The sequence below is a fragment of the Vanellus vanellus genome, assembly GCF_965231255.1.
Source record: "Vanellus vanellus genome assembly, chromosome: 3".
In the NCBI taxonomy this organism is placed as follows: Eukaryota; Metazoa; Chordata; class Aves; order Charadriiformes; family Charadriidae; genus Vanellus; species Vanellus vanellus.
Window position 1 is genome coordinate 124,141,894 of NC_138907.1, and position 70,731 is coordinate 124,212,624.

The 70,731-nt window shown below is 42.8% G+C and overlaps 5 protein-coding genes across 5 annotated transcripts in view; 3 read left to right on the top strand and 2 right to left on the bottom strand.

Moving 5' to 3' along the window:
• Window positions 1–2,045: 2,045 nt before the first annotated feature.
• Window positions 2,046–10,357, top strand: LOC309669969 (opsin-5-like; the record flags this gene model as incomplete). The annotated part of the gene is made up of 4 exons (XM_082480764.1): window positions 2,046–2,118; window positions 6,321–6,614; window positions 7,782–8,113; window positions 10,010–10,357. The coding sequence occupies 4 exons, from the start codon at window positions 2,046–2,048 to the stop codon at window positions 10,355–10,357; spliced, it is 1,047 nt and encodes a 348-aa protein (XP_082336890.1).
• Window positions 10,358–16,006: 5,649 nt separating this feature from the next.
• Window positions 16,007–38,014, bottom strand: MMUT (methylmalonyl-CoA mutase). Its single transcript, XM_082481014.1, has 13 exons — window positions 37,983–38,014; window positions 36,291–36,702; window positions 33,784–34,151; window positions 32,886–33,043; window positions 31,322–31,493; window positions 29,536–29,784; window positions 28,112–28,223; window positions 26,699–26,814; window positions 25,925–26,040; window positions 20,437–20,568; window positions 17,996–18,143; window positions 17,714–17,881; window positions 16,007–16,430 (listed from the first exon to the last, which is right to left on the bottom strand). Exons 2-13 carry the CDS (start codon window positions 36,667–36,669, stop codon window positions 16,302–16,304), a joined length of 2,247 nt encoding a protein of 748 aa, XP_082337140.1. The 5' UTR covers window positions 36,670–36,702; window positions 37,983–38,014; the 3' UTR covers window positions 16,007–16,301.
• Window positions 38,015–38,122: 108 nt separating this feature from the next.
• CENPQ (centromere protein Q) lies at window positions 38,123–46,142 on the top strand. Its single transcript, XM_082481472.1, has 9 exons — window positions 38,123–38,206; window positions 40,430–40,585; window positions 41,314–41,371; window positions 42,085–42,199; window positions 42,466–42,534; window positions 44,094–44,223; window positions 44,500–44,619; window positions 44,888–44,965; window positions 45,423–46,142. The coding sequence occupies exons 2-9, from the start codon at window positions 40,433–40,435 to the stop codon at window positions 45,549–45,551; spliced, it is 852 nt and encodes a 283-aa protein (XP_082337598.1). The 5' UTR covers window positions 38,123–38,206; window positions 40,430–40,432; the 3' UTR covers window positions 45,552–46,142.
• A 5,732-nt stretch (window positions 46,143–51,874) lies between these two features.
• On the top strand, window positions 51,875–55,660 carry GLYATL3 (glycine-N-acyltransferase like 3; the record flags this gene model as incomplete). The annotated part of the gene is given in 7 exon segments (XM_082480388.1): window positions 51,875–51,952; window positions 52,072–52,179; window positions 53,399–53,540; window positions 54,306–54,432; window positions 55,255–55,297; window positions 55,300–55,380; window positions 55,382–55,660. Coding segments are annotated over 7 exon segments (858 nt in total).
• An 8,368-nt stretch (window positions 55,661–64,028) lies between these two features.
• LOC309670588 (cytochrome P450 2K1-like) overlaps window positions 64,029–70,731 on the bottom strand; it is a gene marked incomplete at both ends in the record, with an annotated part of 10,117 nt that continues 3,414 nt past the window's right edge. Inside the window, 6 exons of the mRNA XM_082481588.1 lie at window positions 64,029–64,216; window positions 66,008–66,149; window positions 66,905–67,089; window positions 67,802–67,943; window positions 68,549–68,722; window positions 70,367–70,527. Of these exons, the coding sequence (XP_082337714.1) occupies window positions 64,029–64,216; window positions 66,008–66,149; window positions 66,905–67,089; window positions 67,802–67,943; window positions 68,549–68,722; window positions 70,367–70,527 (992 nt within the window). The remainder of the gene's footprint in view (window positions 64,217–66,007; window positions 66,150–66,904; window positions 67,090–67,801; window positions 67,944–68,548; window positions 68,723–70,366; window positions 70,528–70,731) is intronic.

The window sequence follows — 70,731 nt, forward strand, 5'->3', positions numbered from 1 at the left end:
GCCTGCTGACGGTGGGCAGTCCTGGTGTGGGGGCATGGTCCTCGATACAGGGCTTTTGTTTCTCTGGAGCGATAACTACACCCTGAGCAGCACCTCGGTGAGATTGGGGCACTTCGAAGCTGTAGCTGGTGGCCAATGCCGAACCACCGTTACGCCTGCGTATTTCTTTATGCCATAGCTGTCCATTGTAAAATGTATTAACAACTTTTGGAGCCGGGGCATTGCAGAGAGTCAGACACCATTTGTTCTCTCTCCCTCCAATCTTGTGACCGAGGTGTGGGGCAATCCAGCTGTCAAGGGGAGAGGAAAGCACCTTTCTGTTATGGCATTCCCCTCACCCCAAGGTGTCTAGAAACTGCAGAATGCAGCACTCTTACAGGAAAAAAAAACACGTATTCAAGTCTGAAACCAGTGGAGAGAACCGGTTTCTCCGTTTTAGGGAGGATGGCTAAGCTTTCAGGACAAAGGTGCCCTGAGAAGGTTGTGAGTGCTACTGAGCCCTACGCTATATGTGCTGTGTTGCATGTACTCGGTTGCTGAGTTAAACTCAAAGTTTTCAGGGGAGTGACGTCTGGTGGGTAAATCCCGGAAAACTTCATGAGGGAACAAGCACAGACAGAGACATGCAGCAAAGCTGAGGTGGCAGCAGATCTGTGCATGGCCAGTTTTGCTTTCTGCTGAAACTCAGAGTTTTTAAAGTCTCTCAGATGACTAAGGATTTCAGAATTTAGGCTGGTACTGCCATACTTAAGTGCCTAAATTCCACCCAGACTGCACATGAGATGCCTACGTGCTCTTGGGGATCTTAACATTCCCTATGTCAGAACAGAGTAAAACAGGCCAAGCAGGGAATGATGCTAATGCAGTTTAGCATATCCAGGTACTGGAATTAAATAATTTAGAATAGATCAGCTCTTCAATGTGCTGGCTGGGTGCTGCCCAGGCTAAAAGTCAACTTAACGGCATTGCAACTACAGACCCGTAAACTGCATGCACCAAAATGTTAACCCAGGGCGGTGGTGGAGTCCCCATCCCTGGAGGTATCTAAGGGTCCTGTAGACATAGCGCTCAGGGACATGGTTTAGTGGTGGGCTTGCCAGGGTTAGGTTAATGATTGGACTAGATGATCTTACAGGTCTTTTCCAATCCAGGAGATTCTGTGGTTCTGTGAAAATCAAGACCTACATATGTAAATTGATAGATGAGCCTGTAATGCGTATTTGGAGCCTGGAACAAAACTCAGCATTTTTTATGAAGGCTGAGAGAGCATGATGATGATTTTAGGCTCAGATATTATGAGGAGAAGGTAAACTTGGATGTGAGGAGTTGCTCTCATTGCTTGCCAAGTAACACGAGAGCGTCTCTGGAGTGAACTCAGAGCTCGGTTCTGCTGTGGCGCTCTGCACATCAGACTGAGCATCCTCCACGTCTGCCCTGGAGCAGCTCTGGCTGTCCTGCCTCCAGCGGTGTGACTTTGACCCCTCGGAACCCCTGCAGCAAACAGCTTGTCTCTAACACTTCAACATAGGGATCCCCCTACCCCAACCCATGTATCCCATCTGCAGCCATAAAGCTGGAAAAGAAAACTCCTTCTTTCCTTCCTTCCTTCCCCTGCCTGACCCCTCAGCCCAGGATTTATTTCCCAAAGCTGCTGACGGTTGAACGACCATTGTTTTTGCTCTGCAATGGCACTCAGCGGGGATTTGCGTTGGGAAGTTGCTTGACAAGCCAAGGAGCGGAGCGGTGTGAGAGGAGGGGGTGGGTGGAGAGATGCTCTGCCGGCCAGGCAGGCGGGATCGCGCTGGCAGTGGCTCTGCCTGGCTTTCGCTCTGCCTCCCCAGGGAGGGAGCCTTTCTCTCGCTCCAGGCTTCTCCCCTGCCACACGGAGGGAGGGAGAGAGGAGAAAGCAGAAGGGTCCCTTCACACCCGCAGCACCCAACTGCCCGGCTCGCATCTGCAGCGGGCGAGCCATGAGGAAGAGTCTCTTTGCCCCTACGGTCACTTCGCCTTTGATTTAAAACCTTCACCCACTTCCTCAAGGGACAATGGAGGAGCAATACATTTCCAAACTCCACCCGGTAGTGGATTACGGAGCTGGGGTCTTTCTTCTGATCGTAGGTGAGTTCTGCCTTCACAGCTTTGCCCGTTTGCCCCAAGCCAAGGAGCAGACACGCCGGGGGCTGCCCCCTCCGTGCTGCCGTCAGCCAGGGGAAACTGGAGGGAAAAGATGGAAAATCTGTTCCCACACAGGTTCCTGCTTATTGCCTTGAGTCGGTTGGATGCCAGGATTAATCTCCGCTCTCAGATTTGCAATCTTTTGCTTCAATGCCGGAGACTTGCCAGCATAAGTTTGCCTCTGCGGCGTCACAAGTAGTCAAAATAAATTGTCTACCTCTTTATCCTGGCATCGCAGCCCTGCGACCTGAGAGACGGCGCAGCCCGTTTCGTGACACGGAGCAGGGGAGAGCAGCTCCGGTCCGACCCTTGGGGTGGTGGGGTGGGGGGGGTGGGGGGAGATGCTTATTATGCATGAAGAGCAGCTGTGTCTCGGTAGGAGAAACTGGTATAAAACAGCAAAGGGTTTCCAAACAGCACTTCTGGTTTTTATAATGGCCTGTTTGCCCTGCTGAAGGCAGAGTTACAATGAAATACAAGTGGGGACACGTACCAGTGTGCTCCAGCATGGCTTTAGCTAAGCGTTTTCTTCCATGTCTCCTTGTTGCACGTACGCAGGTGATTTGTTTAGCGCCGGTGTAGGTTTGGGGAGGAGCTGAATTGGTTTAGGCGTGCAGTCCAACTGAATTTCGCTAACATGCGAATGCCTTCCTCTCTTCAGCTCATTTGAAAACCCTGGTTGAGGTGCATTTAAAAAAGATGAGTATATATTTTTATGTGCCTTTAACAGAGAGGCTTTGGGCAGCGATGCTGGGCTTTAGCATGCCACATCTCACTCCGTTCCCGCACGCTCTTCCCTGCGCTGCGCTGCGCTGTGCTGTCCCCTCACTCGTGCTGACAGCAGAGGGTACAACTCAGGGGAAGAAAAATCGCTATCTGCAAAATGATGAAGGGTTTTTTTTCTTTTAATCCAAGTCAGGATGCCAGCTGCTATCTCACACAGAAGTAAATACGTAGATGCAGTTCACGGCTTTGTCCCGTGCCTTCCAGCAGCCTCACAGGCAGTGGGATGATGGGGAATAGCATCTGTCAAAGGAAAAGAAAGGGTGGACCTGGATGCCCACCCTGATGACCAAGAGCTGCTTCCTACCTCTTGTGTAGTGCTCTCCCAGAAGAAAGTGAATCAGGTTCATTTTGCTCCTGAAGCCTGAGGACGTCCTGACCTGCGGCTGTCATCTGGCAGGAGAGTCCTCTTCCCACCAAGCCACAGGTTGCTCTCTGGCAGCAAGCGGTCCCATGCCAAGCCACCGCGGGCATCTCTGTGTGTGCAGACACACGGCTCTCGGGTGCTCAGGGGACTCTTCAAGCACATCCAGAGGTGCCAAGAGAACGTGTGTGGTTAGAAAGTGAATGAATGAGGGACGTAGGGTCTCAGATTTGTATCTCTGTTCTGTTTAAGGCTTTCTCTTGGCATCTCCTCCCACCCTTGGATTCATGCCGACGTATTTATTCCATTTTGTTGCATGTGCCTTTATTAATTCCTCTGTGGGCACTTTATTATGTGGCAATTGTGAGCAAATGCAGCCTTCCTGCTTTCGCAGCCACAAGGGAACACGACAGAAATTTTTTTGTTTCCCTCTTTCACTTCTGACTTTTGAGGACACCTTCTCGGGAAAACCTTTGATCGAAACATAGCTCCAGCATGATGTTCACTTGAAAGAAAAGAGAAAACGAGTCGTTTGCTATGTGTGCTTTTGACACTGTTGTCATGAACTCTCTGAAGCCCTATGGCATACCTGAATAACACATGTCCGACGGGACTTTTTGCAAAGCAATCTCTGGTGTGGTGCGCGCCTCTGGCGAAACAACATCTGTGGTCTGTCTCACTGCACTCAGAGACCACCAGAACAGTGATGGTGGCACGTAGTGATTGTGGTCCTTGGCCAGCGAGGACCCTGAGCTGCCCCACCAGCACACGTGGACGATCAAGGCAGCTCAGAGCCCAGGAGCCTTATGCTGGAGCTCCAGTGGAAGATGATACATTGCAAAGAGGGAAGGATTTGGGCAGTGGAGGGCACCAGGTGAGAGGAGAGGATAAGCAGGCAGGACAGCTGGAGTTCTTCAGTGGGAAGGGGAAGTGGGAATATTACCAGGGAAAAAATGAAGGTGGATGGACCCATTTTACTTGGTAGTATGTCATGCAGGACAATGTAAGAGAGTGGAGTGAGTGGGTGTGGCCTATTCGCATGAGACAGGAGCCATGGGGGAATGGGTGGGATACAGTGCATGGAGAGCAGGGGGTGACATGGAAGTGGAGAGCTGTACTGTGGGGATAGGAAGGGGCAAGAGATGGTTGCATTGGGTTTGCGTGGCAAGGTTTTGGTAGCAGAGGGGGCGAGAGGGGGGACTTCTGTGAGAAGCTGACGCTTCCCCCATGTCCAAGAGAGCCAATGCCGGTGGGCTCCAAGGTGGACCCGCTGCTGGCCAAGGTCGAGCCCATCCACGACACTGGTAGTGCCGCTGGGATAACACTTTTAAGAAGGAGAAAAAAGCCCTGCAGGGCATCAGCCAGAGAGAGGAGTGAGAATATGTGAGAGAAACAGCTCTGCAGACACCCAGGTCGGTGAAGAAGGAGGGGAGGAGGTGCTCCAGGTGCCAGACCAGAGGTTCCCCTGCAGCCTGTGGTGAAGACCATGGTGAAGCAGGTTTTCCCCCTGCAGCCCATGGAAGTTAATTGTGGAGCACATATCCACCTGCAGCCCATGGAGGATAATGATGGAGAAGATATCCACCTGCAGCCTGTGGAGGACCCAAAGTGGGAGCAGGGGAATGCCCGAAGGAGGCTGAGACCCCATGGGAAGCAGTCTCCTGGCAGGACCTGTGGAGAGAGGAGCCTGTGGTCCTCAGGAATCCACACTGAAGCAGTCTGTTCCTGAAGGACTGCACCCTGTGGAAGGGACGCACGCTGGAGCAGTTCATGAAGAACTGCAGCCCATGGGAAGGACTCACGTTGGAGCAGTTCGTGAGGGACTGTCTCCTGTGGGAGGGACCCCATGCAGGAGAAGGAGAAGAGTGTGAGGAGTCCTCCCCCTGAGGAGGAAAGAGCAGTAGAGACACCATGTGATGAACTGACCACAACCCCCATTTCCCGTCCCACTGCACTGCTGGAGGGAGGAGGGAGAGAAATCAGGAGCGAAGTTGAGCCCGGGAAGAAGGGAGGGGTGGGGGGAAAGTGTTCTAAGATTTAGTTTTTATTTCTTGTTACCCTGCTCTGATTTGATTGGTAATAAATTGAATTAATTTTCCCCACGTTGAGTCTGTTTTGCCCATGGCGGTGATTGCTGAATGATCCCTCCCTGTCCTTATCTCGACCCACGAGCCTTTTGTTATATTTTCTCTCCCCTGTCCAGCCGAGGAGGGGACTGATAGAGCTTTAGCGGGCACCTGGCGTCCAGCCGGGGTCAACCCACCACAACGGTCTACTGTTCGTATGTTCGTACTGTTCGCATTTCCCCCAGTGGGTGAGGCAGGCCGGACTGCAGGAGCCTGAGAACAGAAGCCTGAAGCGCTCTTTGCTCTCGCAGGTCCCTAGTGGAAACACAGCTGGACTGGGAAATCCCTGTCTAGCAGGGAGGCAGGAATCGAAACCCACGGGCTGCCTGAAGCAAAGCGGCGGATGCTGCGGTGAGGATGCCGAGCTGCATAGCAGCTCTCAGAAATGCCGTCCAGGTGCCATTGCCTACCTGCTGTCTAGGAGAACAAGTTTCCTCACCACGAGCTGAAAAACAAGGTTTCATAGCAGATACCCACCGGCGCGTTTGCAGAGCATCAGCACAACATAGTGTTGGCCTGGGAGGTGCTGCGTTTTTCACTGAAAGGGTTATTAAACATTGGAATAAGCTGCCCAGAGAGGTGGTGGATTCACCATCCCTGGAGGTGTTTAAGAAAAGGGTAGATGAGGTGCTTAGGGACATGGTTTAGAAGTGGTGGTGTTTTTATCAGGGTAGGTTAATGGTTGGACTTGATGATCTTAAAGGTCCCTTCCAACCTCACTGATTCTATGATTCTATGATTCTGGCTGGTGTCCCGGTCTTCTAGGCTTTAGTCCCAGGCTAATGACCAGCGCTTTTTACACCCTCTGTATAGCATTTCACAGGTGTACTTGCTATGTGATATTATTGTCCGTGCTGATTCTTCTCTTTCAGCCGTCCTCACCATCCTCGGAAATTCAGCCGTCCTTGCTACGGCTGTGAAGCGCTCTTCCCTCCTGAAGTCACCGGAGCTGCTTACAGTCAACCTGGCAGTAGCGGATATTGGGATGGCCATCAGCATGTATCCGCTGGCCATTGCATCCGCCTGGAACCACGCTTGGCTGGGAGGAGATGCATCCTGTGTGTATTATGCCCTGATGGGTTTCCTTTTTGGTGTCTGCAGCATGATGACCCTGTGTGCCATGGCTGTGATTCGGTTCCTTGTTACCAATTCATCCAAATCTAACAGTAAGTAATGACATCTCAGGTAACCTCATAATAGTGCATTTTAGCTATTATGTTCAGAGAGGTACGTTGATGAATATGGCATGGACTATCAATTCAATAACTGTAGGAATAAGCCTCAACTTTTAGTCCAATATCAAATCTCTGATGTTCCTAGAAGGATCTGATTAAATTCCTTATTAAACAGTGAGGCTTCTCCTTTCTCAGTAATATCATTCCTGTATCAGGAACAGTGTGGTGAGCAGGACAGGGGCAGCGATCGTCCCCCTGTACTCGGCACTGGTGAAGCCCCACCTCGAGTACTGCGTTCAGTTTTGGGTCCCTCACTACAATAAGGACATTGAGGTGTTGGAGCGTGTCCAGAGAAGGGCTACAAAGCTGGTGAGGGGTCTGGAGGACAAATCTTATGAGGAGTGGCTGAGGGAACGGGGGGTGTTCAGCCTGGAGAAGAGGAGGCTGAGGGGAGACCTTATCACCCTCTACAGCTCCCTGAAAGGAGGGTGTAGAGAGGTGGGGGCTGACCTCTTCTCCCTGGTGACAAGTCATAGGATGAGAGGAAATGGGTTCAAGTTATGCCACAGGAGGTTTAGATTGGATGTTAGGAAACACTTTTTCACTGAAAGGGTTATTAACCATTGGAACAGGCTGCCCAGGGAGGGGGTGGATTCCCCATCCCTGGAGGTGTTTAAAAAAGAGGGTAGATGTGGTACTTGGGGACATGGCTTGCAGTCTTAAAGGTCCCTTCCAACCTCAGCAATTCTATGATTCTATGATCAAGTGAAACTACTTGAGGGTGCAAAACCTAAATGTTTTGCTGGACAAGACTGTCTTATCTTCCTGTTTGTGTGCAACCAGATGTACTGAAACTTGAGAGGAAAGAGCGTTCTCCTGGCATTACAGGGCTGGAAGCGCGGTACATTTTGGGTCAGCTTGATCTTGTAAAGCTCTCTGACTTACCAAAGTTTAGATCAGCACTGAGGGCTGCATTGAGGTTTCACCCAATCCATAGACACTCTCTGTTATGTTTCTGAGGAAGACAAAGGTTTGGGAACTGCAGCAGCAGCCCAGGCATATTTGTAGCCACCATCCTTCTGTGGGAGAAGAAGTTATGGCAAAACCCATGTGGCTGAGATGAGATTCATATATGCTCGCTCTTCCTCTTTCTTGCAGGTAACAAAGTCACCAAGAACACTGTTCGCATCTTGATTGCTTTCATCTGGCTCTACTCCTTGCTCTGGGCCATTCTGCCCTTGGTAGGCTGGGGCTACTATGGCCCTGAGCCATTTGGCATCTCCTGTACAATAGCCTGGAGCAAGTTCCACAACTCCTCCAACGGCTTTTCGTTCATCCTGAGCATGTTCCTCCTGTGCACAGTCCTGCCTGCACTGACCATCGTTGCCTGTTACTTGGGAATTGCCTGGAAGGTTCATAAAGCATACCAAGAGATCCAGAATATCGACAGGATCCCTAACGCAGCTAAACTGGAGAGGAAGCTGACATTGGTGAGTTAATGAGAATCTCAGTGATGAGAAGTCTGTAGTAATCAGGAGCTTGCAGAGAAGTGGCTCTGCTCATGCATGGCTCATGATGCCCCTTCATTGCTTTTCATAGAGTCATAGAATGGTTTGGGTTGGAAGGGACATTGAAGATCATCTAGTTCCAACCCCCTGCCATGGGCAGGGACACCTCCCACCAGCCCAGGTTGCTCCAAGCCCCGTCCAGCCTGGCCTTGAACACCTCCAGCGATGGGGCAGCCACAGCTTCTCGGGGCAACCTGTGCCAGTGTCTCACCACCCTTAGAGTGAAAAATTTCTTCCTAATATTTAATCTAAATCTCCCCTCTTCCAGTTTGAAGCCATTACCCCTCATCCTATCACTATATGCCTTTGTAAAAAGCCCCTCCCCAGCTTTCCTGTAGGCCCCCTTTAGGTACTGGAAGGCCACAATAAGGTCTCCCCGGAGCCTTCTCTTCTCCAGGCTGAACAACCCCAACTCTCTCAGCCTCTCCTCATAGCAGAGGTGCTCCAGCCCTCTGAGCATCTTTGTGGCCTCCTCTGGACCTGCTCCGGCAGGTCCACGTCCTTCTTATGTTGGGGGCTCCAGAGCTGGACACAGCACTCCAGGTGGGGTCTCACCAAAGTAGAGTAGAGGGGAAGAGTCACCTCCCAATACCTTGTCTGGTATCGACCAAAGATGGAGATGTGGTTCCAGTCTCACCCATACTCTGCAATCCGCAGAGGAGCAGGGGGGCTCCTGGAATACACATCATTTCAGCAGTTTGATCAGGATAATATATCGTAGGTACACCACCACTTGTTAAACCTTCTTTGGCCAGCTGCACCCATGATTTTCATGGACATACAGATTTCCTGTCATGCTGAAATAGCTGTTGAATCCATTCCCGTTGTAGTTGGGATGGAGGTTTTGTTCTGTCACCTGAGGTATTTTTAATTGACCGAGGGGGTATTCAGAGTGAGAGATACACAGAAATTCAGTATGAAAATAGGATTTTTTAATACAACATTTTTTCGAACAAGCACTTTGGTTGCTCATTTCTCGTGGAAAAGCAGAACTGACCCAAGCTTTCTAGAGGCCAATCTATTGATAGGCCATACTGTCTGGTTGGGCTGTGTCTCCAATGACATTTTGCAGCCTGAGACAGGGAAGGAGATGAAAATAGAAACTCATGAGAAATAGAATCATAGAATTATTTTGGTTGGAAGAGACCTTTATGATCACCGAGTCCAACCATTAATATAGCACTGCCAAGTTACCGCTAAACCATGTCCCTCAGGACCACATCTACCTGTCTTTTAAATACCTCCAGGGATGGGGAGTCCACCACTTCCCTGCTCAGCCTGTGCCAATGCTTGACAACCCTTTCAGTGAAGAAATTTTTCCTAATATCCAATCTAAACCTGCCCTGGTGCAACTCGAGGCCATTTCCTTTTGTCCTATCACTTGTTACTTGGGAAAAGAGACCAACCCCCCTCCTACACCCTCCTTTCAGGTAGTTGTAGAGAGCGAGAAAGTCTCCCCTCAGCCTCTTTTTCTCCAGGCTGAACACCCCCAGTTCCCTCAGCTTCTCCTCATAAGACTTGTGCTCCAGACCCCTCACCAGCTTCGTTGCCCTTCTCTGGACACTCTCCAACACCTCAATGTCTTTCTTGTAGTGAGGGCTCCAAAACTGAACACAGTACTTGAGGTGTGGCCAAAACCACAGTGTAGATCTGCTCAGTGGGAATAAAAGCGTATACGCACTGTCCAGTGTTACCTGTGCTCAGTTCACAACGCAGTCAACATACAATTTCATGTGTTCCAGCTGTGGTTTCGCCCACGCGCCACGTACCAGCCCCAGCCAGTGCGAGCTGAAAACTGAAGCCCTGTTTCCCTTTCAGATGGCTGTGCTCATCTCGGTTGGGTTCCTGAGCTCGTGGACACCCTATGCGGCAGCCAGCTTCTGGTCCATATTCAACTCCAGCGATGCCCTACAGCCCATTGTTACCCTGCTGCCCTGCCTGTTTGCCAAATCCTCAACCGCCTATAACCCTATCATTTACTACATCTTCAGCAAAACTTTCCGTCGTGAAATCAAACAGTTGCGGTGTTGCTGTGGCTGGCGCGTTCGTTTCTTCGGCGCCAACAGCTCCGCTGAAAACCCCGTGTCGATGATGTGGAGCGGGAGAGACAACGTGCGTCTCTCTTCAGCTGCAAAGGCGGAGAGCCAGGGGGCTGCGACGCGCTGAAAACGCGGGGATGGTTTCCCGACACGGGTCGAAACTTGGGCTCACTCGTGGGCCCAAATGAGTAGGAGTGCAGCGCACGGGGTTGTCACTGTGTATCTTATGTCAAATACAGAGGTTTAAGTATATATTTTTAAGCAACTCTCAAATATCGTCTTTAAGCTACACAACAACAAAAAAAAACGCTATTTTTTTCAAGAATTTCCATTTTAGAGGAAATGGATAGATTTATGTACTAAACATAAAACCATGTAAACTAAACATATTTTCAGAGAAACAGCTATAATTAAGAGGATTTATTATTTTGGGGTGGTTTTTTTCCTTATACTTTTGTTTTTTAATGCTATCTATCTGCAAACTCTTGGCTCTATCAGCAAAAGAGCCATCAGAGGACACCATAGGTTGAACACAAAGTGTCATCACCAAAGAAACACAGCTGAGAGCGCAGCTTTCCAGCACTACAGGCAGAAAACCATGTGGGCAGCGAGAAACGTTCACCACCCGGAAAAGATGATAAAGCGGCTGCAACGAAAATGTCTCGTCGAGATCTACAGCTCTTTTCTCCGTCAAAGGTGCAGTTCCAACTCCTCAAAGCGCAGGCTGGAAAAGCCGAGCAGCCTTCATCTGAAGAGGTTGGGGGGGAAGGTGGCAGTCGGTGAAGGATGTCTTCTGCCTATCAGAGGAAGCACAACGAGGAGCCGGGGGATCTTTTAGCGAAAGGAACTGTGGACTCCCGCTCCTTCTTGCCGAGGTATCACAGCTCTTCTACCACAAAAGCTGGGGAGCATTTGTTTTCCGGAGGAGCACTCTGTACCAGGCTAAAAGCCATCCCCAGGACAACCTGCCCAGAGCTCCTGAGATACCGAGCTGCTCCCTGGCTGGAGCGTGGACACAGTCACAGCTAAGAACACGACTGAGTTCAAAGCACACGTACAACCATAACATCACCCTGCCAGCCAGTTTTAGCAACAGAGATTCTGAGGGGGAAAGGATGAGCTCCTACAGCCTCTCTCTCTCTCTCTCTCTCTCTCCGACTTACTGTTTGTGATTTTAAAGGGCACAAACACAAGTTTGTACAAAATACGGCTTGATGGCTGCAGCGGTTCTTGCTCGCTCAGCTACCCATGTCTGTCTTTGCATTAGGTTCGGTGCAGGCAAGAAGAGTTAAATCACAGGCAGATTTGGCCCAGATTTTAGACAATCTAAAAAAAATAGTGAATTGACTTTGAGTTCTTGAAAACTTCTACCCCACTCAAACCCTAATAATTAGTTTCATTTTATAAAGTAGAGCTAAGGCCAAGAGCAGGACTGAAAGACAGGCTTGAAATTCTGTGGCCGTGAGAATTTCTGTTTCTGTGGAGTGTGGATTGCAAGAGGGCAACCAAAATGAGACATGAGCTGTAACGTACACTAAGGCACAAACTAATTAGTAAGTCGGGGGTTAGGAAACTTTAAGGAGCTCACCTTCCCCTGAACCCCTGCCCCTGGCAGCGTCGCCAGCTCTCATAAATATTCCACTAGATTAAAACAGGTTTATTTGTAAAAAGTTGTGAAAAATTCCTAAATGAAGTTGGCCTCCAGGGCGACGTTATTGTGTCCTGGGCTGTCACTCACAGATGCTCTGTACGGAATGAGACTACGCTCAGTCTTCTGTCCCAAAGAGGAAGAGGTGAAGCATCCTCTGGGAAACAGTCACCTCCGACAGCCCAAGGCCCAGAAAATGGGGAAAAGGAAGAGGAATGTGGGGAGCGGGAGAAAATACCCATAACTGAGAGGGGAGCATGGGAAAGCTGGAAGGAAATGTTTGGGAAGAGGAGAAGAGGCAGGAGAGCGTTATGCAAGTGTGTTTGGGGGAGGGCGAGGAGATGGTGGAGGGACATGCAAAAGGGACAATAGTGCAGAACAAGAGAGGAGCGCATCAGCGGGTGGAGACAATGTTAACGTGCTGGAAAAGAGACTCGTTACAGTAAAAGTCAATTACCAGCATTTCTTCAGCTTTAAAAAAATAACCTGACAGGGAAAACGTAACTCTATTTTAATAACAATCTTCCACCTCAGAGCTTTTGCTTTCACTCGCTCCGTTGCTTGATGGTTAAAATAAACAGCAAAATACAGATTCCCATCTGCTAATTGCAAATTTGTGAGCGGAACAATGAGATGCACAGTAACAGTGTAATGGAACGTCAGCTTCCTCCGTGAAAAATTTGGGGGCAGAACAGCTCCACACCCGCTTGTAAATGCTTTTAAAGTATATTTAATATGAAAAGCTCGCCACTCCACAACATAGACAAAATCTCTGTAAAACCAAAAGATCTGTATATTGTTAATGTTGCCGTATAAAGCTTTAATAGCCTCATTTATTACCTGTTTATGTACGTCATTTTTAAAGCTCAAAGTCCAGGTGTTTGTGTATCAAATATGGCTCCAACCTCTTGTTCATTTTTCAGACTCAGTGAGAAGCAAATCCAAACTTCTCCAGTGGAGACTCTGATTTTTAGATGGTTTTATGTCATATACAGAAAAATCAAAAAGCGGGGCTGCCCTTGACCAGAGAACGAGGAAAGGAAGTATAGCATACTCTACAGGGGACTTCTTGTTTTTTCTTAAAGTTTCATGAACCTGATTTATGGACAAATTATAACTCTAATTTCATGGTATTTCCTGCCCAGCCCCTGACGGTGTTGTCAACTAAGTGAACTCCTGAGACAGCGAAGCAGAATGCAAAGCGTTTACCTCGGGAGCGAATCCGGGCATCTTATGTTTTGCAATCACCAGCGTAGTCATCCCAGTACAAATATTTAAGGTAAAAACTCCAAGAGCATCTAACCCGCTCACATAGTAGGAGTTCTCTCACCAAACTGTGGCAGTTGGCAATGCGGACATCCACAGCCGAGCTAGCCGCCTTCGGCTCCCGTCTTTCTGTCGAGGATAAATGGAGGTCCCTACTCAGATGATGACATATAGAGTTCAATAATACACCTAGACCCCCGATTTGCATTAAAATAAATTGGAATTCGGTGCCTTACCTTGAAAAACCTTCTAGGCAGTTTGTCCCTCTCAGCACAGGAATAACTTACAGAACTAGATCACTTCCATTTATGGTTTATTTTCCATCTGTAAAATTAAATGTGACTTGTTTCCGAACAAAGATCAATTATTTGAGGGAGATCGTTGCTCTAGCAGTTAGAGCACGAGGCCAACAGTGCGGCGACCTGGGTCCCACCCCATTACTTTGCCAGTAATACCGTATGACTTTCAGGAAATCACTTAAACTTGGTCTTGGGTTCTTCTCTCATCCACGCAGCTGAGATGGTGGTGCTGCTTATGGTTGTAAAGCACCGGTTGGCTGATGAACAGCTTAGCACAAGTGCGAAAGCACCAATCCTGATGGTTGTGAAACACTCGGAATGAAGAACACGTTGCTAGTCCTGTATAGAAATTTGTCCTCTGTGGGATCCATCTGCCCTGCCCATGAGGTTACTTTACTATTAAAAATCAAGTAGAAAGTTTGTTCCACCGTGAGGGCACTGACCTGGGACTTGGTGCTCTACACTCAAGTTCTTGCTTTATCAATAGCTTCTTTCATGAAAGACAATCCTGTCCATAAATTAAGACCTCCAAATCTCCAGTGCTTTGTCCTATCTGCATCCCTTGCATCTTTGCAAAATAGAAAATATCTTACACATTAAAAAACATCTACTATTTTGGAACTTCCTAAGCGAAATGACTTAGCCATACAGTAACCTACCGCTACCTTGCTCATTCCTATTGGGAAGACCCGAGTGCTTAGTCCCACAGTTTACAGTTATCATTTTGTCCTGGAATATGCCAAAAAAACTCAAACTGAAACAAAACGTTTCAGTATATTTGCAGACTACCTACTTGATTTTGCACTAACTCCAATTCTCACTAGCCTGCTGTTCTGAAGCCGCCAGGTAGATGAGGAGCGTGTGCAGCATCCCAGATTTCCATTGGTACCCACTCACCGTTACCGATGCGGGCTGACAACCCGGCATCAACTTGTCAGTACGCACTACACTCACGGCTGCGCTGCTCCGGCAGCAGAGAACATATGGGAAAAGCATGTTCCATCTTAGCTCGTCATCCCATAAGGAATCTCTGCTTAGGCAGTGAACTGATGACTCACTTGGAGGAAAAGTCTGTTCACTTGAATATTTTTGTTCCTTAAAGAGCCTAATACAAACACTGTGTGCCGGGTGAGAAATCTCTTCTTTCCCTAGACTCACCATTTTGTTTTCCAACCTTGGTGTGGCAAGAGAGAATCAATGTACATCAGTCAGTCCTAGTCCAGAGCTTTAAAGGGCCCTCCTTCAAGCATTAGAGGTCTGGAGCAATTCCAGTTGAAGTTGGTGGGAATCTTTTTATTGGATTCAAAGGGAATAAGATGCAGATTTTAAAGATCATGAGAGTTAAAAAAGCAAAAAGCGGGCTCTATAAGGCAAACATAGGTAGATGATATACATTATCAAAGAGCAGAGAGACCACAGAGAGCAAGAAAGAAATGAAATCAGTGTTTTTATAAAGTTTAGAGATCACCAACACTTTGACTATGTATTTTTCCAGTTGGCAGGCAAGAAGGCTTGTGAAAAGACGTAATTTTTATTTCTATTGTTGTTGCTTTCTGTATATCCTGGTTTGAACCATACCAATCTTTCTTGGAGAGAATCAAATACTTATAAATAGTTGATGATAAACCCCCAAGGAGTTTTCAAGGCAAAGGTCTGGTTTGCGATCAATAACCCTTAATTATAAAGACAGAAAAGAAAACAGTAAGTCAGTTAACCTCCTTGTTTCTGAGCAGTGTGAGACTACGGGCATGTGCCCCATCAAATAAGTTTATTTAAAGATCTCATCAACTGCAAACTTTGAAGTGAGGATACAATGCTATTAATTGGAGCTGCTAATTTCCAGCCAACTGCAGAAAACCTCATTTTGAATGAAGTTTGATGGCGCTGAACCTCTTAGAAACGTGCTACAGCCTCTTCTACCACAAGGCAGATACAAGCAAGGCTGTAGTCTCATTTTATGATGGGATGCAATGAGCAGTAAGGCAAAATGAAGTGGAGTAGGGCCATAATGCCACAGACTGCCCCTCAAAAGATCCGCATCACTCCATTTGCATTGCAGGGATTCCACAAAGGACTTTTCACATGTATAAAACCAATTCCTACTGGAGGGGAGAGAAAAATACTGAGAATTTAGGATCGATTTACCTGAAGAAGGTCCAAATGCTCAATAGACAGGGATAGCAAGAACAATAACTGGACAAAACCACAGAACTAAGTAAAGGAGAAGGAGCACTGGAATGAACTTCCTTTGAGAAGGAGTGAAGTAGGAGGGCAGGGCAGTGATGCAGACAGAGTGGAGGTGCACAGCTGCTCCTACACGGGTTCCTGCCAGGTGCAGGATTTGTATCTTATTAAACAAACCATGAACTTTGAAAAATTATGGTTAATCTACTTACACGTTTCTAAAGAGAGTGAAGTCAGATTAACGTTAACATCAAAATGCTGCTGGATTCAATCACATCTCTGCTGAACTTTAGTGATTTTGCCTGAAGACTTCTAGGTCTACAATGCTTGCCAAAAAATTCAAAAGAAGTTATCTGCATGCAAAAGAGATCAACCAAAGGGCTGTAACAGATATTTTATTTATCAGCACATCTGCAAAAAAACTCAACAAACCCATCTACTAAATTCCCTTCATTCCCTGAAGTCATAGTTCTAGAGATAAAATTTTCTTGTGGGTACATATATAAATAATCCTCAACTAGAACAAGCAGAGAATTTACGACTTTCTTAGAAAGCACGAAACACCAGGCCACAGGGCAGTGGAACCAAAGGTATGTGGCTGGCCATCCCTTGCCCATGATTACATTCTGTAAGCGATTAGTATAAGGCCGTTTGCGTTGTGTGAAATTTCAGCATTACATAGATTGCTGCCTCTTCTCCAGGCACTTCTCAATATCATCCAACACTTGGACAGCTGCTTTTGGAATACGAGTCCCTGGACCAAACACATTGGTAACGCCGGCTTCGTAGAGGAAGTCGTAGTCCTGTTCAGAAAGAAATTGAAGATCTATAGTTAACAGTGCAACAGAAAATTGATAATTGATTTATGATTGGTGTATGCTCTATTCTGTGTGCTGGGCCTGAGAAAGCGTTTGCAACAAGTTCCAGAGAGAGGCAGCACAGCATCAAGGGAAACGGCAAAAAACAGTAGGTAGGAGGTAAAAAAGAAATACTGAAAAAGCACCTACAGGAAAGGTTTTATTTGTTTAGAATCAGACTAAGGTCAGATCCTTGGAAAATAATCAGTCAACCAGATGTGACCCTGAATAACCTCATCTAAATTTGATCTAACTTCTAATTTTGAAAATACTGCTTTAAACAAGGTCTTGGACCAGATGACCGCCAGTGGTCTCTTGCAATCTAAGGTACTCCAATTTTATGATTGTCCTGAAATTTCAGAAAGACCTGGGAATCAGTTACGTAGTCTCTCTAACTTCTATATAGATTATATTATAGCTCTTGCAACCACAGGCTAGTTAGCATCCCATTGAGAGACTGGACAGAACACAGTTTGTCTCTTAGAAAAATATGACGAGTTTTGTTTCTTCAATTTCAAAGTCTGTCATTCCTGAAAAGGGAGTAACAGGAGATTTATATAGAAAATTAGTTTGAATTTCTCTAGATAGAAGATGACTCTAAAGGTGGTGATACAGCCAGGCACATTGTGGGTGAGCTAAGGAAAAATCTGAGGCAAAGGCACAGATCTGACTGCAAGGGAATCCAACAAACTGTTCAACAGTTTAGGAGAAATAGTCAAGCAGAGGGAATGAGAGGCAACACCGAGGCCTGGTGATGGGGAACATGAGGAGAGGCTAAACAGTGAATGAAATGCGTAGCTTATAGGTGTTGGGAGGCACCACGTGTCTTAGTCACTAGCTGTGCCTCTTCTGAACCATTATTGAAGTCATAAAGTCTCTTAAGACAGGAGCTAGCCTTTATCAGTAATATGCAAGGTACTGGTAATCAGAAACAGCAGAGCATGAAGGACATCTCCCTGAGGCTAGTCTTTTCACAACACAACTTAATATTCCATCCAACAAACACTGTGAAGTTAAACCAGGACGCGGTGTACAGAAAACCAGATCAATGAGACCTGACAGCACTCTGCGACCATCCTGCGGATCCGTGCTGACCCTGGTGATTGTACACAGCAGCCTTCAGCAATGTAAATCACCTCTGACATTAACAGATATAGGAAATAGCTAAAAACAGCATAGACACAGTAAATTAGTCTCCTAACCCTGATGGAAATGATGTTGACCCGTACCTGAGGGGGGATGACACCTCCACATATGACAAGAATGTCTGGTCGGCCAAGGGCGTCGAGTTCTTTGATGAGTTCAGGCACAAGAGTTTTATGACCTGCTGCAAGTGTGCTCACACCAACGCAGTGCACATCTGCATCAACGGCCTGCTGGGCCACTTCTCGAGGGGTCTATATGGAGAGAGGGTTAGTGACAAGTAACAGCCCCAGCCTGGCTACTGAACCAGAATTAGAGGGAAAATTGCTGCATTTGAAATACATTGGACACTGCTCAATAAGTCATACCTGGAAGAGGGGACCTATGTCCACGTCAAAGCCAATGTCTGCAAACCCTGTAGCAATAACTTTAGCTCCTCTGTCATGGCCATCTTGACCCATCTTTGCAACAAGTATACGAGGCCTGCGCCCCTCACGATCCATGAACTTGTTAACTCTGATTGAAAACACATATTGTATCATTGTAAGTCACTGAGAATCATTAGAAGTATTTCAACAAATAAAAAAAGCGCTGCCTGCAACTGTAGCATCACTTCTGTACGTCAGATCAAAAGATCTTCTAAGGCATAGTTTGTCTATGTAGTCAGCATACTATGTTAATATTCATGTTATATAATTACTAACTGATATCTTGTATTTACTAGCCTCAACAATAAAACGTTCCTTTTCAAAGAAAACCACTCTGCTAATTTTCTGCTTTCTAATGGACAAAATACTGAATTCTCTGAGGGCTCTATGAGCAGAATTACAACTAACTAAACCACAATTTTTAGATTTTAAGAATAATTATGACCAATTATTTCAAAAGTACTTTCATAGCACACAGGCTGTAAAAATGGGTCCCAGACATCATACTGTGCTTCATCATTCATCTGGGCACAAGTCCGCGCAGAAAAGGATTACCGTATCCCCCTTTCTGTGCGCTCATTCCAGTGCCTCCTTTTTTCTGCTTAGTGGCAGCTCAGATCTCTGTTGAGTAAAAGTGACTGTGTAACCACAGCCTCAGAGATTAATCTTTCATCTTACTTTTCTTTATCCATGTACTGCCACTATCTGTCCCAGAGTGGGGACACTAAGACTATCACTTCTCAGAAATAAAAGGTGGTTGTTTTTTTGGTTTTGGGTTGGTTTTTTTTTTGTTGTTTCTGGTTGTTTGTTTGTTTTGTTTTTTTAACATTGTACTGTTCTGAGTATTCTGTGAATGATGGAGTTGTATGGATTTGGTGCGCCTTGAAACCATATGCTGACCTGGATGGGTTGATCACTGTATGAATCCAGTGGCTTAGTTTGGGGAAAAGAATCACTCTAGATAAAGCATTTATCAGCACAGATTTGAATAGTCTCAGGAGGTGATTCCAGGACAGGAAAATGCATCATGTAAGAGTGGAAAAATAAGACCTCAGGCAGCTTAAAAAGCAATTATGTCAAGAGAGCCTGATGAAGCAGACTGGCAAAGCTTCTGAGGATGTAGAGGAGTTGGGCCTGCCTTCTCTATTCCTAAGGACTGCTGAGAACATCAATGAAGTAGGTATCTCAATTGATTTGTGATATTTTAAAATCCTTTTCTCTGTATTGTTTCCTGTTTCCGTATTCTTGGTTTCTTACTTCCCCACCCACAGGCTCCTTCCCAACAAGACCCGCTCTAGGTGCTCCAAGCCCACCTGACTACGTGCACCTGAGCCACTGCAACTCAGGGCTGGGTTTGAGTGTGGGGCAAGCGTGAAACCACACTTTTGGAAGGCCTGTGAGAAGGTGACATGTAGTAAACTGAGTTTCATTACCATGTTTACTAACAGGTACTTATGATATTGGACATAAAGGCAGGTATGTAAAAAAGGGAGCTATATCTTCTCAAGGAATCAGTTCAGTTCTGTTTCATGTAAATACATAATTACAAATACTACAGTTTAATATAAATATTTGAAATAAAACCCGATGGTGACATCCCCCAGCACAACTACTTTCAAATCAGGCTAAAAATCACCACTGTGAAGCCATCACGTAATTCCCTTGTAAGAGATCCTGTAAGTCTTTAATGTATAAGCCCCAACACAGCAGGGACTTACGAGCATCGATTCATATTACATCACCGCCCACTACAGCAATTCAGTCTCTTCACCCCAGAGGATGGCAGCAAAGCAGAAGCTGACAAAAGGCACAAATGGGCACTGTTTTCACACATACTACCACCTTCTGATGTTTTCTCCCTTGTGATACGAGTAAGTAACACTCATAGATTGGAAGTTGTATGCGGATATCCAGATTTTAGCCTTACAATTTTAGAAACAGTAAGAGTGAAGTTGCAGGGACACCTTATGAGCAGACCAAAACCAGGTTTTGCAAATACAAATTGCTGGAAATATTTGTAGAGATTACCATTACAGAGTCTTCAAAAGAAGCAATCCAATATATGGGAGTTTCAGGCAAATTTTCTCAGCTTCTTAATCTTACGGCTGAACAAAATCCTCAAATCATAACACCACCTCAGTTGATTTTGTTTGCAAGGAAATACAAGCTCAATTAAGTTTTGACTATTCTCTTATTGAATTTATTTCTTCTCATTCTGCTGACTTTTTTTACAGGCATGAGAACGACTGTGCAGGTCTTTCTTTTGATCTGGGGATGTTATTCAGGTTTGGGGAACCCTTTGTTATGGCACAGTGAGTAGCACATGTATCTAATGGATTAAATGTGAGACTGTGTTTGGCTTCCTGGGAAGCTATTCTTACCTATTGATGGCATGAAGAATTTCATCACTCTCTCCAAACTCCTGGCGATAAGCTCCGCTCACCATTCGGTCACTGGCTTTATGCTCCCCAAACACCTTCTTCATTGCATCTGTTATTTCTCCAACGGTGCACCTAAGATACAGAAACAAATTATTGATGCTATCAGGAGGCTAACATGAAAACAGAATACAGAAATCACTGGCAGTAGCACAACTATTTGTCTTGCTGCAGGACAAATTCATTTATGCTTGCTTCCCCTTTGGTGCTACAACTCTGAACATCTGACTCACCGCACTGTCATCCACTAATAGAACATGCAAGAGTATTTTTAAGGAAATACTGTTTTGCTGAGAAGTGATTTTACAAGTGACAAGGCAATGGTGACCACTGCATGGCAAACTATTTTGGGAAATGAAATAAAATTTCCTCAACTGGGAATTTTTTTGGGGCTCAGGCTGCAAGATCTTGCATTTGGACTCATACTAAAATTCAAAATATAAATCAAGAGAAAAAAAAAAGAACACACAGAAAAGACCGAAGCCCAACTTTTTAACTGGAATGTGTTTGCCCTTCCCTTGATGTTTATATTTTAGTATTTATTCTTCTTCGCTACTCCTGACATAGCTCCTTTATCCACTGAGATGCAGAAGAATCTGGGAAATCTATTTGCATACAAGTTACAAGTTTTGTTTTCTACTGGAGACACTGCATGTTGAATATAATACACGTTTTACTGCTGTAGCACATGTGCTAGAAGCAAACTAGAGGCTGTGCTGTCTTCTTGTACAAACACAAACATCAGAAATAACGACCCCTGTCCCAAAGCATTTAAAAACCTCATCCTTAATGGATTCCACCTTTCTGCATAAAATCTATAATGCAGGCTGTACCAAAAAAACCCAATGCTGTGCTCTAATTACAGTTGAGCCCACAACCAAATACCTGATGAAAAGAACCTACTTAGAAGGGAAAATCAACTCATCTATGGAGAAAGAGCAGGTGAACTAGTAGCTGCATCACAGCAAGCTGCTTACTTCTGGTATGAAATTAACTGGGATTTGGTGCTGTAACAATTTTGAAGGCATGCTGCTGAGCTCTTGATGAAATCTTGCATCTAAAATATTGATGAAAACAGTTTATACTTGAATAGAAAAAGACCAAAGAATGTGTGTGTACTAAGAAATGGATACAACTTGCTGCAAACTTTGTCAAAGGGAAAGAAAGAAAAATACTAGTCTTATAAAACACTTAAAATGTATGCTTACAAATACAGAGACCAAACCCCATCCATTCAGCTACTGCTAAGCACATTTGAAACCCCTGGAATTCACATTTTCTCCTGTCATATTGCATCTAACTATAAGATACTCCAACACAAAATAAGATTAAGCATCCTCTAAAGCTTTTATATAAAATGCTCAAAGGATGTTTGGACAAGATGCAACTTCTTGTGCATGTACTTTTCCAAGGGGATGGCCAAATGAATTGTACTCAGTTTTCCTTCTGCTGTTTGCAGTTTCAGCAGCTATTATCCGATTCCTGCTGTATGCAACCTGCCATGCAGCCCACGTAACAGAAGATGGATTTCTTCTGTATTACCTGAATCCTTCTGTAAATTTCAGAGAGATATTTTACTTCCTGTGACCCCCCAGTTATTTTGCTCTTTTGCTAGCTCATGTTTTTTATACCCAGCAAACAACCACAGTTATAAACTGTAACTACGCTAACATAAAATGGCAGAAATCCTATCTTGAGCATATAGGCAAGACCTGTATAATGCATCTGCCTGAAGCTGGGCTCTTCTCTCTAGGGTCACTCTTCACAGTTGGCCTGCTTTGTCTAGGAGACAGTATCACGCTGTAACACACATTTTTAAGACTGTGTCACGTTACTGACACAGTCTTGACCGCTTTTTGTCATCTCCCTTCCCCCAGCTTTCTGGAATTATATTTTTAAAGTCCTCTGCTTTTATCCATTTTCGTCCTCAGCACACTAAGGAGTTCTTATTTGGATTTAGGAGGAACACAGTCTAGAAAAGCAGCTAATGCAAAGTAATACCAAATTTATAGTATCTGTATGGCTATGTGTGAATGGGACTCAGTCTCATACCTTCTTTGTATTTATTTATTAGTCATGATTTAGAAAACTATAAAGCAAACTGTCCGTGATTGCATCAGAAACCATTGACATCATTATGTAATACTCTTAATTTCACCTGTAAGATCTCAGAAAGCTTAGCAAGCACTGAGTTACAATGGTTCACAGACCTTACTCACTATATAATTTTTTTTTTGTTTGTTTTCAGGACATCTATATAATCTAATTAATGTTACTGTTCTCTGATATTACTAAGAAAAATTTGAAAAGTAGACTGCATTAAGAGCTAGATTAAGTGATGTCCCAAGGTTAAAAAGCAAGTTTGCAGCAGACCTAAAAATAGGATCTATAAATACTGCCTCCCCCTCAGAGTGCCAGTCATCACAGATTGCAGCCTGATACAGACACATCCCATGCATCAACACTGACAACTTACGCCTGTGTAAACACTGGCTGTTTGCTAAAGGCTTACAGTGGCATAACAGGCGTCTTTTCTTCTAAAGAAAACTGTAAGTTTAGATAAATCATTCTGCTCCTTCTATTTTGCAGAAGCAGCATCTGAGTACAACCAGTATTAAATCAAAGCGCAGCACGTGCAGATGGAGTTGTGATGTGCTTTTCTGTTCTTATTAAGTAAAAGTGTGAATGAAAGTTTCGTGTAACAAGGGAGAAATAAATGGTTTGGGCTATCAATTTTATTGAAGTATAATCTGGTGGCTGGCATAAAGTTTTTTTCTGTACTGCACAAAAAAATGAAATGCATTTATTTCTTCTGTAATCCCTTTCTGAAATCCCTTTAGAATATTTTGAAAATTCTGCCCCGAGTCTTGCAACACTTTAAATCTAAAGTTCCTAAGTATTAATAGGAGTTTGGCTTTTTACATTCATGAATGTTTTCCTACTATTTACCAATTAACTTTTTTTTTTAAAAAAATCTCCACTTAGTCCTGCTGCATCCATGGGTGCCATCTATGCATCCACAGTGGAACAGCTCTGTCTGGAGGCAGGAAAACAGCCTCTCTTCTTAACAGAAGAGGAAAAGCATGTTTTTCATGACAGTTACATTTTTCTTTAATGAGCTAGTCATAACATTGGAGAATTTCTTTATGATCTGGATGTATAAAACCGCTTCCATTTCTGTTTATCTTTACAGCAAAATTTTGTTCTGGAGACAACTGTTTTCATCTCACTACTATAAAACTGAAGTAGCATAAGCAACAATTCTTACTATTAATTTACAGTCTTTTCGATGTATGCTGATAAAAACCTACTAGACAATTATGCAAAACTGACAGAACAGAAGTCACTTTGCCTTTATTGTATAAATTTGTGTTTCCTTCATATAACTGTCATGCACATTTGCCTTGAGCAGAACTGCATGTTTTCGTAGCACCCTTTGTTTTGGGATAGCAGGTAATTTACAACCAAATCTGTGGTTTTAAGTAAACTTAAAATTTTGAAGTGGAGACCAAAAGATAACTATATTCTCCATTTTGTGCTTTATTAGCCTACAGCCCTTACAATGTGACTTGTGGCAAGGACAGCATGTTTGTAGCCTTCATCCTATGAACTTCTGCACTGCTCAGAATTACTGTTGACCAACTGTGCTATATCAGAGCCCTGAACTGTTCAGAGATTCCCTTAGCCTACTCAAAAGCAGGGGATTTCCAAATAAGAGGAGCTTGGCTCTTCGCTAAGCTTTTCGCCAATTCAACAAGGTCAATGGGATGAAATACAAGCACAGCTGTGATGGCCAGAGAGGACATTGCTCAATTCAGCATCTCCTATCAGGCAGAGGATCTATCTCCTTCAGAAATTTGTGCTATGGCTCTCTCCCAGTGGTTCACAACCAGCTGTAGAGGCTACGCTGCCCAAATATGAATTTGAAGAAAGAAAGTCAATGACCATAATGAGCCTGTTAGGACTGTCACCTTCTGCCTGTTCAGGCTCACACTACTGCTGCTGTCTCTCTGCTTTTCACCAGTAATGAGAGGTATTGCTGAGTGATCAGGTGACAAAGTCCCATGAGGACACAGACTGGGCAGACAAAGAAGCAGCACTACATGCTGCGTTGCACTTCATGCCTGCCTTTTCCATCACCGATAGCTGGCACAGCAGGAACTGCAAGTCTGGAGAGGGACAGAAAAACTGCACCACAGATGAAGGAGACAAGAAAGAATTTAGCATAATCCATCTCATAGCCCTACCTGATGACACCCAATCTACGCCTAACTACACGCGATCTCTTGAAAATCTTTTCCCATGTTGCCCCTAACAGAAAGGCTCCCCAACATTCAGAGCTCACAGTCCTCCTTCAAACACTCTTTATCAGATACCATGACCACTTCTTTCTGTGGTCGTCCCATATATGGTTTTGGGGCAGAGGTTAAGTTTTGTGTTTGCAACTTACAAGTAGATCTGCAGCCCACGAATGCTTTTACAAATAATAAAAACAAGGTCACCAAGGTGAGAAACTAGCAGTTAACTGGTCAGTTTTGGTAAAAAGATATGAATATCTCATAAATCTAATACTACCCTCCTGTGACCTTTATAGTTCCAAGACAGGTGTAGACGTGCTACTGGCAGAACTGTGACAAGCTCTCTGTGGCAGAAAATGTATTCAAAATATGGCTGTTAAGTGTTCAAGGAAAGGGAACAAAGGAATTTGAGACACCACAGTAAAAACAGGACAATGCCCAATACGGAGTGAATTTGGTTTGCTCATTTCTGGGGCACTTAGTTAATTAAGGAACAGAGAGATGTGATCTATTCTAGAGACTGGCACTTACTTTGAAGCAGGAATGAAAACAGTCTTAAAAGCACCTTAGGTGAAAAAAGTAAAATTTCCACTGGACTCTAAAGGATGCCTCACTGCTCTAGTCAAGAGCATCTTTTACATCTTTGCTTGGCTAAGTAAAGTTATTTCTCTTTCAATCAAAAGATGTTTTCACACCAATCTGTGGTGCAAGGAAGGATGAAGCAACAGACCATGATAAGATTGTGAATATCCATTTTCACATCTCAGCCACTTCTTAAGCTCCGTGACCTATGAAACAGCAGGGTGACAGAGAAACCTAGCTACGACCTGAAACTGGTAAGAGTCTGAGTTGTAAACAACACAATGTGTATGAACAACATCATTTCATATGAGATTCTTTGTATCCGTGTTCTTTGTGAGAAATTAAAGCATAGCCTTAAAAGACTGTTTTAGAATGTAATAGACTATCTTACAATGTCTAACTGCAGTCTTCTTTTACTTCCACCTTGGAAGAAAACCCCAAAACATCTCAAGCCAGCAACCTCACTGACACCATACCCAAGAGCAGTTGAAAGATGAAAATGAAACATTGATTTTTAGACAGCAGTTGGATATTCACCCCCACCCCCCTACCTTGAACGTGCTGCTTCCACTGCAAGCGCGAGTAAGTTGCCTTCCCCAGTAGCAGCACACTGGGTTAGAGCAGTGAGACATTGCTGGGCTGCTGCTTGATCTCTACTAGCCTTCACCTAAAGTGGAGGACAAAAATATTAAGGTAAAACAAACTACAAGGCCAACTGAGAAGTCGAGTGAGTAAGACTTTTTGATATTAATTCTGGAGGCGTGGAATTGTCAATTGTCAATATATGCTATATATTTCAAAAGTAAAAAGGTGTCTCAGACCTCAAAACACATGTACAAGTCCATTAAGTAACTCTAAAACCATTTTATCTACATTTCGACTAATTATAAAAGTGAATGTCGACTGGTGGTTCCGTAACCCTTTCCCTTAATAGCACTTGAAAAGATGCACCAAATCATCTGAGATTAGATAATGGTACATACTTTTAGAGCAAAACATTGCATAGATATTTTCTATCTTACTTTCAGAAAATGTAAAGTTCTCAAGTTTGAAAGGTTAGACATATTCACAAGACTATCTGAAATATAACTATTAAAACCAAATGAACAAAACAAAACCATTTTTGTTTGGATTCTAATACTGCATTTCTTGAGATTTTCCATCAGCCTCCACTGAAGATGAACAGAAATCCAGCTTCCCCGCTAAAGACTAGAGCAGATTCTCAGAAATTTGAGGGTCAAGTCTCCGGAAGGCCACCTTTCCTTAGCATTACTCTAGTTCTATCTGCAATCACACTCTTTCATTTTTAAGAAGGCAGTTCCCACCTTATTAATCTTCTCAATCTGCTTGTTGCGGACTGAAGTATTATCAATAGCCAGAACTTCGACTGTCTCCTCTTTTTCTAGCTGATGCTTGTTTACTCCAACAATTACTTCAGACCCTATTTCCAGTGAAACACCAGAAACTCAGAATACATTTGAAAACTACTGTGAAAAGACACAATATTAATAGGACAAGAAAATTTTGAGCAATACAATGCAGCACTTTGCTTTATAACTATATACATTTCAAATACTTAAAATTTGTTCTTATAGGAAGGACTTAAGTCTTTATTTTCCACATTTTCTGATGAGAGATGATTAGATACATGAACATTCAACTCAATGAATACTGGGCCAGAAAAAAGATTTGAAACAGAACAATATTTATCTTACAAACTGATTTAGTAATGACTCACTAATATACATTAGCTATTTTTCTCTTTTTAAGTTTACATAACTGAATCATAGGGAATTAAGCAGAAGTGCTGATCTCCTGCACTGCTCTGCATTTACTTTTCTGATTTACCAGGTAAATAAGAAAGTGAAGTTCCTACTTAAAGCTACTCCACGTAAATAAAAATTAATTTATCATGCTGGAAAACTCTATTTTAGCTTTCAGCCAGTATGGACTTCACAACCATTTTTACTTGCAGTGCCTGATAACATTACTACACTTTTCAAAGCAACAAGAAGTAATTTGCCTTTGAAGAGAAAATACAGGACTTTATTGATTATTCTTTATCGGTCCTAGAGACCTGCTTCAAATTTATTCTCCAAACAAGAAAGTTCATACAACTTCTTTTATGTTCAAGTTATCCTTAGTTTCTGTTACTGGACTGCTACTGGAACACAGGCTACAAAAAGCAGAATAGAGCTATAAGCACACGTGTATACAAATCTCCATGTATACTTACTATATGTGTGCATATGCATATACACATATCTGTCTCACAAAAAAAGAGCTGTATCATCCACTAATCTGAGATGACTGCATTTTTTCTGGTTTCAGGAAAACTGGGCAGCTCTCAAGCAAAACCAGGAATTTGGCCAGCTACATTCAATATCGCCATCTGCTGGCGGTCACGCTTTTAAATTCAGGAGTCACAGTTTAATTAGAAATTAAGTGATCGACTATTGAAGGTCCAAAATACTCCTTTAAAATAGTCTTTCTAGTGCTTTGTGTAATCTAGTCTTAAATATGTCAACCAAGACTGTTTTCATACTGGTACTGTATTTCATAAATACTGCCATCTCTTTTCAGAAGTGTTCACTGATGTTAAACTATTACCATTTTATCACTCAAAATCTGCTACTCCTAAACTAAGAAGAGAAAGAACAATGAAAATGTGCGTAAAAAAAATTTATACAAAGGTATTCTATTGGCAGTTTCCCTCCTTTCATCTCCCTGCTCCCTACCAGAGTCAATCCTGGCTTGTCTTCGGGCTGCACACTCTTCAATACGAAGTTTGGGAATCCCCTCAGCAACAGCTTTGGCCATTCCACCCATTTCTTCAATCTCCTCAACAAGCTGCGAAATTAAAAGCAATGAGAAAATGAGTAGTAGCAGCGTTCACAAAACGAGCTTTGTACTTGTACCGCCATACAATTTTTTATTATATCTATATATACACAACCTTGTGCTCTGAAAGCGTTTCCCATCCCCATGTCTCTGACCACGGGTTTTGGTATAAATTAAGAGACATCTCAAAAAAAAAAAAAAAAAAAAAGCATTTTTATTACCAAAACTCCACGAATTCAATAACAGTGCATGGCATATTGTTCAATCAGTAGCAACCATGGATGAAGAGGCTTAAAATTTGGGACCTTGACTCTGCACTTACTTCTGCCTGCCAACCAGCCCTTACGTTTCCATGCATACAAATACAAATAAATTGAAAAAAGCCAGGGTCAGTTCTCTGATCCTGAAGACAACTGGTATGGCATGGTTCAGCTCTCACGCAGCAGAAGCCCATTCAGCTCCAAGACAGGGTGACAGCATTCAAACTGCTTACTGAAAATGGCAATTAGACCATACCTGGCACTACCTAGAAGCAACCTATTTGACTAGGACCAAAAAAACACGTCAGACGATGTGCTAACAGTGTCTGTACAGTTCCAGGCTAGTGTTTGGGCCTGTATTAGCCCAATTTGAGACTCCATGCAATTATGCAATAATTTGCTCAAAAGGAGAATCACCAGGTTTAGCTGTAGGCTAGACATGTAGGCACAAATCTTTATGCAGGATTGCCACCCGTCAGACTACTCCTGAAGAGTACTTTTCAAATGCAAGTAATGACTGGCAGCGAAAAACGTTATTGAAAAAAATATTCTGATCAAACAGAAAAATTTCTCCTAAGTTCTGCATAATACTCAAGTACGGCCAGACAACTGTCTGCCTACACGCCTGGCTATAAAACTTCGCTTTCAGTAAGCTCTAGTTTTAAAGTCTGAAGCAGATCACAGGCACGAGTAGGAATATAACTAAGTAGGTTGGTTTGACTCTTCCTTCTGTTGAACCTTATTTTTTTCTAAATAAAACAGAGACCCCAGCAAACTGACAGTCTTCAGTGTGCAAGGGACTTTGCAGGGCTTGATTATTTGTTCCACAATGGGATATTTTCCTTTTGAATGTAGTCTACTAGAAGGCTGAAGTCTCTCTTTCTCTAAATATACACTGTATTTTTGTGAAGTTCATTTACAAAGAAATCACTGAGGTGTAAGAGTAAAATAATTCCCTCTTTAGAAGTTACCAACGTAACAAGTAGTCCCTTAAAACACATTTCTCAAAACTCCTATACCTAAAATTTTCCCACAAAGCATAAAAGGTGATGCAAACTGACCTTTAAAGCAGCTTCATAGACATCATTGGTGAGGCACTCCATGAGGTATGATCCCCCCCAGGGGTCCGCCACTTTAGGAATACCTGACTCTTCTTGAATGATGATCTGCGTGTTCCGAGCAATGCGAGCACTCTTCACTGTAGGCAAACCCAAGGCTTCATCAAATGAATTTGTATGTAAAGACTGTGTACCGCCAAACACTGCAGCCATCGCTTCAATTGTAGTACGGATAACATTGTTAAAGGGATCCTGGAAGGAAAAGGAGAGCTCTGAAGCTCAACAGTTGTGCCACAGGGCTGAGGCAGATTAGTCACACATATACTATTGCAATGAAATGAATGCAAGGCTCCCCACTGACACACTGTAAATCGTAACAAAAGCTGAAAAAAGAAAATAAAAACCATCCAATTAAACTGATATATAACTTACCAATATCTCAGACAAGGAGATTAATCCATAAAGAAAATCAAAATTATCAGTGTATGAGTAAACTGGTCATAATAACAAAGCAAAGCCTAACTTATATTTAGTGGTGTTTCAAAGAACTTAATTAATCCAAGTTGGAGAAGATGGAACAGGTAGTCCAGATGTCTGCCATCCTCAGATTCCAGAAGTCCTGGAGCAGTGAATAGCACATCTGTCAAACAGGTTACTAGTCAAGATTCATTTTGGAACTAAATATGCTTAATAGTTTCATTAATGACAGCATTACATAAAAGTAGGAATTACAGTTGAAATTTGCTGGTGCTATAAAATTGAAAGGTATCTCTGGGAGAACTGGGATATTAACCAAAACAAACAGATAATCTGGAGTACAAGGTATAGAAATAGAGTCAGTATTACAGAATATAATGTCTGCCTTTAGGTCAAAATTTTTATCTGCTCTTTTCAGACATCTAGACAGTTGAATTGTATACACGTGCCTGTACAGTCAAAGAGGAGTTATCATGTTCTCCAGGGGGTGACGTATGTTCCGAGAGAGTGAAGAATCACACACTGCAGCTGCCTGTCTTATTTAATGTGATTATTGAGGAAACTTAACAGTAGCTCAAATTGCATACCTAATTCTTGACATTCTTAATCGGGGTGAAATATATCCAAAACAATTAAGAGCTACCAATGTAATAGGACCTTGAACATGGCATAATGAATCACAAGAACTGTGAATTACATTATCTTCCATAAAGAAATTACATTAGTATCACTATTTTACAAGGACATGGTTATTCTACCTACACAGGAGTCTATTTCTGGTTCAAGTATTCCATTTAAAGAATTACAGAAAAATGTGATTTGGATGAGCAAGAATGTAAAACCTAATTTGTGAGTTGATTCCTATCTAAAGGCAGGCCAAAGGAAAATGCATTTGCCCTCTGAAACCTGGAAGGAGCAAACACTGGGAACTGAGGAGCTATATTAAGATAAAAACAATGTTTAGACAGGAAAAAAGGGTTATGATCCAGCCAGAAATATATTTACACTGGACAATGGAAGACAGTTAAACATATTTTTGGTAACATTAATATTTTTGCACTCATATAACACTTTTCATTGGAGGACCTGCAAAGGCTACTGTTCAGAAAATTCTATTGTTTCAGCTTTACTGCATTCCTGTAATGTAAGTAAACATTACCTTCACTTTGAAAAAAAAGAATAAAACAAGAATAAGACAGGTTGTCCCCTTCAGAAAGCTGCATTTTTATGAATAAAACCAGCAGCCCCCTTTAAGATATACACCATAAGAACATATTTAAATGAGGAAATTGATGAGAGTGCAATTTCTAACCTGCTCAGTGAGTGACCAGCCCGAAGTCTGACAATGAGCTCTCAGCAGAAGAGATTTGGGATCCTTGGGCTTAAACATTTTCTCTATCAAGTGAGCCCACAGCCGCCTCCCAGCTCTCAGCTTAGCTATTTCCATATAGAAGTTCATGCCAATTCCCCAGAAGAAGGAAAGCCTGTAATAAGAGCACATGAACCGGACAAAACACTAAACCATTCCAATATCTGTTTTAGTAAAGAAGTCCTACAGCAAGGTCTCTGATTAATTTATTTTTACAGATATAAGCCAGACATAAGATAATGGGAATGCTCCTGGACACTGATGCCATTTGCTATGGAATGATATACATTTATGTCAATAAATTGTCTTAGCCTCCAAACAAGATGACTGCAGGCAAACTGCCAGTGACGATGGTCTCTGAAACCGCTAAACTGTCCCCAGGGACTGTTTTGGGAGAGCCCTAGGTCAAGCAGTGTTCCAGCATGTCACTAATACAGACTGTGACACTCGAGTGCCAGGGAATGCTCCTGGACACAATCTAATAGTGCAGTTATGCTCACAAACTACTTATAATGAGTAGACATAACATGTTGTAAGCACGCCTTCATCCTTTTCCTGTTGATTTTAATCAAAATCCAAATCAAACATCAGTTCAATACTGGATAGCATATCAGGGAACAGACTAATTGATCTATTTTTTCCTACTTACAGCTTCTATAATTTATAAATGTAAATATGCATAATTAAAGCCGGTAAAACTCATTATACTACATATGCACTGTTTTAACAGTAAATTACCTACTGAAACAATTTTCCAAAGGCTCTTACAGATTCTCCGTCATTAGAAAGTCTGAAAATAAGACTGTACCTTTTTCTCGATGATCCACTTTGATTTTGCCACAGACCTTTGAAACAGGTTAATTCAGCCGTCTCCTATAGTCTGAATGTGCAACAGGCTATGTGAACCATGCCTTTTGTTTTTCAGACTCACCGTATAGTTAGGGAATCTGTAAATCAACTGGACCGCTGAAACTGCAATTCTGCCTAGTTTGGCAGTAACTGCACAAATATACAATTTTCTGCTTAAAATTAAATTTTCTTTTTAGGAAATTTGCAACTGTATATTTAACTTCCCAAACCTCCCCTCGTTAAGCATTTTTTCCCAACTACTTCAAAATAACACTAATGAAAAAAACCAATAATACTACAGTATAAAAGAACTGTGAGAGCTCTTGCTGCATACTGCAGTTCTAAAGCTACAACTGCATCAGATATAACAGCTTAGGGATCTTCTTTCTGACCCAGAGACCAACTGTCACAACAGACCTTGACAATACTTGGGCTTGTACTTGAGCTTTATTCAGTTTATTAGCACAGCTGTAGTCTAAGTGTCTGTTGGACTAGAAATATTCCTACCGCTGAAACCATGTAACAAAACCAAAACAAAACCTACCCTCAATGTGAGCATTGCCAATATTGTGTGTATGTGTAAAAATATTGAATCTGATATGAAATTCTAGAAGGTTACCAAAAGTGAGTCTTATACTTGCAAATTTCTTTAGCTCACCTTGGTGCAAATTCATCAATGGTAAGGCCAGCTTTAAGTCCAGTTCTGCAGTACTCCAATCCATCCGCTATAGTATAAGCTAATTCCAGAATGGTATCAGCTCCTGCCTCTTGCATATGGTATCCGCTGATTGAAATGGAATTAAATTTTGGCATATACTGCAAAAATAAAAGACAACATGGTACCATACTGCGGGGGGTTGGACTAAGTGACCTTTAATGGGATTCTAGCAGAAGAGGGGAGGATCAGACAATTGTTCTACCAACATTCACAAACAATCCATTCTTTGTAGATTGCAAATACAACCCATCTCTATTAAATCGTGTTTGCAGATGTATAGTTTACATGCTTTTACCTTTTTGCAGCATTCATTGTGCTTAAACTATCGCCCATCATAAGTCTTTCTTGATTACATGCTGTGTTCCACCTCTCCAATGAAAACACAGCTAAAAAAACAACTGGTAGTACTGAACTTCCACTCATCAGTTCAGGACTTCACTCTTTTCATTATCAGCTTCTCATACTCAATTTTGCAGCAGAAGTCCTTCTAGATTTCTTACCTCTTCAGTCCTTCTTACAGCTGTGAAATGCTTCTTAAGTATTTGGCTTCTTATTTTCTATGCAAAGAACAGCCTATCTGTTCCCCATCTCCAAGCTTCCTGCCGTCCTTTCAGGATTAGGCTCACCTTAATCTGACTTTGATTTGGATTGACTTAAAAATCTTAAAATTTATGCTGTAAGTGATTTGGGATCTTAACTTCTCCTCCCAGCCCTTTCCACAACCACATCATTCCTCACTATGACAGGTCTTCCTTTCTTCTGCTTTGTTCTATAAAGTGTCTCATAAACAGTTAACTAGATATAATAACAGAAGTAAATACATTTAAACAATGAATACCTTTGAGGTGTACTGGAAGATGTCAGCAATAATCCTCATGGATGGTTCTGGGGGGAAAATGTACGTATTTCGGACCATGAACTCCTTCAAGATGTCATTTTGGATCGTCCCTGTCAGCTTGGCCTGAGGCACTCCCTGTTCTTCTCCAGTTACAATGAATGTTGCCAACACGGGAATGACTGCCCCATTCATTGTCATAGAAACTGACATTTTCTCTAAAGGAATTCCATCAAAAAGGATTTTGGTGTCTTCCACTGTATCAATGGCAACTCCAGCCATTCCAACGTCTCCTCGAACTCGTGGATTGTCTGAATCATAGCCACGGTGGGTGGCTAAATCAAAAGCAACAGATAATCCTTGCTGGCCAGCTAAATGAAAAGGAAAAAAACCAAAACAAAACAACAAAAAACAACAGAAAGAGATATTCAGAAGTGTTGAACACACTTGCATTAGAACTGGATCTAAATTTATTGATTTTATTTTACATGTTCCAGGCCTGGACGACAAACCAATTTTTGATGTTAAACACTGTTCCCTCCCCAAAAATGTCCAAGGTCTCTTCTAGTCCTAATTTTTTAATAAAAAAGCTTTCGATTGATAAAAAAATAAAAAATGTAGTCCTTCTAGCTTTGCCACACAATAAGCTTACCATGCTTAACAAATTACTGAATAACAGTTTAACCACAAGTTATAAATGAGCATAGACAGACAATATCAGGGCTTATATATAGCAACTCAACTCAGCTTAGCTGGAAACAAAAGTGTGATAAACTACGTCACATTACCTTCTCTTTATCACAAATTAAACACAGACACACAGGCTGTTACCCTGGCTCTAGTGACATATGTTGTTTATTCGTAAAGCAAAGTGATGCACTTCTAAAGTTACAGCAGGAGAAAATTACTCATATAAAGCAGGGAACAGGACAGCTAGAGCTCTTGGCACACTTGTTGCTGCAACCTGAAAGCAGTACCTGAAACTCTGCTACCCCCAGGCATTCACCCTCTGACCAGCACTACTGTTCCTGAAGTAACTGTATCTACTGCATTTGCAAGTCCACTTCTCAACATTGGCAGAGCTCTTAATCATCAGATACCAGCTACTGTCTTTGATCTAAAAAGCTAGGTGTTAGCTCTGAAGCACAATGACAAAAATTTAAATTTCTGCCTAGTTTCAAGCAATAGGAATTTCAGCAATTATAAGAGCTGATAATTAATTCTTTTTCAGCATTCCTCTAATTACAGAGAGATTTGACTTGAATTATTAAAAATGCTTTACAATTAGGTCAGATTCAGAAGCTATACTACATAATTCAATCTTAATACAACCGTTAACACAACAACAGAGATAAAATATCACAATGTCAAAACTCAAATAAAGATGAAAAATTCCTGGCAGCAAACATTCTTGAGTAACTGAGCTGTGCTACCAGCTAACCCAAATGTTAGCACTTCTGCTTCAGCAGCAACGTTCAGCAGTAAGACAGAATATATTCAGAACAATCTTTCTATTGAAATGTTTGTTTGCAAACCTCTAATACACTGCATTTATTATTTTTTAATTTACTGCGAGTTTTATAAATGGAAAGAATCAAGAATACTTGCAAGAATACTGCAGCAGCTAATATTGCTTCATATTAGCTAACCATGATACGGCAAGAGGTAAAAATCCCCAAACAGCTCTTCTCCCCTGCCCTAAACAGTGATGGTTTGAGTAGAAAGGCCCGTAAAGTGGGAAATAAAAGCATCACAGATGTATTACTCAGAAGTCTGCTGTTTTGACTGGTAAGGTTATAATTAGCTTCAAACAACTGCAAGATGTATGGCTGGTGTAAAACCAATGCTTCAGTCTACGAAGAACAACTTTTTAGTAGTGGTTTTACAATGCCTAACTCAATAGTCTATTATGATGACACTCTGGCTATTAGCTAAACAAATTGCTGCAAAGCACAATACTCTGGAGAAATATTGGGAAAACCGCTCTCAAATAGGAAAATACCAATACTTTTAGGAAGCTGGCTTTACTAGTACACCATGAATGACACTATTCAAATGTATTTATATAAATTCATTTAAAACTTACAACATGAGATGGAAATGCAAAATGCCAGAATGTGCTAACACTAGAAGTGCTAAGGGTCAAAGTTCAACAGATTTTTTCACTATAATCTTCTCTCATTGTCACAAAATGAGGGTAAAGTGCTCCATGATCTTTGCTGATTGGGCCCTGGGACGCAGCCAAATTTTGTCTCTGTTAGAGTCAAGGCAGAATAACTAAAAATAGCATTTAACGCATTCATTTTTCTACCTCAATAGCAAAATGAAGCAAGGACAGTTCCAGAAATGATCCAATTTCCCAATACTAAAGAAATACAGCACCACTGGGAAAAGCCTATCAGAAATCAAAACTCACAAGGCAGACTAATCACATTTGCCATGTAATTCACCACAGGAATGTTCCCCATTGCTCTGCAAGGCAATGTTGTTTCCCAAATCAGCTGTCCTACCTTTAATGTTGTCCTTGTAGAACTTGTTGCTCTCCTCCACTGTACTGAAGCCAGCATATTGGCGGATAGTCCATGGCCTGTATGTGTACATAGTTGGGTAGGGTCCTCGAGTGAAAGGTTTCACCCCTGGCAGCTCCTCAGGGAGGTCTTTTGTGTCCCTTTTGGAGTATAAAGGCTTGATGTCGATACCCTCCGGGGTGTGCCAAATTAAATCCTTGGGATTCTTGCCCTTGAGCTGCTTTTCAGCAAGGGCAGCCCACTCGGGGTGCAGGGGCTGCCCATGCAGCAAACGCCACACGATCCTGTAGGCTGGAAGTTGTGCCAGGCACGTGCAGTGGTGGGGCCGCAGGCGCAGGAGAACATCCTTGGCTCTTAGCATGCCTGCCTCACTGGTTGACAAGTATGGGGTAAGCTAAAGAACATAAACACACATAGTTTGCCTCATAATACAAATCTGACATGGGAGAAATGAGCACAGAGAGGTCAAGCAGTTTGCTAAAGCCAAAACAATTACTCAGGAGGAAACTAAGTGTTTCACTTGCTTATTTGATGGATACCACCTCCCCTTGCCTTTCAACCAGACAATGCACAAACAGACTTCAGGAAAAATCCTACATTCTCCTCTAACTAATGAAAACATTCCTACAACTCATCTACATCCACATATGAAATGTGTAACTTGTTTCAGTCCCTAAGCAGCACCATCATTTATCCGTCCCTGAAAAGCCACTGTTATGCATGAAGATGACAGGCCTGGCTACCTTCTCACCTTCCCTTCTCCCTCTCATCTACAAATTCCTTTATGTCAAAGAGGGACTTTCAACATCAAAGCAACACTCCAAAGGCAGAGGACTGTCAGAAAACTGCTGACATGTCATACACTTTGGAAAGGTTGCTTAGGCTGGACGAAAATCAGAGGAAAAAAAATGCAGTGTGCAAGAACACATGTAGAGCTCATCCCACCATGCATGAGATTGGGATGGTGAGTAAGTCCAGTAACTCCTGAAAGCTGTAAGCTCCTCTGCTTCTGCTCTCTGTACCCTATCCCTACACTTCTTCCCCAAGCCAAAACCTTTCCAACTTGGCTCCCAAGGCCCATCACCTCCTCTCTGCCTCATCTCCTTCACAACTCCCTGGAAACACACACTTCCCTGACACCTTTATGAGAAAGTCTGCATAAAACTGGAAAGCATCTCTACCACTGTTACGGTGCTGCAGCAACGCACGCCACACAAGTGCTTTAATAACATTTATGCTATGTGTAGTATACACATAACCTGATGAGCAGAGAGGAGCACTCAGCTCCCTGCAGAGGATGGAAGGCAACCTCCCCCTCAGCTGCTGCAGGGGACCCAACACGATCCCCCCCCCGAGAACCCCAGGGTGGCCCGGTCACCCTCCTCCGCACCTCTCCCTCCACACCACAGCACCCACAACGGGAGGTGGGGAGAAGGGCCCAGAAAGCACCGTCCTGGCCTGGCAGCCCCACACCGCCCTGACAGACCGCTTGCGCGCAACCCCCCCGCCGCCACAGCCCGCCCCCAACACGCCCCCCTCGGCGGCCAATAGAGACGGGGAGGTCGGTACGGGGGCTGCCCCGGAGGGTCGCGGCCCTGCCTGCCCGAGGGACGGGAGCGCTGAGCGGGCTGCGGGCTCCGGACAGACCCCGGGCCCCGGTCGCCCCCCCACTACCTGCTGTCGGCCCCTCCGCCGGCGCCCACACCCCGCGCCGCACTGCGCATGCGCGTTAGAGAGACGGGCGCATGCGCAGAGGGCCGCTCCGCGCACCGCCCTCCTGGCGGGCGGCGGGAACGAGCAGCGCGCATGTGCCGGGAGGCGCGGCGGGTAAAACAGTTCGGTAACGGCCCGGCGGTCTAATGCGGAATCGGCGGGAGCGCTAAGGAGGTGCCGGAGCGGTGAGTCGCGGGGCGGAGTGAGCTGGTTGGAGTGAGCTGGTTGGAGGCGTTGTGGGGATTCCCTCGGTGTTGTCCGGTAACAACAGGGAACGGGATTTTGCGGGTACCGGGAAAAGGGAGTGCGGGGTGGAGACTACAACTCCCAGCATGCCTTTCGCTCGGCAGGACGTGCCGCTGCTGTGGCGGAGAGCGTTGCATGCCGGGAATTGTAGTCCCGCCGGGGCCCCTGAGGCAGGCTGCAGTACCACAAAATCAGTAGTTACTGGAGGGTAAGGGGAGAGGCAGATCTTATTTACCTGGTGTCGGTCGCGACTGTCGCCTGGCGAGCCGCGACGGGGCCTCTGCGTGAGGGAAGAAATGGCCTGAGGGGATGAGAGGAAAGAGAAGGCTGATGGGGTGTAGCGATTACTCTCTTCTGTAAGAGTTCTTTTTCCTCCATCTCTATAGTGAATAAGAAAGGAAACTGTAGGTTTAAACTGCAGCTATGGTTAGGTGCTAGGCTAAAAAGTCCTGGTAATAGGATAGCCGCACTGAACTGCATTGGAAAGATAAAGAATTTCTATTGTTGGAGGCCTTTAAGAACTGTTAGAACTTTTAGACTGTTCTCAGTGCAGTTACTGTTGCATTGCCATTGCTGCTCTTTGGCATCAGACATGCTGGCTTTTAAATTTAGAAGGAAATGTTGAACACACACAGACTTGTCTAAAAGGCAAAGGCAGATGCTGTTTTCACAGAATCACGGAGTTTCAGAGTTGGAAGGGACCTCTAGAGATCATCCAGCCCAACTCCCCTGCCAAAGCAGGATTGCCCAGAGCACATCACTCAGGACTGCATCCAGGCGGGTCTTGAAAATCTCCAGAGAAGGGGACTCCACCACCTCCCTGGGCAGCCTGTGCCAGTGCTCTGTCACCCTCACCGTAAAGAAGTGTTTCCGTGTATTTGAATGGAACTTCCTATGTTCTAACTTGTGCCCATTGCCCCTCGTCCTGTCACTGGGAACCACTGAAAAGAGCCTGGCTCCATCCTCCTTCAGCCCACCCTTTAGATACTTGTAGGCCATAATAAGGTCTCCCCTCAGCCTTCTCTTCTCCAGGCTAAAGAGTCCCAGCTCTCTCAGCCTTTCCTCATAAGGGAGATGCTCCAATCCCTTAATCATCTTAGTTGCCCTTCGCCGGACTCTCTCCAGCAGTTCCCTGTCCCTCTTGAACTGGGGAGCCCAAAACTGGACACAGTATTCCAGTTGTGGCCTCCCCAGTGCAGAGTAGAGGGGGAGAATGACCTCCCTCGACCTACTGGCCACACTCTTCCCTATGCAGCCCAGGATTCCATTGGCCTTTTTGGGGACAAGGGCGCACTGCTGGCTCATGGATAATTTACTGTTTTAGTGGTTCTGTGCTTAGATAAATGTGCAAGATTTTGCGTTAAAACATATGTAAACATTTCATGGAATCACAGGATGGTTTAGGTTGGAAGGGATCTTAAAGATCATCCAGTTCCACCCCCCTGCCATGGGCAGGGACACCTCCCACCAGCCCAGGTTGCTCAAAGCCCCATCCAACCTGGCCTTGAACACCTCCAGGGATGGGGCAGCCACAGCTTCTCGGGGCAACCTGGGCCAGGGGCTCACCATCCTCACAGTGAAAAATTTCTTCCTAATATCTAATCTAAATCTCCCCTCTTTCAGTTTTAAGCCATTCCCCTGTCCTATCACCAGATGCCCTTGTAAAAAGTCCCTCCCCAGCTCTCCTGTAGGCCCCCTTTAGGTACTGGAAGGTGGCTATAAGGTGTCCCTGGAGCCTTCTCTTCTCCAGGCTGAACAACCCCAGCTGTCTCAGCCTGTCCTCACAGAAGAAGTGCTCCAACCCTCAGAGCATCTTTGTGGCCTCCTGTGGGCCCACTGCAACGGGGCCGTGCCCTTGTGCTGAGGGCCTCAGAGCTGGATGCAATACTCCAGGTGGCTTCTCATGAGAGCAGAGTAGAGGTGGAGAATCCCCTCCCTCGACCTCCTGGCCATGCTGCTTTTGGTGCAGCCCAGGATATGGTTGGCCTTCTGGGCTGTGAGCGCACGTTGCTGGCTCATATTGAACGTCTCATCAACCGTCTGGGCTCATTTAGCACAGGCTATTTCCATTGTTTTGCTTGTTAGTGTGTGGTTTGTACTGTATGGATAACAATTGGATTTTAATTTTGTTTTTGTTTCCTCCTGTTCTGTTTGGTTTACAGATAATGAAACGCCACCACACACCTTCCAGTAAAATGGGGGACACCACTGGTGGGGGATCAGCAAAAAAAGCCTTTAAATCAAAAAATCAACAAAGGCCTTCTAGCAAAAAAAACAGAACAGATGGAGAAGGAAGAAAACAAGGTCAAAAAAGAAAGGTAATAATTATTTTAGATCAAACAAGTTAGAAAAGTAACCTAAGAAAAAAAAAGGCATTTTTGCCCAGTTTTCTACTGGAATTTGTAGCAAATATTTCATTAACTAAACGTAGTCCTCTTGAGGAGATGTGAATGGCTTTTTTGAGACCCACTGTCTCTGTCACTGCTTCTTGGTTTCCAGAATGTCTGGTTGTGTGCTACTGTGCCTGTGACAAGTAGAGGGAAGCATTGTGGCGATTAATAAAAAGGCAAGCTGGCTGTGCAGTTTTGAAGAGCTGCACAGCATCTGTTTAAACAGTGATTAAATCGGAGTTCATGCAGCTCAGATGGTGTTTATTTCATTCTGGAAAATATTCTCTGCATATCTCAGGATTGGCCTAGGCAGCTTTCTGTTGGAGAGAGGTTGCTGAACCACTTGACTTATAAATGGCATGATCTCAAGATGCAGCTGAATAGCCAAACGTCTTGTGCATTTCTTATTTCATGAGCTCATTCTTTGAATGAGGAGAACTAAGAAGAGGGAATTGCTTTCCTTAACTTGCTTGAGATGAATGAAAGCCTTTTTTGTGGTAAATATCAACAGACCTCTGTCAAGCACTGAAGTGCTTTCACAGCCTTTTTATAACTGTTGCTAGTAGTAAATGGATGTTTGCACATTTGGTTGCAGCAACAGTTGCAGCAGAGGGTGTTTCAAAATTACCATATTTGCTATAAAATTTTCTTTTCAGGAGGTCACACAGACAGTCAAAAGGAAAGCTAAGGAACACGAGGACTATTCCTCTGCAGGTAGGATTGTAATCTTTCCTTATGTTTGTCTCGTGCAAATTCAGTGTATTGAATAAACATTAGAAGTAAAAGTAGTAACTGCTATGTTGAAATCATAGGGGTCTGAGATGTCACTGAAATAAGTTTCAAAGTTTTCTTTCTGAGCAGTAACAGTATTTGCAGTATGGTTAGCCAGTGTGCATTTGTATTATATGTGTTGTATATGCACATATTAATCATATACTTTTGTTTACAAGTAGTGTTCTTCTCTTGTAAAATTCCACCACAATCACCCAGAACATTTTAACTTTCTCTTCACAGGTCATTGTCTTCTCTGTTAACCTTCTGTCTTAAGTCTGGCATGTGTTGTACTGAACATACAAATGACATGAGGCCCCTTCTGCCTTGAGTTTCTCACTGATGTATATTCCCACTCTTTTTTTTTTTTTTATTTCATTTTAGGTTTTTTCACTTGTATCACCGATGATTTTGGGAAAGTATCTATATAGAATAAAACTGCTGTAAGAAAGAATCTTCTCTGTTTTGTGCTTTATAAGCAACTTGTGCTTTTTAAGACTTGCAAATAGTGTGGATAGATTTGACCTGATAGATTTTTCCATGTCACAAAACTGAACTGTTACACCTTTGCCTATGATCTGACTGAACTGAGTCACAAAGCTGTCTATCCAGGTTTGACAAATTGTATATTTTTCTTTTTGCCTTTGTGTTAACAGGAGAAAAATGTTCTTCAAAAAAGGTGAAGCTAACCAGTGCTAAAATAGGATCCTGGCAGACTCTCTCAGAGAGCAGTAGGCAGTTTCTGGAAACTGTAATGGATTCAGTAATACTGTAAGTAGCGGATATCCTGGTGGTTCTTCTTTGTTTCCAGAAGGCATAAAGTTAAAATCATAACAGTGCTTGAACTGGAAAAAAGATTTGGAGCTTTTTGGGGCAATATGGTTGTCTGTGTATATTTTGTCTGGTAGAATATAACACTTTTTATCTGAAGTTGGAAATTTTTAGCTAGAGAGGTTCTGACTATATTCACTTCATTTCATTTGTACTCTGTGCTTGCAGGCTTTGTGATGAAAATTCTGCCTTTATTTTTTTTCCAGATCTGTTTTGTGCCAACAAAATGTGAAAAAAGATGATATTCAGAAGCACCTCAATTTACTGAAAGAAAGGTAAGAAATTATAATTAAAAAAAAAAAAAGAGAGGGAGAGAAGGGATTTAGTTTACCCAGTTTAGTGCCATGCTTACTTGATTGCTCCCAGGAGCAATTCTGTTTAGGAAAACGTGGAAGGGAGCAATTATGCAAAATCAGCGAGGGGAATATCTTGACAGTATGTTGACTGAAGTGGACAAGCAAGAGTTGTTGAAAGACCCACTTTAATGACTTCTCTGTGAGTAACAGAACCTAAGAGGTATTCTTAAGAGCTCCTTTAATCAGCTTTGTATTTATACAGCATTTAAATTTGTGGGCAGTTATTTATTTTGTTACTGTTTTATTGTAGTGGCAGGAGCAGTTATAGCTAAAGTTTCTCAAACACTAATTCATTTTCTGACTGTTGAAGTTACTTCAAAGAGAATTGAAATTTTACATTGGGACATAACTTGTAGCCTTATTATGTCATTGTGGGGGTAATTACTTATGCTTGGGTGTCCGAGAATTTTTGTGTGCATGTGTGTTGGTATACCATGGCCCTTATCAACATAGAGCCTGAACCTGTATGTTGCTTTCTTTGTTCTTAAGAGTACCTCAGGAGTCAAACAGGAGGAGCTAGTTTTTCATAAATGATTTTCTATGATGCTTGGTTTTAATGTTTAATTTGTGACACGTTGGATCTGATTTCTGAGTTGCCAAACTCATGCAGTCTCATCTGAGATGCATGGAAATTGTGGCAGTTTAGGGTATTTCACTTGTCCCTGGTGACAAGTGATAGGACAAGAGGAAATGGGTTCAAGTTATGTCAGGGCAGGTTTAGATTGGATATTAGGAAGCATTTTTTCACTGAAAGGGTTATTAAACATTGGAATAAGCTGCCCAGAGAGGTGGTGGATTCACCATCCCTGGAGGTGTTTAAGAAAAGGGTAGATGAGGTGCTTAGGGACATGGTTTAGGAGTGGTGGTGTTTTTATCAGGGTAGGTTAATGGTTGGACTTGATGATCTTAAAGGTCCCTTCCAACCTCACTGATTCTATGATTCTATGATTCTATTTAGCAGACAGACCCAACCTGGAAGAATTCACGTCTTCCTCAGTATTGGAAGAACCTTTGAGAGCAAGCTGAAACTCTTCCTCTGGCATAAAACTAGATATCATATTTCACAAAAGAATTTAAACTAAAATGATTTTGTATGGAAGCGGGTAAAAATGCTGCTTTTAGAACTTGGTTTTACTTTGGAAAGCAGAAAGGTCAGAACTGGGAAAATACTAGTTAATATCAAATTACAGTCAGGGGGTGTACAGGCCAATGGGATACAAACCACACAGCATCAACGTAATAGCAAAGGTTAGAATGGTGGGTTTTCTTGTTCCTGGTTCCTTCCTTAGACATCTATTCCACATGATTTTTGGAAAACAATTCAAGACAGCGATTCTTCCTGCCTGGATCCTTTTGTGTCACTGGCAGCAGTTGGGCTAAATTGAGTTTATCTTTTCCTCAGAGAAGTCATTAGTCAGTTTTCTTTTGTTTTGCAAAGAACTCCAAACAAGTCACGCTTTCCTTTTTCTATAATAAAGGGTGCTGAGATTTTTCAAGACTTTAAAGGTGCCTCCAGGGAAGCTGGGCGACCTGAAAAATGTCCTGAGCCTTCAAATGGCAGAGAAACAAATGCTTGAGACAAATGAAGAGTCTTTGGTACAATTGCAGGTATGAAAGGCAAGGAAGGGAAGAAAATATCTTACCTGTGTGCTGCTGCTTAGTGTGTTGTAAGCTTTTAGTAGACGAACTGCTGCCTATGCCTGTGCTGTTGTGGAGGAGTTATCCACTGTTCATCACTGTCGCCCACCTTTGCTACAAAGCAGTGTGTCTTTTTGGGTGGTTTTTCAGTGACTCAGCTAATACTTATTATTAGTGTCTTATAAGCGAATGGTTCACCATCTCTAAAGTAGATTTTGTTCTGGTTTTGTGTCTGTTTTGTCTTAGGAAGAAATAAACGAAGCTGAGCGATCAGCAGAACGCACAGAAGAAACTATACAGCAACTGCAGTACAAAATCCAGCTGCTCAAGAACCAGTTAGAGGAAGATGAAAAAAAGGCCAGGAAGGTATTTCCAATGGATGTTGCTGTATTCTTCGAAGGAGAATATGTTTCCAGAGCCATTGCACCTAAGCTGTTTCTGCAGAGAGTGTCACATCAGGAGGGTCTTATTTGTCTTTGGGAATGTGTCTCTTCAATCTTTCCAAATTCACTTGCAAAATTAAGAAGTTTAGTTTTCAGAAGTTGGATAATGACATCCAGTTTGTTTTCCTACTTGTGTGCCTGATGTTTGGTTTTGTTGTTTTATTTTTTTCCCCTCTTTTTTCCCCTTCTAGGTATTCCAGGAAGATGTCAGTGGAGCACTCCACCTTCCAGAATTGCCCAAGCGCAGTTTACAGGCACCCACTTTGCAGGTGAGCGTGGAATATATTCTTCAGAGACACCTTGGCTATGAGAAGAAAGCCAACAGAATGTGCTTTTATCACTTTATCTCCGCCAGAGGGGGCAATTCTGAAAATTCAGAAATATCTGAAACTTTTATCTTTTTTCTTTTGTTTTTCTTTCTTTTTTCTTTTCATTGAGAACTCTATGCTTACGTTTTAAGACAGAACAAACCCCTTGAACACACCTGCCATTTAAAGGATCACGTCTTTTCCTAGGAACCTTGTGGTTCTAGGGAACCTGTGATCATTTCTGAAATACGTCTCTCTGTAACTGATGGGAGGAAGACTGTCTCATTCTGTGTCTTTGAATCCTTTTTATCTTACCTGTGTTTAGGTACAGCTGGACTGCATCAAAGTGAAATTTCTGTTAGACTCAATGAAAGGTGTTTTTTATTTGTTGTCTGTTCTTCTTTCTTTTCTTCTTTAGGAAGAAATTTTGAAGGTAAAAAATCAGAAAGGTCTTTTAAAGGATATGAACACTATTCAGCAGTCAGCTGACCTGAAGAAAATGTTAACCCTCATTGAAAAGACCTATGAGAAGGTGGACTTCCTTTAGAAACCAAAATACATAGTCTCCTTTGAAGAAGATAACACAAAGTGCTGGCATAATTTAATGTAGAGCAGCAGAATGCTCATCATGGAAATGGTGTTTTCTTCCTAATGGCTTTACTATTGTTACTTCTGAATTTCTGTTAAAACATTTTCTATGAATATTCATTTATAAATTTGTAGATATATTCTGGGATCTGGGCATTTTTATAGAATAAGGCAACTTACTCCATTATATTTGGACTTCATATCACTTCTGTAAATCGGTGATGGCAGTATCTCTTACCAAACTAACTTTTGTTTTGGAGTTAAATCTATTTAAACCTGAAACGAATTGTAAAAATATGCTTATCTAATGCTCAGTTGCCAATCCCCTTGTCAGAAAATTGAATGATTTTTATCAAATGTACAGGTTTGTTTTTTTACTTTTTCATATTCACTGCTTAAACTTTAAAAAAAGCATTCGCACCTGATGTATCCAGATAGCTGGGGAAAACAGATTAGAACATTGTAGAGCAAAGCTCTTATCTCAGAGCTGTGTACTCACCTTATATTTCATTAACTGTCAGATATTCTTTAGCTTGAGAAATAAAATTAAGTAAAAAATCTATTTTCCCATGCACTTTAATCTCTCCTCCATTTTTTTCCACAATAGAGCTTCTCCCTTAAAAGATTCTATTATTATAAGGTGCTTTCTCCAGTCAAATTATCTGCTAGAAGACAGCAGTGCTCTTTACATTGTCTTACCACACAAATACTTGTTCTTTTGTTTACAAGCTGCTGGTACTCTTAATGAGACTAGAGCTAACTATATCTATTCTCCTAGGAGAGAGTAAAAGCCTCTCTGTAGTTGCTACAGGTAAGATCAGGAAAACCAGACTAAGTACATGCTTGCGTTGTACTGAATCACATGAAAAAGTATATAAATATTCAGAAATACTTCTCAATTTTTTGATCACTGGACAAGGGGAGCGTTTACTGATATAACCACTCCCCCAAATTAATTTAATCTAGTTTACGGGTTAATGGGTTTCCTGCATGCCAGCTATCTTAATTTTTGTGAACTAATGATACACTCCTTTGCTTTCATTAAGGGTGATGTACTTGCAAGCAATTTACTGTGTGGATTTTGAACTTCATGAACGATGATACCTTTTTTCTTATTTTTTTCTTTTATAAAAATAAAAAAAACCAAAAGGTCCGGAGAAGGGCAGTAAGTAGGAGTCAGAGATATGATACATCTTCCATACAAGGAAAGTTGAAATAGCAGTAGCTGAAGAAGGAAATAATAAAAATTTAAAGCATTTTATGAAAGCATTAAGTAGGGTTTGGTTACTCACCGCTTTTTACAGCACAGGAATGAGGGAGTAGCCAGTTTGGTGGCTGGACAGCAAGTTCTTCGAGTAAGGGACTCTGTGGAACAGTGCCAGAAGGTTCAGTGTAAGCCAAACTGTACAAATAGGTGTGAAAAAGAAGCTTGTATATGAAACCTTTGTCCAAACCATAATTGTTTCTTAAGGACAAAGTAGTGATATATTGTTGATTGACTTTTGATGGTACATGCTGACACTCTGACAGACAGGATGAATTTTTTTCTTGGCTCTGTACAGCATTTCCTATGTTTCTCCAAGCAAGGCTGTAATCGCAGGACCTTTTGCAATTATTCCTTTGTGGTCAGCTCCTGGAATTGAGATTCGTGGTCTCTTCCCTTCCTACCAAATCTAGTTGTTCAGATTGCAAGGCGTTGTGCTAAAAATAGCCTTTATAGGCAAAGAAGCAGCACTCCCCAAGAGGGAAGGCATAATGCCTTTTATGTATGTTAAATGCCATTTCTTTGTTACTCTTAAACCCAGTTTTGTCCAGCTCCGGGTCTGTATTTCCTGAGCTGATTGTCGGTGAGTTCCTTGTAGCTGAGGAATCTCCCATGCCAAGCCTCATCTTTTATCATGCTCACCGCTTCCCTGTGTCCCATCGCTTGTCACCCCATACCTGTACGTCTCTGCACCACATCCCGTATCTCCATTTCTCGAGGCCTCTGCTGCCATACTCTGCCTATATTTCTTTATCCCACGTCCTTATATTAGTCATAAATATCTCATTTCACACAGGATAACTGCTTGTTACTGCTGTCTGTATAAAAATGTAGTTGTACCATACGAAGATAACAAAAGTAAAATAATTATTCGTAGACATTTGGTCAACTAGAGGAAACGCTAAATTACACAGCTAAGTAAAACATTCAAAAATTACCCGCTGAGCCTCGATGCTGAGGCCTTGTAAGCTGTATCTCAACAGAGATACTGCACTACAGGGCTAGACAGTTACAGAAGCAAGCCATTGTTATTTTAATTTATTTTTTTTCCCTGGCATTGCGTAGGGTCATAGAATCATGTCCTGGTTTGAGGTAGAATGGGACCAATTCTGTTCAGTAACTTCGCTTCTTATCTGGGCCTCTTCTAACTGCTGAAATTAGCAGCACATTGTGCAGACACTCTTCGCTCTCAGAGTGATCAGACCTATGTTATAGCTGATGCCCGGACATGGTGTGCGGAGGGGCTCTGCTTACGCTCATTGCTCTGACCCCCCGGGGCAGGGAACTCTGGTATTTGCCCCGTGGGAGGGTCGGAAGCGGAAAAGCGCAGAGGGGTCCCACCTGCGGGGAGGAGCGGACAGGACGGGTGACCCACGGGGTATTCCATCCCATCTGCCTCATGCTCAGCGTAAAAGCTGAGGGATCAAAGGGTCAGCCCTCTTTCTTCAATGGCCGACGTCTGAGGAGGACTCCGTCTGTTCATCTGCCTTTGGTCCTGATCCTGAGTCCAGATCTGGAATCCAGTTCCTGCCCGTCACTGAGTCCAGTCTGGGACTGCCCCAGTGCCAGCTGGTGACGTGATCGTCATCCTGGGAGCTTGATCCAGTTTTGTATATACTTCATTCTTTTATTTTATTATTAATATTTCATTAAAGTAGTTTGGTTACTTCTAAACTCATAAGTCTCTCTTGCCCTCCTCTGACCCTCTCTTTGAAGAAGGCTAGAGGGAAGCATCTGTTGGTCCCATCTGGGGTCCCCCACGTCCCCAAGTAGCCAATCTGACCTAAAGCATGACAAATCAGAGAATGGTTTAGGTTGGAAGAGACCTTAAAAATCTGTGATTTATGATAGGCTGTCTGGCTGTGTGTGTTGTTACTTTGGGGTTGTCGTGCACACATAAACAGGACAACATAAAATAGGAACGTGAAGCCCAACTTTTAGGAGGTGATCTCAGCTCAACTTATGTGATGGTGGATGCCCTCGGGCAGAATTGCAGAAATATCAGGTTATGGTTTCTGACGGGGTAAGAGGACTCTCCCAGGAGAAGGCCCACTGTTGATCAGTGTGTGGAGCCGTGAACTTGGGTGATTTGACCTGGGAGCACCCGAAACTCTTCAATTTCACAAACCTTGGCTTCAAGTAGGTAATCTACAGATTTCTTAAGATACAGCAGGAGTATCAGTCCTATCCCATATCAACTCTTCCTCATGTTCAAGTAAAGCATCTTTCTGCCTGTGCTTTCCCTTAACACCTCAGTGTTCCTTCTCTGTTGACTCTTCTGCCTTGCGCTTAAGGTTATCGAGTCCAAATCAAAACAACAGTATGGGGTGGCATCACCAAACTGGACTTTCTAGGACCAAGGGAAAATCAGGCAAAGGGTGAACAGGACTGCGGCCTCCAAACCATGCTTGGGGCTGCTTAGCTGGGTTGGTTTTCTCTGTGGCAGAATGTGTCTCAGTTTATATCTCGGGCTCTTAATTCCCTCATGGTATGAAGCTTGGCACTGAGAATGAGAACTGTCTACTTTAATTTCGCTACCACTGAGAAGAAAAAGGGTCATTATAGGTAGGTGCAAAGCAGATCATTCTCTGGTATGAATGCAATGAGATTAAATGTCTTAATGAAAAACTTCAAGGTTCTTGCTGGAGTCCATCCTCTTGCGCAAGGCTTTTGACACTTCATTCACTAGGCTTACAGAGTCCCTCCTCCTCCCAAGGTGTGGCTGGCTCTGCCTTTTATTTCCATGCTCCACGAAAGAAAGAAAGAATAAAGCTTGTAGGAACAGCATACCAGTTTAGAATGATTTTGATCAATAAAATTATAGTTTTGATCAATAAAATTACAGTTTTAAGATTCTGAACAAGGACTTCTGCCATTCCTCACGCAAAAGCGTACGTAAAGTAGATGCATTTTACTGTCTCCTGACTTCCAGCTTCTTGCAATTTGGCAGGATGAGCTACAGGACTGAGAGCAGGTAAGCAATCAGGTGCGATATTGGTGCAATATTTGTGTTCAGTCTCAACGTACTTCTAGGCACGGAGGTGTAAGATCTGCCCTTAAGGAAAAACGGTGGTGTGTTCAAACACGTGTCAGCGCTGCCTTTAGATATAGTTGCGCGTAGACTGATGCGCTGTGACACAGGGGCAGTTTTCCCCTTGAACACAGTGAGAAAATGGAGTGTAAGCTCCAAACAAGGCAAATATGCACATGCGATCATAGAAAAGGCTAAATTTTTTTTTTTTTTTTTAATTATTATGTTTGGTGAAGCAAGGCAAGGAACAAGGGGAGGGCTTGAGGCTGGTAGTGGATCACACAGATGCTGGAAGATATTTTCTTATCGAAGGCACAGGTGTCTTAACGGGGCAGCCTGAGCTTCACTGTCTCATTCTGTTCACGTCTCTGCCCCGACCCGGGGAGCAGAATGCCTGTGTAAGTGCGCTGCTTAATGCTATGGTTTGTTCAACCCTTAATCTGTCCACGGAGGACAACAAGAGGCAATTGGTACTGATTAATTGTGTTGTTTCTCTGTTAAACAAAGCCCTGTCAGTTGGGAACTGGACCAAACGTTTGAAACCTAACCACAGCCTGGGAGGAAGGTTCAAATTATGAGATGCAAAGCCTTTAGAGAAAAAAAAAATACATGCCGTGCAATCTATAGAACTTAACAAAATAAGAAAACGGCCAGATTGGTTCATTGTGTTAAGAATAAGTGAATAGAAGCCTTTTTCTAGGGGTAACAGCTCAGTCATTGCAGTGATCTTGGAAAGAGTCCTTGACTAACTTGCAGTAGAAGGCCAACTATAAGGTTAATATATAGTGCTGACAAGAGAAGTCATCAATGCTAAGGCTCTTCAGGTTTTTATTTCCTTTAAAAAAGAGGAAAACCAGATTCAGTAGCACCTGATAGCTGTCTTACCTGTCATCTCTCTGTTGGATCAGTACCTTTGTAGTAGCCATATAGTGCCCAATAGGCGAACTCGGGAGCTGAGGATGGATGACCACCCAGCCCCCTGCCCCAGGGCTTATTTCTCCATCGGTGGTCCTGACTGGTGGCTGCTTATGGGATGTTCGTTAGTGGTGAGGTGCGTACTTGCTGGCTGCACTAATTGGTACGGTATGTTAAGCTTTATAATGAACTGCAGCAAAGGGAAATAGTTTTAAGATTAATTGATGCGTGTTTAAGAGGTAAAAGGGATGATGAAGGATGTGGTACTTCTGAGAAGCCTTTGGATTTCAATTCTTTCCTTGGACTTTTTAGGTGAAAATACATTTTTATTGCTTCTTGGGTTTTGGGGGGGTTTGGGGTTTTGTTAGTGGCTTTTTTGGTTGTTTTTTGGTTGTGTTTTTTTTTGTTTGTTTGTTTTACAGACCATAACTATGTTGTTTTGGGTGTGCTGGTTTGGCTTAACAGCAAAGGTGGAAAGAAAAAAAAATTACGAAGGCAAGGCAGCTGTTTCACCAATCATATTTGTGGCTGTCATTGTCACAGTAACTCCTCTGCTGGAGAGGTTACCCTGGGGGATGAACTGTCCCAACTCATAGTCTGAAAAAGTAAAGGCTGAATTGACATAGTACAAATTACTTGTTAGTAACCAGTAAAAGAGGTCAGTCATATCTAGGCTTAAAGAGTTTGGAGGTAAGAATTTGCTTTTACCAGCGAAAATTAACATGATTTTTTGGGGCAGACACGAGAAAGTCCTCTTTTTGAACCTATCTGTGAGCGACCTGCCTGATGTTGCACAACGAACCTGGTGTAGAATAACAAATTAAGCCCAGGTTTTTCTGACTCCAACTTGGTCTGCCAAACACCATCCCATCTCGCTGTTCTCTGCACATCCATCTATTGACAAAACCCCCCAAACCTATTCCCAAAATGCTTTCCATAAGAAAATGCTGAAACAGGGCACTTGTGGGAGCTATAGTATTTTATGAAATTAGCAATTATACCACTCAGTTCCTCCACATTATTGCTTTTATGAGTGACTCTTTATACCTTGTGTGTGTTCCCAGCAAGGAAGATGCTGGTACTCAGCTGCTCCATGAAGCTGCAGATGCTGGAGAAAAAGCTAAGGTGGAGTTTCCCCGAGTCCCTCAAGGTAACGCAGTGCTGACCTGTCGCTTTCTGTGGTATTTCCATCGGTGAATCAGGGTGTTTGTCAGGGAATGAAAGCTGAGGGGATAGGGTTGTTCTTCTTCTGGGCTGTTCATCCTGCAGGTTTACGGAGCTGTGATGAACATCAACCGAGGGAACCCCTTCAGGAAGGAAGTGGTGGTGGACTCATGGCCGGACTTCAAAGCTGTTATCACCCGGCCACAGAGGGAGGTAGATTGATGTGGTTTGTTCCTAAGCAGTGGCTCTACCGTGACTGGGACCTTCCTCTCAGCTCTCCGAGAGCTTTGCGGATGGGGCTAGCTTTGTCTGGGAAGCGTGTGACAGGGGGAGGTGGGAACCGTAAGGTGCAATAGGAGACCCCAGTGGGTGCGGGCACAAAACCCGCTACAGGGAGCGCTGCTCTTTCCTGAAATGTTCTGGCTAGAAATTATAGCCTAAGCAAATTTACCTATGAAGTACATGCTCTAATTGACAGTAATTTTCCTGATTGCACCGACTGAAGATTAACTTGCACAGCTTAAGCAGAGGCACATTTTACCTGCACTCACGCCACCTGGCCAAACTTTCCCAGGGCTCTTTGGTCTCTCTAGTCTTTGTGCAGGCAGGAAAAAGAGCCTTAGTGAGCTTGTGATGGGGCAGATGTGGCTACAAGGTGAAAGAAGAGTTCTTCTGCCATCTTTTACTCCATAACGGGCAGTGCCGATGAGATGCTGTGAGGGGCCATTGCCTCAACCCCTTCTGTCCACCGTGATAAAGCAATCTGAGTTGCACGGATTTGTGTCTCCAGGCTGGGAGACAAGATCTTGTTGGTTGGTGTTGTCTCATATGAGTTACTAGGAGTACTGTCTGTGGAGTTAAATCCTTGACATGGTCTCTGGGACAACCAGCTCTCCGAGGCCAACAACGCAGGAGTCAGCACAGGACATGGACAATCCCCAGTTGGCAGTTTGGATGTTTCCAACCTGTTTTGGAGACAATGAGAGTTTAACGGTATTGATGAGGCCAGACTGTGCTCTTTCATCTCAGGGGCGGAGAACAAGCATTGGTACTATTTTGTTTACCAGAAGAGATGTGTTCTAAACACGTTGACCTTGGCAACCAAATAACACAGCATGTTTTTCGGGACAATGAGTAGTAGATGTGAGTTTGAATTAGGCAAGAGTTTCAAGAAACTGGCGCCAGGTTTGGGTTTCTGTGCCTTGGATATATGTGGACTTACTGCATTTGCTGCTTTCTGCTAATATGACACTGTGAAAAGCAACAGATATTTGTGCTCTCTTGCTTGAGAGTTGCTACTGAAAATGTCCTAAAAGAAGCCAGCCTGAAACTCCAAACATTTGTTAAATGTCTGGGGTTGGCTTTCAGTGAGTTTTGATTTCAATCTGAAAGATATGTGTGTGGGAAGGGGGAGAATATTTAATTCTTCCAGATTTTTTCTCCCCAGAATGAGATGGATGACCTTGACCATTACACCAATGCTCATGCAGTTTTCTACAAGGAGCTACAAGCTTACCAGGAGATCCTGGAAAACACAAATGCCATCAACTGGGGACAAATTTTTCAGACACAAGGTACAGTCCAGCCTTACTTGGTTTAGAGGAAACAGAATAGATAAACCAGTTGGTTTTAAAAGTCTTAATGGAGTGCAGACCTTGCCATTCTGGTCTATAGAGAGTTTTCTTGTACTTACATAAAACACAAGATCTAGGATTTGGCTTTTCTAGCTTTTGAATTCCATCCATATCGTATTCACTGTTCCCATTTCAGGTTCAGCTTTCAATTAGATGCAGCTGTTTCCCTGGTGGAAAGGCATGTTTATTTATATTTATTTTTGCTACTGGCCATAGGATTCTGAAGACTGAGCTGAGCAGTAGTCAATGCGGTAATCAGAGGTTTAGCGAGAGACAGTGTTCGAAAGCTGAACACTGACAAGACCTAAATGGGAAACAGTATACACATTTTTAATGGTGAAGGTTACCAATTAATAGAAGAACTTGCTTATGGAATAGGTGATTCCTCCATGGTTGAAATCCTTGCGTTAGGACCGGGTAATTTACTGTGGCTCAAACTGAAGGTGGGAGTTAGACAGGGAGGTCACTTGGAGAGGGTCTATTTCCTCATTGTTCTGGTGATTGGATGAGATGCCGTCTGGTGCCTTCTGACCTTCGCGTACGTAAAGCTATAGCCAGAGTGTGCGGGGAACCTAGTTAATAATCTTTGAGATTTCGAAACCTGGCTACTTCCATTAAAAGGGTAATATTGGGCTTTATTTAAAATAAATAAATAAATGATGCTTCCTTTTAAAAGTGCCTTAGTATGTATCTTTGTGTACACAGGGCTCCAGGATGGAATATGTGAAATATCCAGAACTGTGGCTTTATCCAAGCAGATAGATGTGAAAACATCCTCTTTCCACATGGTTATCCATTCAGACCCGGACATGCTGCCAGATGTCAGACTTCAGTACATCTAAGCACGCCATGTCATTTGTTGATGTCATTACTATAACAATACATTTCCTGAAAATGCATTTATATCAAAAATATCAGGAGAACTGCTAGGCTTTCTCTGTGTCTGTGCCAAAAACTTGACTGAGGAGTTAATTGGTAAGGAAGGAACTATTACCTTAAATGCTTACCAAGATTTTTCTTTGATCAGTCCACCACTTTTGCAGTTTTATATTCCAGAATAGTCCCCATCCCCTCCTCTCATCGTGCGTACATGGGATCCACAGGTCTGCTTTCCATCTACTTTGACTTTCCGGTGTCAAAGCTCCTTAGATTTGATAGATGGACCTGGGACTCCTGCAAAGTTTGTTTTTCACAAGGGGGCTTTACACAACTCCTTGAAGCTTTTTCTGACATCCTTCTGCTGGTGAGATGTTGGTCTGACATCACAGCAGAAGAGTAGGGGAACCACAGGCTCCATTTTTTCCTGCAATAAATTTCTCAGCAGCGGATTCAAAATCCAGAGACAATCTATCAGTCTGGGAGGATGACAGACTGGAAATAAAATCCTTTCCACTCCCCAGTGCCACCTAATATGTCACTGGGGCTCCTTGCCTTGCTTAACGTATTCTCCACTCTTTCTGTAAGGAATAAGGCGCCTCTGGAGTGTGTTGTGTGGATTCAGGGGTTTATATAAACAAAGACCTAAAATGGAGAAGCACTGCCCTCTATAATTACTCCCAACCCCTCCAGCCTAATGAACCCAGCTGTCTTTAATTCTTCTTTCTAATATAGAATGGGAAATCTATTTGGCTGGCGAAGCAAGCTTTAAATCCAGCACGGTCTCCCATGCCAGCCTGCTCAGCAAGACCTGGTCACGGTGGGGGGCAACCCAAGGAGCCAGAAGTACCTTGCTGACCTCATTTGCTTCTTCCCCAGCGTCTGTGTCTTGGATGACAGCGGTTATCCCTTATCCCCTCTCCTGGAGCCTGACAGACCAGTTTGCCACCATGATTCATGGTTATACCCTTCCAGAGCATCGGAGGAAAGGTTGTAGCAGGCTTGTGGCTACCACTTTTGCTAAGAAATTACATAGCTGTGGCTTTCCAGCACAGGGTAATGTCCTGGAGGCGAACATGCCATCAATAGCATTGCTGAAAAGCATGAATGTCCGGGTTCTTCCCTGCTCATTTTTCAGGATGATTCACACACCTTTTCATTTTTTAGCTAAATCTCACTTATAACCAAACCCCACCTCTACATTCAGACGAACTTTTGTGTACTGCAGGAGCACTCTGGTGGAGTTTAATAACTTAGGTGAGATCAGAAATCATACAAGAGTTTCCTGTGTAAACCCCAAATTGAAGGTATTAACTGCTCATGACTTCTGTGCTCAGGGAAAATAGCTCATGGCAAATCCAAAAGACTTAGGAATGGTTGTAAGTTTAATAGTTTTGTTGTAATTCAACTGTAATTGTACCGCTTCTGACTGAAGAGTTATTCCTTCTGTATAACCATTTCCTGGGATATCTACAGCATTGGACATCTCTAACTCCTTCTGTCAGTCTTGGTATAAATCCTGAAGCCTCTCCTTTCCCTAACATGGCCTAAAAGAGATTAGTATGTGAAATTAAGAAGCAGAGAAACCTGCAAGGATCATTATGAATTAAAGAAAAACTTTGTAAAGAAGTCTTTTAATGTCTAATACAGGAACAAGTCTCTTTCCTTTCTGCCGTGCGTCGCTCAAGACAAATCTGTCTATCTTCTACTCATGGTACAGCTAAGCATGCAAAGGCTGGATAAAAAGTCTTGCAAATTTTAACATCAACACATAGGTATTTTATCACAAGTCAGGAGGGCTTGCTAGAAGTCATTGCCATCGATTCTGTCAGTAAATAATGCCAAGTGCTTTGCAAACGCTCCTTCTGGGGGTGGAAGTAAATTTCACTGTTTTCACACCAGTCTAAAACTCACTTAAAATTTGGCAGACAGAAGCTGTGAGATATCTACGATCTCTCAGTCAGAAGTGTCCAACTAGAGAGGTGTTTTGGGAGCAACAATGAGGGTGCTGTCACTGAAAGCCATGGGAGGACACATGGAAGTCTTGTATATGCCAAAGCTGATACGCCTTTTGCACAGAAGTCTAGGAGGGTCATTACTAGGAGGGTAATGACATGACTAAGAGGTTGTTCCTTGAGCAGCACAACTGTCAAAGACAGGTTGCCTATAATATATAGTACAACGGGGGCTTTATTTTCTTGGCTGAAGGCAAGTAGTGCCCTAGGGCACTGTTACACCTGTGTATGTCCAAAACTGTATTTGGATCCATCTGCATTCAAAATCAGGTTGGATAAAGCCCTGAGCAGTCTGGTCTGACCTCATGCCTGACTCTTTCACCTCCTGCTGTTCCTTCCAACCTGAATTGTCCTGTTGTTCTGTAAGCCTGTGAATCTATTGGCATTCCACTTTTGCAGCACAGTTTCACCTTTTGGATTTAAATAAGCGTTACTGGAAGCGGAACGTGACTGTGAAGGGGATGTGTGTCTACAAGTGCTGCTTTCTAGTGAATTTGCTATGTATCTCTAGTATTTTGTGGATAACTTTGTGCAAACATGTACCCACCACTGCTAGTAAGGTTCCTCACAGACCTGAAATGAGTCAGTCATTAAGTACTTAATGGGGACTATTAAGATTTAGCCATAAGCTTGTGTTTATCTACTGAACTGGAAGGGGCTGTGATGGCAGCACCTCACAGGAGTCAGGTCCAGAATAAAAGGAATCCTATTTCCTTTTGACAAGAAGATTAACTAAAGCCTGAATGAGAACCAGTTTTGGCAGTCGTGTCTGGCAAAGGAAGGAGGACAGAAAGGTGGAGAACAGACAAAGGCAGAAGAAAGAGTCCAGGTGGTGGAAGGATCCCTGTAAAGCTGTGCAGATTCATTCCTGAATTTATCTGGGAAACAGAGCAAAAGAGAGAAAACAAGGTTAGGTCAGTCTTTCTACTTGAGAAAATGAGCCACGAGCTTCAGGGGAAGGACCTTAGAGAACCAAGACTACAGAAAAGCTCTGAAGGGACTGGGGAGGAAACATGGACCCGTTAATTACATCTTCTACCTATTTCTTCCGGTACTGACAGCAAGGATGTCCTTTGTCCTATATGAAAGCTAAGCCATTGGCTCCGTTGCTGTGAAGGTATATGCCCAGGAGGTGTATTACAGACAGCAGGGGAGGAAAAAGAGCATTCAACGCAGATTCAAGTGAAAAAATAGGTTGGTTGATACCCAAGAAATTGTTGCTTTCTCCAAGATTTGCTTCTTCTCTAAGCTGCTGGCTTGACTTATGTCAACACTGTCACTCAGATCTCCTTTGATTCAAACAATGTGGACTTGAAGCACAGCACTGACATACTGCTGGCCCAACAGCTGGCCGGGAGCCCCTGAACAGCAGCTGTCAAGCTGCTAAAAATTCAAATAACACAAGTTCTGGCTTCATGTAGATTCAAAGCTTGACGCGGTACCCAGCTGATGCGCTTGCTGGTTTTCTTCCTTGCATCCTTTGGCATCGCTAATGACGTGATCTAACGGGTTAACTAACAACAGCCCAGGTGAGTGAGAAAGGTAAATAGTTTATGTACATAGAGCTTGGGAAGGGCCAGAGTGATACAGGGCTGGGAGGAGGTGATGCTCGACACATTTAGGGCTCATTCCAGGGTAACTTGACTTGCAGTGTGTGCCAGACAGGGTGGTACTAATGGAAGACATCTCCCCGTGCTAAATGTGTGCCTGGAGCACAGTAGGAGGCACGTGTCCTTTTAAGGCACAAAGGATTTTGAATTAGCAGCAGGTCCTGGACAAAAAAAAATTACAAAAATTTCTAAAAGGAGGGCAAAAAGGTGGATTGAGATATTTAAGTTCACTAATATTCAAATATTCCATTATTATTTTAGCTTTCTGAGTTTCATACTGCATAAAATACCAGAATGTCCCTTGTATGTGCAGTGCCATTTGGAAGACAGTATGTGTATCTGAATCATTCATACAGGGCTGGCAGATTTGGTTTCAGATAATCAAGCTACGATTCTACCCCATCAGTTTTAAAAAATGGAATATATTTTTTGAGCAAATCAGGGATTCCTGGCAGGAGGGAGCTGTTGATGTCCAACAGAGAATTTCTGCAAGACTATAGAAAAGTGAGACTTGCAGGAAACCATAGTGCTTTGTTAGTGTGTGAGCAGGTGCGCAGATGTATGTGCTCCTGATTCAAAGGCCAGTCTGGGTTTAAAGCAGTCGAGTATTTTAGGATAACTGATATCAAGATTATAATCCTTGTCTTTCCCAAGTCCGGGTAAATTCTGCCATTCTTTTGATAGGGCCAGATGTCTACCTCTAAATTCTATCTCGTTCAACCCAATTAGACCATTTTTACAGAAGTAGTGGAGATCCTATATTTATCAAGAGGGAGAATAATTTCCAGGCGACTACATCCAGTGATTGTTTGATTTAAAGACAGAAAATAACCATCTGATAAACAGAGGTAACTCAGCAAAGGGTCTGAGGTGGTCATGCAATGTAGGATCCTGCCATATGAAAGGAATAATTTCAGGGTGCTTAGGCAAAAAAATGTCCTGGAGGAAAGAGCAGGGTCAGTCCAGACAAGACCGACTTTTCAGTTGAAAACTCTCAATATATACCCAGTGCAGGGAACTCTCTGAAGCACTAATATGAGCTTTGCTGCTTCTATCTTCTTGCCTTCAGAAAGGTGTTGATAAGAAGAACTTGAAATTCTTGTGGAAGCGGATTTATCTTCTCCATCTTCCAGTTAATGGAAGAGTGTGAGGAGCTGTCTGTCATCTGAAGAGAAGATGGTCTTTCATTTGTGAAACAAAAAATAACATATTGGGGTCTACAGACTCAGTACTGGAGCAGGCTGTGGCCACAGTCTGGACATTTTAATGTCCTTGCAACAGATTCTCACAGAGGCATACATGATCTTGTGCCTCTCCGTAACCCCTTCTTTTCTGGTCATACTCTGTATATTAGTCCCAAAATGATATGAATTCTTCATAGCTGGGGTGATCCCTTTTCATTACCAAAAATATTTTTGAGAGAAATTAGAAATTATATGGTGGTGTGACAAAAAGGCATCTACAGTAAAGAGAATGAATTATGTAGTATTTGAAGTTTTCCTCCCGTTGCATTTTTAGGTGGAGTTCAGTTTAATACACCTGATTCTGCACCTGGGTTGAAGTTCAGACAGACACCACCGCAAATGATCATTGACTGCAGGTTGAGACAGTAGGAAGAAAAATAAGGTTTACGCCCTCAATATCTAGGAAGCCTCATTCCAATCTGTGATGAGCGGGTTTCCAACGAAGACTTTGGTTTGGGGGAAATTCCCTCTGCATGTCTATTCCAGAAACTTTCTATTTTTCATAAAGCGCACAGAAAAGAGGTGACCATCATCGTGCTTGGTGAGGGAAGGGTCCCCTACGCACTCCGTAGTGATCACTCAGTAAACAACAATGTTCTTTGCACCAGCACTCGATGGATGAGCCCTGATGTGTCTGGTGGCACCCTGAGGACGCTGAGCATGAACCAAGAGTCCCATCCAACTCCCATGCTGCCTATGGGGAGAGAGCAGATGTGGAGGCTTGAAGCGGTATCGACCTCGGGCTATTTTGGCTGTCAGTAAATTTTAATTTCCTTTTACCGTCGCCAGGAGGTGGGAGCCCTCTGACAGCTGGAATTTGCAGACCATGTTTATGCAATGTTTAATAGCAAGTCAGAAGGTTCATTACAAAAGCACCAGCTCTTTTGCCACGAGTGCACGTTTTATTTACTGAGGTTATCCAGTTACGGAATATTCAGGAAAGATATTAATGACCCTCTGGACTCAGGTCAGCTTGGCCTAAGGTTTTTCCTGAGCAGGGATCTGCATACAGAAGTGTTATTTCTTTCATATGGTAGGCTGTGGCAGATACATGTATATTTGTGAAATAAATCTTTAGGGCTGTTTGACTTACTTAAAGCATTCCACCATTGGAAGAAGGTCAACAGAAAATAGCAGGGCAATGAGAGAGAAAAAACAATTAAAGAAGAAATTGCCACTTTACAGGTGCAAGTGTCAGGTGGGGGAGGGACAGTTTCTGTTTCTTCTCAGGGTGAGATGCAGTCAGTCAGCTGGTGTGTCTGACAGCAGTGTACCCAAACTGTCCAAGGGAATTGGTCAAACCAACAACAGACTAAGTACTTTTGTGATTATGACTGCGGGTCTTGTTGGTGAACATTAGATCATAGAATCATGGAATGGTTTAGGTTGGAAGGGACCTTAAAGATCATCGAGTTCCAAACCTCCTGCCATAGGCAGAGACACCTCCCACCAGACCAGGTTGCTCCAAGCCCCATCCAACCTGGCCTTGAACACCTCCAGGAATGGGGCAGCCACAACTTCCCTGGGCAACCTGTGCCAGCACCTCACCACCCTCAGAGTGAAATTTTTTTTCCTAATAACTAATACCTAATGAATGTCCTGTTTCTAGTACAATTGGGTTCTGCCACTGTCTGAAGTGTGTGGGTCTCCTGGTTACAGCTTCTGTGATGTTCATTCCGCTGGTCTGCACACCTCAAGCAACTGTGCTATAACTCATGCACAGTCTGGCATTGCCATCTTTCAGAAGATGTCCGTCATCTTCTGAATTAGTAAAGACCTAGAAATGGAGGTTTAACCTTTCCAGGGCTGGTGGCGACTGCTGGCAAGAAGTGTAAAGTACAGGGGCCTGTTTCGCTCACGAAAAAATAAATTCTTTTCATAATTTTGCCTCCAAATCCCCAGGTGAAAAAACAGTGTTTAAGCTGAGTGGTTTTTTTTTGTTTTGTTTTGGTTTTTTTTTTTTTGGTTTTTTTTTTTTTTTCCAGAAATGTTAGAGCTGGAAAAAGACTAAATAATCCATTTTGATCTGGTTCTATCTTTGAAGATAAATACGTGGAAAAGCCTCAGATAGTAGATTAATGGAGGTCATGTGAATCAATATGTACAAAGATGGTTAGATAAGATTAGCTGTTTTGTACAAACAGAAACTCTCTCAGGAAAACACAGTGCACTCATATCACCTCCCACCTCTGCGATGCGCTGCGATCATGCTTTCAACTATCACACTCTTTCTATGGCTTCAGAATCTTTATTTACAAGACAAATGCAAGACTTCTTGTTATTTTGGATTTCTTATATTATTGGGATAAATGTGTTTTGTTTAAAGGTTAATAGGAGCAAGAAATGCAAATGTCTGATTTGTTTTGAGTGCTTAGATGACATGAGAAAGAATAGCTTCAGAAAATGGAATGTGATCACCAACTTCTAATACCTTTCCTACAGTGATTCCCTTTTTCAAACCTTGCCTTCAGTGGAACCCTCCCATATTTTCAGAAAAGTTTTTAACATTTAAAATTCAGGGGCAGAGAATTTCTTTCCCGGTAATTTTATTCCGGGCAAAGCTAATTAATTTGTAATTTTCACAGATATCAGCTAACTGATGAAAACCATCACCTTCTCCAAGTGCAAACATAGCTCAGGAGACAGACACGCATAAGAGTACAATGGAAATGTCCTGTAAGTGACATTAGTTTTTCTCACAGGAGCCCTGGATTAAATAGCAAGAGAGGCTGTGAGGATCTGGACTGCTACAACTTCCACTGCAGGAGATCCATTTTTTTAAAGTTGTTCCCCTGACATACAAAATGGTACCCAATGATGAGGATGTACGGTTGGTGCAGTTGGAGCTTCAGAGGGGATAACAAGATGAGGATATCCAGCTCAATGAGCACCATGAAGATATGTAGGAGTATTCTCCTATTGTGTCTAGTAAGTTTGACCATTCTTCTGCATTGCTTTTCTGGTCTGTGCTCTACTGGAAGTGGAGACAATCAAATCTACTGAAAGGCCAGTGCACCTTGCTGCATCCAGACCTGAAATGGATGCTCCAGGGCTAGGAAAAAACATAAACTTTAGCAGGAGTCTTGTAAAGAACAGGAAGAGGTCCACGTTGGCGAGGTTTTCGCCTGCACCTGCTCTGCAGCCTGCATTGGAAGTAGGAGAGACATGAGTTTTAAAATTCCTTGCCTCCTGAAATTCAGAAAAAAAATGAAAACTTCAGGCTAAATTTCCTTTCTATCTAGCATCTTTGTGAATCCAGAAACTAAAATAAACAGATCTAAATTAGAAGTTTACTACTCCTTTGTAAAAAATTTCCTTAAAATTAAAAGGAAATTATTACATTAGAAGAATTCAAGAGGAGGGCAGATTTGCTCCTGAAAATAAAAATGAGGCAACCACTCATGCTATTTTTGGATTCTCATATTATTTTCATTTTTGAGTCTTTAATCATTAGTCTCTATATAGTAGTCTACAGTTGAACACTCACAGATGTTTGAAGTATCTACATTATCTGAAACATGCACACGAGGCTTTTACAGCACAGGACCTGTCCCTCCAGCTTGGCAGCTGAAGGCCAAGCAAAAGATCTGAGGGTATCTAAAATGGTGTTAGAGGCTTGGGCTTAAAACAAATGAATTGTGCTCTGTATATCAACTTTAAAATGGATTCAATCTCCTCCCAATTGTTTAATTATTTGCAGCCTAATGATCGGAATCTTGTTTGGCTAAGGAGAAAAAGGCATATGGAGAATCACAGAATCATAGAATCGCTGAGGTTGGAAAGGACCTTTAAGATCATCAAGACCAACCATTAACCTGCCCTGACAAAATCACTTCTAAACCAAGAATTGTCGATACGAACCCTCCCAAACCAAAGGAATGAGGTAAACAAAAGGGAATGTTCAGAGGAGTGTCAACTTTAGGAGAAGAAATGAATGTCTTGCTTCATCACCTACTCTCAGGAGAAATGGCAGAACAGGGAATATTGTCCTTCTAATGCAAAGTGAAAGAGCCAACCTAAGAAAAGCTGAGCTTTGTGGCAAACCGCAGAGGGTCAGCACTGATTACTGCTCAGGCAGAAGCGGGGATTGAATGCTCCTGAACAGGGGAAGGACTGGGGAGAAGAGCCAAGGGGAGAAGCCGCAATGAGGCATTGGGGAACATCGGTATACCCAACCCAGCTTCAAACCCATCCACCTGACAAACAACCTAACAACCCTTCTGTTCTGAAGACCTGAAGCTCTGAACATCCCATATTCACCACAGAGGCTCTGCAGTGCTTATCTTTAAGCAGGATAGTACAAGCTGGGCAAAGCTTCATGGTCCATATGTGTCTTTGGAGAAACACAGACTTGGGAGTGCTTTTGGGGGATATGCTTTCACCAAACAGACGTTACCAAGTGAAAATTGAAGCAAGAATGTGAAAGCTGAGGGTCTCTGTTATTTATCCCAGATTAGATGATCTTATAGGTTGATCCATGACTCATCAATTAGTCCACACTTCTGGTCCACTTCAGCCCTCTCCCATTAAATAAAAAATAAAAGAACACCGCTTTGTTTTAGAAGTACAGGAAACCTTCATTGAGGTGTAATGTAAATTATTTTGGCCAAAGAATTAAGAAGACCGGTATAATGAAAAAGCAATTTTAAACACTTTTTAAACAAACTGATGCTGATCAGAGCTCTAGGAACGTGTTACAGCACACATTTTATAGGGTTTGGGGATGACATTAAATGAAATAGCAGGGCTGAGGTCCAGGTCTGAGATAGAGACTCCAGGGGGAGGGTGGAAGGTGAACCTCTGCAGGAGGCTGGTGAAGAAGAGGAAGAGCTCCATTTTGGCAAGAGTCTCACCGGCACAGATCCTCCGCCCTGGAATGAAATGCAGAATGTCGGTAAGAGAGTCAGTGGGAGCTGGTTCTTCAATAGTTGGAAGAAATAAAAACCTCTGAGCAGCTCTTATTCTGAGGAAGATCAGTAGGAATCCAGAACACTTCAAATGCCAATATCCTATCAAATGTCTATATCAAATGCCATATCCTAGCTAAGAACACAGTAGCTCTTAAAAGTCTATTTAGTACAAGAAACATTTGAGAGAGGGGATATTGGGTCTTCAGAGGTATGATAACAAAGCCACCTGGTGATTTTACTTCTCTTTTCCTTTGTCTAAATGCTTGCATTTGGGGAGAAATGTATGGAAATGCAATCTGAATTCCTTAATTCCAGTTTTCAATAAAATTTGTATTTTTCTTCATTTTCAGGTTTTTCCTCTACTTGATTCAGTTTTTGGATCCCAGACCAACTTTGGCTGGCTTAGTCTAGACTTTGGCTCTATTAGTCTTGCCACATGCAATTTTTTATATTAATTTTTGTCAGAGACTCACGCATGCTGGCTAGAGTGGGACTGAGGAGGAAGGTGGTGGAGTTATTCTGTGGAGCCCCTAATATAAGACTTTCTTCAAAAGCACTGTGAATATGAATTTTTCTCAATCCTGGTCAAATTCAGCAGCTTGCAAACTGCCTTAATCAGAGCGTGGTGATTCAAGGCCAGAAGTAGGAAAGACCTGAACCAAGATTTGATTTTAACTCCCTTGTATGACAGAAAGAGAATGGAAGAGTGTTTGCCTGGCTGTGCTATGAAATAAGCCCTCCAGGGAAGGCTCAGTCCTGACACTCCCTTGATGTGCTTTCAGCTAGGACATCTAGATTTAAATCTGAAAAAGAAGGTCTGTGAATTAGAAGTGCTGTAAGCCCTTTTATAGAAAAAAAAAATTATTTACTGTATGTTGGATGGTGAGAATGACAAGAGAAAACCTTATTCAAAGTTCGTGCAGAATTAAAAATACACAAATAGGGTCTCTAAAAAGTGCAGAGTGTTGTGGATATGATAGACAAATTAGCCAGAGACCGACAAATAGGAACTTAATTGAGCAATGGCAGAACCTGGAAAGCAGGAGAAACGCCAGAGAAGGTGCAATCATCACAGGGGTCAGAGTCTCCCACCCTTTGGCAAATGGTGCAGGTGTGTCAGCTTAGGTGAACGCCACGCTCCGTGGATGGCTCAAAAGGCAACCCTTTTCTGTCCTTTGATTTTATACAGAATTTGGGGGTTTATATAAGGCAACTTCTATTTGTTGGCACAGTATATGAAATCTTGATCCCAGACGACATTATTCATGATTTTTTAAAAGGGGCGTGCAAAAACCCAACGTGGTTCCCCCAGAAAGACACAGAAGCCGCCTATCCTGTGTGCTTTGTGTGTGGTCATAGACAATGCAGCTGCGTCAGAGACAAAGCCGCCCAGGCCATAGAGCAGTTGTGGGCTACAGATTATAACGCAGAAATGTGTTCTCTAAACCATCATGGAAATTGCTGAAAACCTCCCTCCTCTTTAAGAAGGCACTACAAATTCTTGTTTGTAATCACTGAATACAAAGTGAGAAACTGATATCTTCCAGAGGCCGGAGGAATTAGCAGACATTTGTGAGTACTCTTTCTTGTCAGAGGTGTGTCCTGAGGAATCTGTGAAATATGGACTATGAAATTATCCCAAGAAAGAGACAGTGTGGAGGTCAGGCTTCAGTAACGAAAAAAATGCTGGTACAAGTAGTTTTTGTCTAATATATGTATTTGCAACAATAGTAAATGGAAAAGAGAAGATACCTGCTGAAAAAGGCATGAAAGCGTCTTTCTTCACAAATTTTCCATTGGCGTCAAGAAAGTGCTCAGGATAGAACATGTCTGGTTTCTCCCACTGTGATTTGTCTTTCAGGACAGAGGTCAGTAAGGGGATGATGTAGGTTCCCTGCAAAATAAGACAGTGGAATTAATCTGTGTACAAATAATGCAGTGGCAGTAGTAGCAATAAAACTTCAAGATTGTCAGTCTGGAGAAAGACATTATTCTGACTGCTGTTACGTGACTTCATTAGAGTGAATATGTTTATCACATTAACCACGTTTGAGACAGAAGAATCATAGAATTATGGAATCATAGAATTGTCTAGGTTGGAAAGGACCTTTAAGATCATTGAGTCCAACCACCACTTCTAAACCATGTCCCACAGCACTATGTCTACGCATCTTTTAAATACCTCCAGGGATGGGGACTCAACCACTTCCCTGGGCAGCCTGTTCCAGTGCTTGATAACCCTTTCAGTGAAGAAATGTTTCCTGATGTTCATCCTCAATGTCCCCTGGTGCAACTTGAGGCTGTTTCCTCTTGTCCTGTCTCTTGTTACTTGGGAGAAGAGACCGACCCCCACCTGGCTACACCCTCCTTTCAGGTAGTTGTAGAGAGTGATATGGTCTCCCCTCAGCCTCCTCTTCTCCAGGCTAAACAATTCGAGTTCCCTTGGCCGCTCTGCAGAAGACTTGTTCTCCAGACCCCTCACCAGCTCTGTTGCCCTTCTCTGGACAGGCTCCGGCACCTCAATGTCTTTTCTGTAGTGACTGGCCCAAAACTGAACACAGTACTCGAGGTGGGGCCACACCAGTGCTGAGTACAGGGGGACGATCACTGCCCTAAATGCTAAAAGAAATAATCCTGTAGACATCTCACCTTGGGAATGAAATAGCCTTTGAGAGTGACATCTGCAGCAGTCTCGTGAGGCAAATCCAATGGCAGGATATTTGCAAATCTCTGAATTTCATGGATGACAGCATCCGTATATGGCATCTGAGTTCGATGCTCAATCCGTGGGGAATTTGACCCTATCACTCGCTCTATCTCTTCTTGGACCTTTCCTGAGGAAAGAATCAACTATAAGAAAGAGACAAGGGCTCGTTCATCCCTGAGACATACTGTGCTTTACTGAAGGTACAAAAGACCTTGAGTGAAAAGCATAAATTCTCCCCATATCTCTTTTTCCTTTCAGAAATAATGGGAGGTGGACAGAACTACAGTGTTTGATTATTTCTTTACCAATATGAAACCTAAAGACATGTATTTTTTCTGCTCTCTCTTCTGCTTGAAGTTTCTTGCTCTGACCAAGAGGTGTATCAAAAACCCCACTTGACTCCTAATAACCCTGTGCCATAACCTAGAATGGAAATGTCAGGCAAAGAGCAATTCCAGGAATCTTCTCAGATATTTAAAGCCTTTGTACCATCCATTTAACATCTGCACAGGCCTTTGGTTTATCAAAAACCTGTTTCTAGAGGGAAACCTGGAACAATTTGATTGGCCAACACAGGACAGCGCTTTTGTTTTTAATTAATGAGATTTTACTGAGTGAAGGACCTGGCCCAAATAAACTCTGTTTATAATCTACTGATAGGCTGAATATCATGCCCTTCACTGGGTCTGAACCACAGGGCACAGCGATACCTAGACAATAATTAGCTGGAAATCTTGGCTTTCTGTAACGTAGTGTATTAACAGATATATTGACCCTCCAGGTTCCCGTTCAGTTCCTAATGCACTGAGTGTGACGGCATCTGTCATAAAACCACTTACTCTGAATTTCAGGGTACTTCAGCATCAGCAGAAAGCTCCATTTTAGCGTGGTGGAAATTGTCTCAACACCAGCAGTAAACAAATTGCTCACCAAGCTTAGCAAGTTGCCATTATGGAAATACCCATTGGTAGTGGATTTCTCCTGAAAGAAGTGGTTGAGGAAAAAAAAGATGAAAACTTAAGGCTTTCAGCGTGAAAATGCAATTTATGTAGCTAAACATTTACTAAAAAATAAATCCTATATTTTAAAAAAGCATGAAAGACAAATAAGAGCTTTGGTCTTGTACCTGGCCAAGAGTGTTGATTGAGGTTCTATGTTTTGCATGATCTCTGCGTTTACGGGGCCAGCAGCAGAAAGAGCTGGTTTCTTCATGGCAAAGGTAACCCAGATATATCAGAGACCCCAAATAAGGACCCCAGTAAAGCCCAGGTAGCACTTTTGTTCTGTAATGCATTATGTTTTTGAAAGAGCCAGAAGGGCAAGGACAACCGACAGAGCAGATAAAAAGATACAGCCTCTGTCAATGTATTGAGAAAGTGTAAATAAGAGTAAACATTTGCTGATTAAAAGGCATTGGAACTGCAAAAGAGTGAAATATCTGTTCAACTCTACCAGTTCATTATCTGTGTTTTGTCAAAGATGGATTCCCTAAAGAAATATAACCATAGTTATAAGGACTGAAAGGAAATTGTAAATGTCTTCATATAACCATAAAAGTTGGAAAGAATGAAAAAATATTCAGTTACCTCCTGCTGTTTAACCAGGAAAGCATCAATAAAACTTCTTTGATCATTTTTGTCCAGGGTTTTGAGATGTTCTACAAAAGTAACTTGTACATAAGCATGGAATTCATCTCTGTTTTGGAGAAGAGTCTTATTAGCCTTTAGGAGGAATCCAAGGTATGGGAAGATGTTGTACATCTACAAGAGTGAAAGATGTTAGAGAGAACTTACTGGTCAGAGATCTGAAAACACTACAAAAACAAATGAATGATATTGTGCCTATTTTGCAGATACAAAACCCAAAGACTTAACATTAATATTTGGTTCTTTAGAACATGAAAAAGTGACTGGATGGATTCATAGTAGAAAATCCATTAAGGACCACTGAATACAAGGAAACTTCTCAGCCCCAATGTGTGGGGAACACACCATTTTGCAGGAGTAATGTAAATGTCAGACGAACATCTGCAACTTGCTACCAGGGAGATGGAAATGTTGCCTATCAACCTTTGTTTTGGCCAGCTCTTCTGCTAATTTTTCTTTCTGTTTCAAAGCCTAAAAGGACAGAAATAAATCTTTTTTTGTGGCAGCATTGCATGTGAGTATCAGAAAGTATTTATTAGTCATTGAGACATTTCAGTGTTCTAGAAGCATAGGAAAATATATTTTGTATCAGGGCTCCTCGTACAGGTAGACCACATACCCTATAGCTTCTCCCTGACCCATGTTCTGAGAGAGTGTACTGTATTGCCTGGTCACTTTAATAGGGGTGAACCATATTTTGGGGGAACGATGTGCTTGCTGTTCATGCACTCTGCAGTGTGTACGTGCACAGACAAATCTCTGCTTTCTCAGAAAAAAGTGTCTGGCAGAAAGCTGTGTTTACAGAATTAATTCATGTAGCATGGTCCTGACTGTCCTTTTCCCACCACGAACCTTGGGAGTGGGCCAAGGGAGGAGCAATAGCTCTGGCAACATCAACCTTATTCCCACTATCATCTCTAAGGAGCCTCATACCTCTTTCCTGATGTATAATTAGCTCTGAGCTTTTTTTGTGCTCTGGGAAAGGAGTTGCTGCTGCCTTCACACTAATTCTTCTAGCCTACTTCTGTCTGGAAAAATTGTCCTGGCAGTCCTTTCATGGTTTATAAGCTGGAAGCGTAGACCCACCTCGTGGTATCATGAGTTACCAAGTGGAGTGGGAAGAGCAGGGAGGGCACTCAGTGCTCTTCCTTCCCCGAGAGGTATCAGCTTACAAGGCCCCATTGCTTTTCCTAAAGATCGATTCACTGGGCATCTTGGCCAGCACTGCTGCCAGAAAAAAACAAGCCTTGTTGTGCTCTCTTCCCAGGTGCTCCTTTCCTCATACCAGACTCTACTGGGCCAACACAAGCATCTGTGCGCCTGAACAAGATACTTGACTAGGGAAGTTATCTCACAGAAAATTAAATTCTCTGAAATCTCTTGATTTCTCTCTATTTTTTTTTATATGAATTGGATTATTTTCTACATCTGGTTCACCTCGGAACTCTGCAAACAATTCAATCGCAAGAAGGGAGAAAATAGCATAGAGCAATGTGAAATAGAGTCTGATTTTTTTTTTTCAGTTCAGGTTTAGCAGTCTTCAAACTATAGCACAAGGATGAGAGATTAGGGGTTTGCTTGTTGGCTTCAAGATTCCCAGATGGCTTTTCAAGCTTTGCTTTGCCCCAGGAAGTGCTTGCAAACCTCTTATCTTGCAGAGTCTCAGATTCTTCAGTTCAATAGAAACAAGTGACCATCAGTATTACCATGTTCCTATGGCATCCAGTGGAACAGCACCATAAACATTGTTATCGTTACCGTAACCAAAGGTTTCCCAGCAAGCCTCATGCTTTCATTGGTCAAATGTAGAAGTCTCACAAATCTGGAGTCTTTGTAGTCAAATCGTTTTCCAAGTAATATTGACACAATTATGTTAGCAACTGCTGCATTAATTATTTTACTAGCATCAAAGGGCTTTCCTATACAATGGACAAAAGAATCTATTACATTGTGGCAAGAGATGTCATTTGTAATCGTAAATTTAATACTAATTATTGTTATTTATTTGTTATGATTGATTGCTATTGATTATTATCCAATGATAGAATACCATGCCAAGACACAAAAATGCCAGAGGAGCCAAATTCATCAAATTGGTTCAGACTGAAGGACATTTCTCAAAA

Bases quoted from the DNA above. Each gene is read 5' to 3' on its own strand.
- MMUT (XM_082481014.1), bottom strand. From the start codon at position 36,669: ATGCTAAGAGCCAAGGATGTTCTCCTGCGCCTGCGGCCCCACCACTGC. The intron at 28,224-29,535 runs GTCAGTTTGCAT...TTAATTTCGCAG, and splicing joins TCTATGAAGCTGCTTTAAAG to CTTGTTGAGGAGATTGAAGA. The intron at 17,882-17,995 runs GTATGACTTATT...CTCTCCATATAG, and splicing joins ACATAGGTCCCCTCTTCCAG to ACCCCTCGAGAAGTGGCCCA.
- CENPQ (XM_082481472.1), top strand. From the start codon at position 40,433: ATGAAACGCCACCACACACCTTCCAGTAAAATGGGGGACACCACTGGT. The intron at 40,586-41,313 runs GTAATAATTATT...TTTTCTTTTCAG, and splicing joins AACAAGGTCAAAAAAGAAAG to GAGGTCACACAGACAGTCAA. The intron at 41,372-42,084 runs GTAGGATTGTAA...TTGTGTTAACAG, and splicing joins CGAGGACTATTCCTCTGCAG to GAGAAAAATGTTCTTCAAAA.